This window comes from Dama dama, chromosome 1, assembly GCF_033118175.1.
Source record: "Dama dama isolate Ldn47 chromosome 1, ASM3311817v1, whole genome shotgun sequence".
Taxonomy (NCBI): domain Eukaryota; kingdom Metazoa; phylum Chordata; class Mammalia; order Artiodactyla; family Cervidae; genus Dama; species Dama dama.
The window spans coordinates 5,489,372-5,552,297 of record NC_083681.1 but is presented as its reverse complement, the minus strand read 5'-3'; the positions used below and the strand labels follow the sequence as shown (position 1 = coordinate 5,552,297).

The 62,926-nt window shown below is 35.8% G+C and overlaps 2 protein-coding genes across 8 annotated transcripts; both read right to left on the bottom strand.

The window, feature by feature from the left end:
• Positions 1-2,341: 2,341 nt before the first annotated feature.
• LOC133057047 (caspase-13) lies at positions 2,342-32,986 on the bottom strand. Of its 5 annotated transcripts, none has more exons than XM_061143096.1 (9): positions 31,030-31,156; positions 25,959-26,213; positions 21,784-21,893; positions 20,815-20,988; positions 19,348-19,582; positions 18,316-18,459; positions 17,053-17,162; positions 15,124-15,227; positions 2,342-5,163 (listed from the first exon to the last, which is right to left on the bottom strand). In XM_061143096.1, the coding sequence occupies exons 1-8, from the start codon at positions 31,034-31,036 to the stop codon at positions 15,129-15,131; spliced, it is 1,134 nt and encodes a 377-aa protein (XP_060999079.1). In that variant the 5' UTR covers positions 31,037-31,156; the 3' UTR covers positions 2,342-5,163; positions 15,124-15,128. The 5 variants fall into 5 exon arrangements, with proteins under 5 accessions (XP_060999079.1, XP_060999098.1, XP_060999073.1 ...); XM_061143115.1 differs by lacking the exons at positions 2,342-5,163; positions 31,030-31,156 and adding exons at positions 11,169-11,742; positions 32,854-32,986; XM_061143090.1 differs by lacking the exon at positions 2,342-5,163 and adding an exon at positions 11,169-11,742 and having other exon boundaries at positions 31,030-31,155.
• On the bottom strand, positions 32,887-44,512 carry CASP1 (caspase 1). Of its 3 annotated transcripts, XM_061143069.1 has the most exons (10): positions 44,383-44,512; positions 43,536-43,802; positions 41,140-41,199; positions 38,409-38,524; positions 37,580-37,753; positions 36,909-37,143; positions 36,300-36,443; positions 33,958-34,067; positions 33,414-33,513; positions 32,887-32,986 (listed from the first exon to the last, which is right to left on the bottom strand). In XM_061143069.1, the coding sequence occupies exons 1-9, from the start codon at positions 44,387-44,389 to the stop codon at positions 33,415-33,417; spliced, it is 1,212 nt and encodes a 403-aa protein (XP_060999052.1). In that variant the 5' UTR covers positions 44,390-44,512; the 3' UTR covers positions 32,887-32,986; position 33,414. The 3 variants fall into 3 exon arrangements, 1 of the variants encoding a protein (XP_060999052.1); XR_009692961.1 differs by lacking the exons at positions 32,887-32,986; positions 33,414-33,513 and having other exon boundaries at positions 36,937-37,143; XR_009692962.1 differs by lacking the exons at positions 32,887-32,986; positions 33,414-33,513; positions 33,958-34,067; positions 36,300-36,443; positions 38,409-38,524 and having other exon boundaries at positions 37,006-37,143.
• Between the last annotated feature and the right edge of the window lie 18,414 nt (positions 44,513-62,926).

The following is a 62,926-nucleotide window of genomic DNA, read 5'->3' as shown; positions in this document are numbered from 1 at the left end:
CCTTTTTTCACCTCCACTTTTTCTTTTTTCCCCTCATACTGTTCTAATATGGTTTTCTATTACTCCTTTAACTTTTATTTTTATAGGCTACTTTTATCTTGCTTAAAAAAAAAAAAAAACTTATTTTAAAATAAATTCCATATATTTATTTATTTATTAATTTTTGCATCCAATTTCTTTTATATTGTACTTCTAAGAGTCTAATTTTCATTGTAGGTTTTTAATTTTTGTTTTTTATCTTCTGTTACTAATTTTGTATCTTTAAGTGTCTAATTTTTAGTATCTTTTTTTTTTTTTTTTACTTAGGGATTTGATTACTGGCTTGATTACTGTCTTCACTTTTGACTCTCCCTTTTCTCCTCCTGGTCACCTCTATCACCTTCCTCCTTCTTCTCATCTCTATATAACTGTATTAATCTTTTTAGGTGTTCCTGGCCTTGAAGAGTTGTTTCACCGTTAACCTAGGGGATTCTGTGTTGTGTGAATGGAGAAGTCTTGATGCGACTGTAAGTGGTTGGGACTAAAACCCAGAGACAGGAGGCTCAACTCCAGAACTTTGTATCATTACAGAACTCCTGACCCAGGGAATATTAACATATACAAGAGACAATCCAAAATCATCCATGCCTACTCTAAGACCAAATTCCACCCAAGAGCCAGCAAGCTCCAGTGCAAGACACCCTATGCTAATCCTCCAGTAAAACAGAAACACAACCCTGGACATTAAAAGAAAGGATGCCCAAAGCCGTAGCAAACCTGGAGACACTCCAAAACTCTCTACTGGACTCCACACTGCCCTGCAAAGACAGGAGATGCAGCTCCACCCACCAGAACACAGAAACAAGCTCCCTTAACAAGCCACTGGTCCAACCCTAACCACAGGGAGCAGACTCTGTGATTAAGAGGAACTACAACCTTCTAGCCTGCAGAAAGGGGACACTAAGCACAACAAACTAAACAAAATGAAAAAGTAGAGAGATATCCAGCAGGTGAAGGAACATGATAAAAACCCACCAAACCAAAGAGGAGGAGATAGGGAGTCTACCTGAAAACAGTATTCAGAACAATGATACTAAACATGGTCTAAAATCTTGAAAACAAAAGGAGATAAAGATAAATGAACCAGAAACATGGACTGAGAAGATGCAAGAGATGTTTAACAAGGATCCAGAAGAAATAAAGAATAGTCAATCAGTAATGAACAATGCAATAACAGCTTAAAAACACTCTTAAGGGAACCAACAGTAGAAGAACTGAGGCAGAATAAAGGATAAGTGAGCTGGAAGATAAAAAGGTGGAAATAAATGAAGCAGAGCAGAGAAAAGAATAAAAATAAAAGAGGACAGCCTTAGAGACCTCTGGGACAATGTTAAACACCCCATTATTTGAATCATAGGCATTCCAGAAAAAGAAGGCCAAAGGAAAGGGCATAGGAATATATTTGAGAAGATAATAGAAAAAAAATTTCCCCAAAACGGGGACAGAAACAGCCACCTAACTCCAAGAAGCCCAGAGGGTCCCATACAGGATAAACCCAAGGAGAAACATGCCAAAATACATATTAATCAAAATAGCAAAAAATTAAACACAAAGAACAAATATTAAAATCAGCAAAGGAATAGTAACAAATAACATACTTGGGGATTCCCATAGGGAAAACAGCTGATCTTTCAACAGAGACCCTGAAGGCCAAAAGGGAATGGCAGGATACACTAAAAATGAAGAAAGGGAAAAACTGACAACCAAGATTACTCTACCCAACAAGGATCTAATTCAGATTCAAAGGAGAAACCAAAAGCTCTATAGACAAGCAAAACCTACGCAAATTCAGAACTACCAAAGCAGCTCTTCAACAAATGCTAAAGGATATTCTCTAGATAGGAAATACGGAAAAGTTTTATAAAAATAATCCAAAATAATAAATGGTAATGGGATTATACATATCAATAATTACTTTAAGTACAAATGGTTAAACACTCTAACTGTAAGACAAAAACTGGATGAATGAATACAAAAACTAAGCTCTTATATATGCTGTCTACAAGCAACCTACCTCAAACTTAGGGACACCTACAGACTAAAAATAAGTGGCTAGCAAAAGATATCTCATGCAAGTGGAGACCAAAAGAAAGTTGGAGCATCAATATTCATCAGATAAAATAGACTTTAAAATAAACACTGTTATAACAGACAAAGGAAAAAAAAAAAAAAAAACAAACACAAAATAATCCAGACGTCAGTCAAGAAGAAGATATAGCTATCATAAACATATATGTACCCAACATAGGAGCACCTAGGAATGTAAGGCAAATGTTAACAAATATTAAAGGGGAAATGACAGTAACACAATAATAGTGCGGGGCTTTATTTAATACACCACTCACATCAATGGACAGATCATCCAGACAGAAAATTAACAATGAAACACAAGTTTTAAACAATACATTGAACCAGTTAGGCCTGGGCATAATTGATATCTCTGGGCATTTCACACACAAAAAAAATAATGGATTTCCATTTTTCTCAAGTGCACATGGAACATTCTCCAGAATAGATCACATTCTAGGCCACAAATCTACCCTTCATTGTTGTTGTTTAGCCGCTCAGTCATGTCCAACTCTTTGAGACCCTATGGACTGCAGCACACAAGGCCTCACTGTCTTTCACCATCTCCTGGAGCTTGTTCAAATTCATGTCCATTGAGTTGATGATGCCATCCAACCATCTCATCCTCTGTTCTCCCCTTCCCCACTTGCCTTCAATCTTCCACAGCATCAGGATTTTTAATTTTTTATTTTTTTAATTTTTTATTTTTTTTATTTTTATTTTTTATTAGTTGGAGGCTAATTACTTCACAACATCTCAGTGGGTTTTGTCATACATTGATATGAATCAGCCATAGATTTACACGTATTCCCCATCCCGATCCCCCCTCCCACCTTCCTCTCCACCCGATTCCTCTGGGTCTTCCCAGTGCACCAGGCCCAAGCACTTGTCTCATGCATCCCACCTGGGCTGGTGATCTGTTTCACCATAGATAGTATACATGCTGTTCTTTTGAAATATCCCACCCTCACATTCTCCCACAGAGTTCAAAAGTCTGTTCTGTATTTCTGTGTCTCTTTTTCTGTTTTGCATATAGGGTTATCGTTACCATCTTTCTAAATTCCATATATATGTGTTAGTATGCTGTAATGTTCTTTATCTTTCTGGCTTACTTCACTCTGTATAAGGGGCTCCAGTTTCATCCATCTCATTAGGACTGGTTCAAATCAATTCTTTTTAATGTCTGAGTAATATTCCATGGTGTATATGTACCACAGCTTCCTTATCCATTCATCTGCTGATGGGTACCTAGGTTGCTTCCATGTCCTGGCTATTATAAACAGTGCTGCAATGAACATTGGGGTGCACGTGTCTCTTTCAGATCTGGTTTCCTCAGTGTGTATGCCCAGAAGTGGGATTGCTGGGTCATATGGCAGTTCTATTTCCAGTTTTTTAAGAAATCTCCACACTGTTTTCCATAGTGGCTGTACTAGTTTGCATTCCCACCAACAGTGTAAGAGGGTTCCCTTTTGTCCACACCCTCTCCAGCATTTATTGCTTGTAGACTTTTGGATAGCAGCCATTCTGACTGGCGTGTAATGGTACCTCATTGTGGTTTTGATTTGCATTTCTCTAATAATGAGTGATGTTGAGCATCTTTTCATGTGTTTGTTAGCCATCTGTATGTCTTCTTTGGAGAAATGTCTGTTTAGTTCTTTGGCCCATTTTTTGATTGGGTCATTTATTTTTCTGGAATTGAGCTGCAGGAGTTGCTTGTATATTTTTGAGATTAATCCTTTGTCAGTTGCTTCATTTGCTATTATTTTCTCCCAATCTGAGGGCTGTCTTTTCACCTTACTTATAGTTTCCTTTGTAGTGCAAAAGCTTTTAAGTTCCATTAGGTCCCATTTGTTTAGTTTTGCTTTTATTTCCAATATTCTGGGAGGTGGGTCATAAAGGATCTTGCTGTGATTTATGTCAGAGAGTGTTTTGCCTATATTCTCCTCTAGGAGTTCTATAGTTTCTGGTCTTACATCTTAGATCGTTAATCCATTTTGAGTTTATTTTTGTGTATGGTGTTAGAAAGTGTTCTAGGTTCATTCTTTTACAAGTGGTTGACCAGTTTTCCCAGCACCACTTGTTAAAGAGGTTGTCTTTTTTCCATTGTATATCCTTGCCTCCTTTGTCAAAGATAAGGTGTCCATAGGTTCGTGGATTTATCTCTGGGTTTTCTATTCTGTTCCATTGATCTATATTTCTGTCTTTGTGCCAGTACCATACTGTCTTCATGACTGTGGCTTTGTAGTAGAGTCTGAAGTCAGGCAGGTTGATTCCTCCAGTTCCATTCTTCTTTCTCAAGATTACTTTGGCTATTCGAGGTTTTTTGTATTTCCATACAAATTGTGAAATTCTTTGGTCTAGTTCTGTGAAAAATACCGTTGGTAGCTTGATAGGGATTGCATTGAATCTATAGATTGCTTTGGGTAGAATAGCCATTTTGACAATATTGATTCTTCCAATCCATGATTGGAGATTCTTCAATCTTCCCCAGCATCAGGATCTTTTATAATGAGTTCACTTATCACAAAATGTGGTTCAAGAATTGGAGCTTTAGCTTTACCCTCAGTTCTTCCAAAGTATATTCAGGACTGATTTCTTTTAGGATAGGCTAATTTGATCTCCTTGCTGTCCAAGGGACTCTCAAGAGTCTTCTCCAACACCACAGTTCAAAAGCATCAATTCTTTGGCACTCAACCTTCTTTATGGTCCAGCTGCCATATCCATACAAGACATCTTGATAAACCATAGCTTTGACTATACAGAACTTTATTGGCGAAGTGATATCTCTGCTTTTTAATATATCGTCTAGGTTTATCAAAGCTGTTCTTCCAAGGAGCAAGCCTTTTTTAATTTCATGGATACAGTCACCATCTACAGTGATTTTGGAGCCCAGGAAAATAAAGTCTGTCACTGCTTCCATTGTTTTGCCATCTATTTGCCATGGAGTGATGGGACCAGAAACCATGGTCTTCACTTTTTGAATGTTGAGTTTTAAGTCAGCTTTTTCATTCTCCTCTTTTATCTTCACCAAGAGACTCTTTAGTTACTCTTCACTTTCTGAAATAAGATTAGAGTCATCTGCATATTTGAGGTTATTGATATTTCTCCCAGCAAACTTAATTCCCTTGTACTTCATCCAGTCTGACATTTCTCATGATGTACTCTGCATATAAATTAAATAAGCAGGATGAAAATATACATGTTTTACCTACTCCTTTCCCAATTTGGAACTAGTCCTTTTTTCCATGTCTGGTTGTAACTATTGCTTCTTGACCTGTATACAGATTTTTCAGAAGGCAAGTAAGGTGGTCTGGTATTCTCATCTCTTTAAGAATTTTCTACAATTTGTTGTGATCCACACAGCCAAAGGCTTTAGTATAGTCAATGAAGCAGAAGTAGATTTTTTTTTCTGGAATTCTCTTGCTTTTTCTATGATCCAAAGAATGTTGGCAATTTGATCTCTGGTAAATCTCTGGATTTTTTTTTTTTTAATGAAATAATTTCAAGCATCCATTCTGGTAAGAATTCTGTAAGTTTAGATATTAACTACAGAAAAATAAATACTATAATAAGCACAAACATATGAAAGCTAGACAACACACTTCTGAATAACCAACAGATCACTGAAGAAATAAAAAAAAGAAATAAAAAATATTCATGGAAACAAATGATAATGAAAACCAGATGACCCAAAATCTGTTGGATTCAATAAACAGTCCTAAGAGGGAAGTTCATAGCAATACATGTCTACCTCAAGAAACAAGAGAAATAGCAAATAAAAACCTAACCTTAAACAAACAGCAACTAGAGAAAGAACAATGACAACAAAAACTTAGTAGAAGGAAAAAAATAATAAAAATCAGAGCAGAAGTTAATGACCAAGAAATGAAGGAGACTATAGGTCAGTAAAGATGGTTCTTTGAGAAGTTAAACAAAATAGACAAACTGTTTGCCAGAATCACCAACAACAAAAGGGAGAAGACTCAAATCAATAAAATTCGAAATGAAAATGGAGAAATTACAACTGGCAACACATAAATACAAACAATCATAAGAGACTACTATGAGTGACTATATGTTAATAATATGGGCAACTTGGGAGAAATGGAGAAATTCTTAGAAAATTATAACTTTCTAGAACTAAAACAGGAAGAAATAGAAAATGTGAACAGACCAATCACAAGCATGGAAATCAAAACTCTACTAAAAAATTTTCCAACAAGCAAAATCCCAGAACCATATGGCTTCACAGATGAATTCTACCAAAAATTTAGAAAGGTGCTAACATCAATCCTACTCACTCTTCCAGAATATTGCAGAGTAAGGAAAAATCCTAAACTCATTCTATGAGACCATCATCATATTGATACCTAAATCAGACAAAGATGCTATGAAAAAGGAAAACTGCAGGCCAATATCACTTATGAACACAGATGCCTCAAAAAATTCAAAACCTCAAAAAATTCTAGCAAACAGAATCCAAGTACATGTTAAAAAGCTCATGTATCATGACCAACGGGCTTTATTGCAGGGATACAAAGATTTTTCAATTTTCACAAATCAATCAATGAGAACAAGACAAGAGTGGCCATTCTTGCCACTACTGTTCAACATAGTTGAAGAAAAAAATAGTGAGATGAATCTAGATTGGAAAAGAAGAAGTAAAACTCACTATTTCCAGATGGCATGTTCTTTACACAGGAAACCCCAAGGATGCCACCAGAAAACCAACGAATATATTAAAGTCACAGGATTAAATTAATACACAGAAATCCATTGCATTTCTATATGCTAACAATGAAATATCAGAAAGATAAATTAAGGAAACAATCACTTTCACCATTGCAATGGAAAGAATAAAATACTTAGGAATAATTTTACCTAAGGAAACAAAAGATCTGTATCAGAAAACTATAAAACACCGATGTATGAAGTCAAAGATGACACAAATAGATGGAGAAATATACCATTTTCTTAGATTGGAAGAATCAGTATTCTACCCAAAGAAATCTATAGATTCAATGCAATCCCTATCAAATAATCAATGATACTTTTCACAGAACTAGAAAAAATAATTTCACAATTTGTATGGAAACACAAAAGACCCTGAAGAGCCAAAACAATCTTGAAAAAGAAGAATGGAACTGGAGGAATCAATCTTTCTTACTTCAGGCTAAAGCAAAGCTACAGTCATCAAGACAGTACAGTCACAAAGACAAAAAAATATAGGTAAACAGAACAAAGTAGAAAGTCCAGAGATAGATTCAAACACCTATAGACAACTTACCTCTCACAAAAGAGGCAAAAATATTCAATGGGGAAAAGACAGTCTCTTCAACAAGTGGTGCTGGGTAAACTAGTCACCCATGTGTAAAAGAATGAAACTAGAACATTATCTAACACTATACACAAAAATAAACTCAAAATGGATTAAAGACCTAAATGTATGACCTGAAACTATAAAATTCTTAGGAAAAAACAAGCAGAACTCTGTGAAATAAATCACATCATGATCATCTATGATCTACCTCCCAGAGTAATGGAAATAAAAACAAAAATAAGCAAATAGGACTTAATTAAACAAAAATTTTTGCACAACAAAGGAAAAATATAAGCAAGGTAAAAAAAAAAAAAAAAGCAGCCCTCAGAATGGGAGAAAATAATAGCAAACAAAACAGCTGACAAAGCATTAATCTCCAAAATACATGAGTGGCTCATACAGCTAAATACAAGAAAGCAAACAACCCATTCAAAAAAGGGCAAAAGACCTAAACAGACATTTCTCCAGAGAAGAAATACAGGTGACAAAAAGGTGCTCAATATCACTCATTATTATAGAAATGTAAATCAAAACTCCAGTGAGGTATCATCTTGCATCAGTCAGAATGGCTATTATCTCATCAAAAAATCTACAAACAATAAATGCTGGAGAGGGTGTGGAGAAAAGGGAACCCTCTTACACTGTTGGTGGTAATGTAAATATGGAGAACAGTGTGAAAAGTCCTTAAAAAAAAACAAAAACTGGGAATAGAATTGCCATATGGCCCAGCAATCCCACTGCTGGGTATATACTCTGAGGAAACCTGAATTAATAGAGACACATGTACCCCAATGTTCATTGCAGTACTATTTACAAAAGCTAGGACATGGAAGCAACCTAGATGTCCATCAGCAGATGAGTGGATAAGGAATTTATGGTACATATACACAATGTAATATTACTCAGCTATAAAAATAAATGTATTTGAGTCATTTCTAATAAGGTGGATAAATCTGGAGCCTATTATGCAGAGTAAAATGGGTCAGAAAGAAAAAGACAATTACTGTATATTAACACATATAAATGGAATTTTAAAAGATGATACCAATGATTCCACAAGCAGGGCAGCAGAGAAGACACAGTTATAAATAACAGATTTTTGGACTCAACTGGAGAAGGCAAGGTTGGAATGATTTGAGAGAATAGTATTGAAACATATACATTACCATATGTAAAATAGATAACCAGTGTGAATTTGATGCATGAAGTAGAGCACCCAAAGCTGGTGTACTGGGGCAACTTAGAAGGGAAAGGTGAGGAGAGATGGGAGAGGGGTTCAAGATGAAAGGGACACATGTATACCTATGGCTATTCATGTTTATGTATAGCTAAAACCATCACAATATTGTAATTATCCTCCAATTAAAATAAATAAATTAATTTTAAAAAGGTGTTTAATTGGTTGTGTTTTGAATACAAGAATGCTATTAAATGTTCTATATTGATCTCAGTTCTTACAAATTAGAGGATTATATTATTCCTTTTAAAATTTTTCAATGAATAAAATCATATTTTCAGAAACAGTGATGGCTTTGTTTCTTGGGCTTCAAAAAATTTTAGTTTATATTTTTAGCTTGCATTTTACTATCTTGAAATCTAGTGCAAAATCAAATAAAATTTTTTAATCTCTTATTTTGAGGAATGATTCCATAAAATTTTTTATTAAACTAAAACTTCATTTCCAGAGTAATTACTAGCTTATTAAAAAATATCAGCAATGTTTCCTATATGACTGCAATTGCTTTGCTAGCATGTTGTTTAGAATATTTACATCAATGCAACTGAAAAATCAGCTTGTATTTTTCTAACTCTGCCTCTACTTCTCTGGTTTTGTATCAGTTTTGTTAGTTAGTTTAGTTGCTAAGTCGTGTCCAACTCTTGCGACCCTATAGACTGTAGCCTGCCAGGCTCCTCTATCCATGGGATTCTCCAGGCAAGAATATTGGAGTGGGTTGCCATTTCCTTCTCTAGTCAGTTTTGTACTAGCCCTGAAAGAAACTTAAGAAGTTTATTTCTCTTTTTATTATATGGAAGCATTTAAATAAAATTGAGCTTATCAATTCTTAAAAGCTTTGTAAGACACTTCTCTACAGTCCTTTGGGTCTCTTCTTCTTCTTCTTCTTCTTTTTTTTCCAGTAGATATAGCAAAGAAAATTTAATGAATTTATTATTTATTGATTCATTTGTCTTTTCATTTCTTTATGTCCTCATTTGCTAATTTACTTTTTCTAGAATTCCATCAATATTATGTACTATATTCTCGTTATTTTTCTGTTTATGTTTATCTCTATTTATTATATCCCTTTACCGCTAATATTTTCTTTGTGCTTATTCTATTTTTTCATACTCAGTCCTGGTGAATGTCTGCTATCTAATGAGTCCTTTTTAAAGGCAGCGTCGTGCTTAGTGGCTCAGACTGTAAGAATCTTCCTGCAATGCAGGAGACCTGTGTTCAATCCCTGGATTGGGAAGATTCCCTGGAGAAGGAAATAGAAGTCCATTCCAGTATTCTTGCCTGGAAAATTCCATGAAGAGAGGAGACTGGCAAGCTACTGTCCATGGGGTCACAACGAGTTGAACAGGACTGAGTGAGTAACACTTTTACTTCACTTTTAAAGGAAAAGTTTTTTCTTCCTTTCTTTCTTTTTTTTTTTTTTAAGAATCTGCCCAAATTTTTGTTTTGTTCTGTTATTGTCTCATTATATATATATATATATATATATATAAAGATTTATATATATATTTAATATATATAAAGATTTATATATAAATCTTTATCATTTGCTCTCTTCTATTTCCTTAATGGTTCAGTATTTTTCTGACTTCTCAAGTTGAATACTTAGTTCATATGTTTTCCTTTCTTATTTTATATCTGTATGTATATTTTATAACTTATGCTTATATATGCATACACTATGTGCATGTGTTTTTATTTCTAATTATGTAGAAATTTGTTGCAGTCTTTGTATTATTGGGTTTTTAATGTTATCATGCATTAGTCAGAGAAGAAAGTTTATCTCTGTATATTCTTTGATCATTGTGATGTGTTTTTGTATGTTTTGGAATCTTTGGTTCCACGTGGAGAAGTACAGAAATGTCTACATCACAAGTCTTTGTACTGTTAGTTAACCATTACAATTCAAATTTCAGTTAACCCTTATAATTGAAAACCTGTACAATTTCAGTCTCTCCTTTTTAGAGAGGTAGTGTGGTGCAGTGGTTAGCAATTCAGATTTCAGAACAAATCTGATTGCACTCAAATCCTGGTGTGGCCACCTAATTTATGTGTCCCTTTAGGAATACCTCTTAAGCTCTATTTTCTTTTATTTCATTATTTGTAAAATAGAAGTATTAATAGTGATTACTTCATAGTGAGGATTAAGGTAGTGACTTAAATATACAATATCCCTTACAATAATCAAAATCTTTCAAATAATTTTAACAAACAATAACAAATATTACTTATTATGGTAGTATTTGATATCTAGAGAATCATTTTATTTTGTAATGCAGTTCAGCATGTACTGAAATATCTATTCAGCATTCTGCATGTATGTAATTGAAGTGGTGCATCTTCTTAGTCAGTAGCTCAGATGGCCATGCTGCCAAAATTCCTCTACTGACATTCACTTTCCAGAAATGTTAACATTTTCTTTCCCATTGCTGACATTTCCCACACTCTTAGCTGTTCTTTATCTAATAATGGCTGTCTTTCTATACAAGCACACCCAGTTATACCATCTTAAATCACAAGCCCAATTTATTTTAGAAAATTACCAAGTGTTTGCTAAATAACAAAAATTTCCTGAAGCTTTGAAATCTGGAAAGAAAATCATCAACAAGAAAGCAAATTAATTTATGGATAAGAAGAAAGATGCACAGGTAATAACTTTCTGAAAAAAAAAAATTAACTCGACCTGTGATGTTGGTTAAATAATAAATTAGAAAAATTATTCCAAATCATTCTAGTTGCAAGGTTTGATGAGTGATCAAAGGAGGAGGTGAGCCAGTTTGTGGTCCTTGTCTCCAGATGGGCACCATCTCCTTTCACCCTGCTGCTGAGAGCAAGTCATGACTAGTTCTCTTACTCAATAAAGTGCAGGTATTATATGCAATACAACTAGAACATTCACTTTGCTTCTTCCACTTTATTTCCATCAATCCACCGTTTTAATTGAAATTTTTTCTTAGAGGACCCCAAAGAACAGTTCATTTGTTTCCACTTTAATTGAAAGGCAAAAGGTTAAACATGGATGCTGTGCTGATAAAAAAAATGCTTCTTGAAGCTGACAAATGGTTAAATTTCCTGTGATTTTCTGGAGAAGAGAAAAAGAACAGAAAATCAACAAAGTAATCTCTGGAAGTCTTCAATCTAATCCTTACTGTGATTCTTTTTCTTATTTTCTTCCACATGCTTTTGCCATTCCCCCTACCTTCTATTGGTGACCTTTGTAGCTATTAACCAATAAGTAATCAGAGTGATCTTTGTAAAGTCTAAGTGAGATTATACCATTTTCCTGAATTTCACTCTGCCATTTCTCCCACTCACATTCTCTAGCCAGCTGTCTTTTTGCAGAATCTAAACAGCTTAAGCACGCATCTGCCTCAGGAGCTTACTTCCTGTTTCTGGTGTTGGGATGCATTTTCCACATAGAACTGTGAGGTTCACCCCACTACTCTATCCGTTCTGATTTCAAATCATTTCATCACTTCAAACCAGCCTTTCCAAAGTGATCTATCTATAACAGTACAGTGTCTATCATTTTGTGTCTCTTTAGCCTTTTTTATTTATTTATTTTCCCTTAGCTCATACCACTCTCAGATATATATCTACTTGCTTGTATATTTAGATTCTGTCTCCACTTACTAGAGTATGAGCATTTTGAGAGCAAGGATCTCATTTATCTTGTTCACTGGTATATTCTAAGCATCTATAATAGAACTTAGAACATAGTAAGTGCTTGATAAATATTAGTCAAATAAATAATTAACCCCCCAAATGTGGTTCCATAGGGCTAATTAGAAAATAAAAGTTATTCTGCTGAAGTATCCATGGGTTTTTGTAACCAGAGTGTCAGAAGATGGTAGGTAGGTAAATATTTCTAGCATTGAGATGAAGTTTATAATAAAATATAATCTTTTTTAAACTTTATTTATTTTAATTGGAGGCTAATTATTTTGCAATATTGTGGTGATTTTTGCCATACATTGAGATGAATCAGCCATGAGTGTATGTGTCCCCCCATCTTGAACCACCCTCTCACTTCCCTCCCCACCCCACCCCTCTGAGTTGTCCCAGAGCACAAGCTTTGCATGTTCTGCTTCATGTATTGAACTTACACTGGTCATCCTTTTTACCTATGGCAATGTACATGTTTCAATGCTATTCTCTCATATCATCCCACCCTTGCCTTCTCCCACAAAGACCAACTATCTGTTCTTTACAACTATGTCTCTTTTGCTGTCTTGCATCCAGGGTCATCGTTACCATCTTTCTAAATTCCATTTATATGCATTAACATACTGTTTTGGTGTTTCTTTTTATGACTTACTTCAGTCTGTATAATAGGATCCAGCTTCATCCACCTTATTAGAACTGACTCAAATGCATTCTTTTTCTTATCACTGAGTAATATTCCATTGTTTACATGTACCACAATTTGTTTATCCATTTTTCTGCCAATGGACATCTAGGTTGCTTCCATGTCCTATCTACTGTAAACAGTGTTGCAATGAACATTGGGGTACATGCCTTTTTCAATTCTGGTTTCTTCGGTCTGTAAGCCCAGCAGTGGGATTGCTGAGTCATGTGGCAGTTCTATTCCCTGTTCTTTGTTTTTTTTTTTTTTTCAAGGAATCGTGACACTGTTCTCCATATTGGCTGTGCTAGTTTGCATTCCCACTAACAGTGTAAGGTTCCCTTTTCTCCACACCCTCTCCAGTGTTTATTGTTTGTAGCCTTTTTTTGATGGCCATTCTGACTGGTGCAAGATGATACCTCATTGTGGTTTTGATTTGCATTTCTCTGATAATGAGTGATGTTGAGTGTCTTTTCATGTGTTCGTTAGCCATCTGTAAAGCTTCTTTGTAGAAATGTCTGTTTAGTTCTTTGGCTCATTTTTTGATTGGGTTGTTTATTTTTCTGGTATTGAGTTTCATGAACTGCTTGTATATTTTGGAGGTTAACTCTTTGTCAGTTGCCTCATTTGCTATTATTTTCTCCCACTCTGATGGCTGTCTTTTCACCTTGCTTATAGCTTCCTTTATTGTGCAAAAGCTTTTAAATTTATTTAGATCCCACTTGTTTATTTTTATTCCCGTTACTCTGGGAGGTGAGCCATAGAGGATATTGATATGATTTATGTCAGAGAGTGCTCTGCCTATGTTTTCCTCTAAGAATTTTATAGTTTTTGGTCTTACATTTAGATCTTTAATCCATTTTGAGTTTATTTTTATGTATGGTGTTAGCAAGTGTCCTAGTTTCATTCTTTTACATGTGGTTTGTCAGTTTCCCCAGCACCATTTGTTAAAGAGTTTGTCTTTTCTTAATTGTATATTTTTGCCTCCTTTATCAAAGATAAGGTATCCAAAGATGGGTGGATTTATCTCTGGGATTTCTATTTTGTTCTATTGATCTATATTTCTGACTTTGTGCCAGTACCATATTGTCTTGATGCCTGTAGCTTTGTAGTATAGTATGAAGTCAGGCAGGTTGATTCCTCCAGTTCCATTCTTCTTTCTCAAGATTGCTTTGGCTACTTGAGGCTTTTTGGTGTTTCCATACAAACTGTGACATTATTTGTTCTATTTCTGTGAAAAATATCATTGGTAGCTTGATAGGGATTGCATTGAATCGGTTGATTGCTTCCGGTAGTATGCTCATTTTCACTATATTGATTCTTCCAATCTATGAACATGGTATATTTAGATCATATCTGAATGGTGTAGTGGTTTCCCCTACTTTCTTCAGTTTAACTCTGAATTTTGCAATAAGAAGCTCATGATCTGAGCCACAGTCAACCCCTAGTCTTGTTTTTGCTGACTTCATAGAGCTTCTCCATCTTTGACTGCAAAGAACATAACCAATCTGATTTTGGTATTGACCATCTGGTGATATCCACGTGTAGAGTTGTCTCTTGTGTTGTTGGAAGAGTATGTTTTCTATGACTGGTGTGTTCTCTTGACAAAACTCTTAGCCTTTGCCCTGCTTCGTTTTGTACTCCAAGGTCAAACTTGCCTGTTACTCCAGGGATCTCTAGACTCCCTACTTTTGCATTCCAGTCCCCTATGATGAAAATGACATCTTGTTGTTGGTGTTAGTTCTAGAAGGCCTTGTAGGTCATCATAGAACCCTTCAACTTCAGCTTCTTTCACATTAGTGATTGGATTACTTTATAGACTTTGGCATAGACTTGGATTACTGTGATATTGAATTGTTTGCCTTGGAAGTGTACAGAGATCATTCTATCATTTTTGTGATTGCACCCAATACTGGATTTTGGACTCCTTTTGTTGTCTATGAGAGGGGGATCCAGATGCATATATATAGAGTAAACAAATAACATATTGCCAAATTACATCAACAAGGAACACCAATTTACTAATTGACAACTAAAGCAATGAGCTGTCATTGGTCCTCACTATTAATATCACTTTCCTATTTCTTTTACCTGCCAACAACATCTCTTGATACTTACTATTTTCAGTTGCCAGGAAAGAGGTAGAAATATCTTGTCATAGAAAGTCGTTCAACAGTGGGCATCTGAGCTTTAACATTTGGTTTTTCAAATGATTGTTGTACCTAAAAGCAAAAAGAGATTCTAGATGATACATATCTCTTATGCATCTCAGACAATGTTTTGCAAAATAAGCCAAAGTTTTGTTTTTGTTTTTGTTTTTGAATGAAGGGTGCTCCTAGGATTGATGGAACCAAACCCTTGGGCATTTTAACTCCTTGTTGCTGCTATTCTACCTCTTAAATATAACACCCAATGTCAGAATAGCCTCTTTATCTCAAAATACATACCTCAGTCTCTCAGTCATGTCTGACTCTTGGTGGCCCCACAAAATTTTTGTCCATGGAATTTTCTAAGGGAGAATAGGGGAAGTGCTATTCCCTTCTCCAGGGGATCTTCCTGACCCAGGGATGGAACCTGGGTTTCCTACATTGCAAGCAGATTCTTTACCCTTTGAGCCATCAAGGCTCAAGCCCTATGCCTAAACTAAGCATTTTCATTTCATTTTCTCTACTTTCCATTTCTGATCTATAGATCTGATGATTAATTATCCATTGGTGTTTGTTCATGAGAACTGAACCTCAGAGATCCTCTATCTTCTATATCCAATCAGTCTAACTCTTCAATTTAATATTGTAGGGTTTTGTCCATAAGGTCTGAATGATGAGCAAGATTCACAGTTCCACCACTAAGTTGATCTTTGAAGCTTTTTTTTTTTTTTTTTATCCCCATAGACTGATCAGTGAAATTGTAATTACTTAGATCCACTATTTCTAATCTTTTCTGAGGAATTCCCTTGAAAATGTAATGTTTAAATCTTATTCTTTCAATAAGACTTAACTTTCTATGTTCCTATTCACTGAGACCCTGACTCACTTTATGTTACAATTTTCTTCAATTCATGAAAGATATATTCTTCTTTTCCCACAGAAGTATTATTATTGTCTATGGATTTAGTTTAAAAACAACCACAGTTTCCCATGTTCATAATACCAGTAACTTTCTAACTGAAAAAGGAGGGACATTTATTCACACATTCATGCATTTATTTCTTCAATGACCATTAATTCCTACTTGCTAGCATATTGAATATTGAATAAATCCCAGGCTTCATGAGCTTGCATTAAAGTAAGTAAATGAAGACAGCAAACACACAAATATATATTATCTGGGTGGTGGTAAGAGTTATGAAAAAAAAAAAAAAAAAAATTAGGAAGGAGGGAGGAAATAGGGAATGTCCTGAGGTGGGGAATGAGTATCGAGCCTTCCCTTCTGGGCCACTCTATTCAAAGAATTTTTTCACCTCTGTCTCTTTCAAACGTCTTTGCTGTTCAGTTTCTAAGTCATTGATATTCTTTGCAAGCTGTTCACATTCCCTAGGACCTTCTCTTCATGGATCCTACCACAACCTGTATCACACAATGTGTTTTTTGGAATATTTATTCAATACCCATCTCTCTCATAAGAAAGTAAGTTCTAGGTAGCCTTACATCACATGTGTCTCACTCACATCTTTGTCACAAAGATATAACCCGTTACTAAGTAGACCACTATATATATTTCATATATATATATATATATATTAATGTAACACTATATATTAAATGGAGCAGTGAAAATTAATCCAATATGCTTTCCATTCTTTGAATTATAAGAAATTATAGCCCATAAGATACATGCTCATATTTCGTTATATTTTGTTCTTCTGTGGTGCATTAATGCAGTCTTTTTGTAAATCAGATATTAAATACCTAGATTAAAGAAACCAAGTGCTACTCTACTTTTGTGTGCCTGAAAAAATCTGTCATTGTCACTTGAAAGGCAAATAATATTTAAGTTTTCCTTAACAAATAAATGATTAGAAAAAAAAAAAAAAAAAGATGAACTTACCTTCCTAAATACTTCCTCAAGATGACAGCACCAAGCATATTTTTGGAAGCATGTGATGAGTCGTGTAATGAAGAGAGAACCTTTTTTGATGTCTCTCCAGGACACATTATCTATGATGATAGGGAGTGGTAAGCCTTGGGCTGTTGTGTTCATAATTTTTTTTTTTTTTTTTTTTTTTTTACTTTTTTTTTGTCTTTTAAAACAAAAATGTATCTTGGGAATTATCTTGACATATTTAGGGGAAGAACTTACAACCTTCCATTAACTCATTTTCCAAAAGAAGTTCAACTAAAGAAGCAGATCATCACAACTGAAGTTCATTTCATGGAGATTGCATTGTCTTTTGGAGACTGACTCTCTACTATGTGACTTATGTTTATCCACTTGGCTTTGAAAAGAGACTTGAGAGATGATTGTAATTATCTTATTTTACAGAGGGAGGAATACAGGTTCAGAAGGAAGAATTTCCCCATGATCATACAGATGGTTGTTTACAGATTATAAACCATGATGTCTTTCACAATATAGGGAATAAAATAAATGAATAGATCTAATGAAACTTTTGTAAGGGAGGGATATGCTTTTGGTATATCAGATAACAGATAGTGGTATAGATAGTGGTATGTACTTATCTCCCTAACTCATTAAACTATATACATTAAACATGTAGAGCTTTTTGCATGTTAATTATGCCTTCATAAAGTGATGAGTTATTAAAATTTTCAAGTTAGAGGTGCTCAGATATAATGCCTCTCAAGATGATTATGTGAAGTTTAAAAAATAAGTGCTGTTCCCTTGCTAATAATAAGCCCCGTTTTATCATTTTCTTCTTCTTTTAAAAGGACATGCACCTACTTGCTAGTGCATGCTTATGGTGCTACTCTAAGAAGCGCAGATGAGAATTAATAGAGAACATAAGTTGGAGTTGATAATTTTTAAGAAAGGGCAGTCAACCCTTAGATCCATAAGAACTATACTCAAAATGTTAAATGGATTTAATAGAAAACTGAATCAATAATCTGTTTTTAACTAGTGTGATGGTAAAGGGATTATCTTTTATTATGTTGTTTTAATGGTTACTATACCTTTGGCTGTAAAGTGAAACAGATAATAAAAATCATTTTTTAAAAGTGAAGAAAAAGTAAAATATATTGACAGTATTCAAAATTTGTATCAAATCATTGCTACTAATTTTTTTTTTTTTAATCATTCAGAGATAGCCTTAGACCCACAAACCCCTGTCTGCAACTGAAAGACACATACGTGGCGTTGAGGAACAGAAGGCAATGAAGTCCTTCTCCACGTGGGTCTTGTAAACAGCGTCTTCTTCCAGGTTCTCGGGTGGCAGGGAAAAGCTGTCCACCAGGGCTGCTGGGGAGTCACTGACCCACAGTTCCCCACGGTTTGCTGTAGAGACATCAACTTCCTTCACACTGTGTGTCTCCCTCAGTGTGACTACTGCAATTACCTCATTATTTTACAATGCTTACTCCAACTAGTTTTATACACAGAAGTACACACACAAATACACAAATGTGAGTGCATCTCCACCCAGCACTGCTTCTTCCTTATGTCATTGAGCAATATGCCAATTAAGAGTGAAAACATGGTAAAACTGGAGGAATGCATTTGCTGAGAATAACAAAGGAGTTAAAGCCTTACCTGCATGATCTCAGAGCATATTTATCATTTTATAGCTAAATTATTTCTACATTTCATCTTTAAAAACTGCTCTAAAAGTTAAAATGGTGATTAGGAGTCAGAAAAAAAAAAAGGAGAAAACAAAAAAAATTCCCTGAAATCCCAAGTTTTCTCGTCTCCCAAGTTATTTTCATTTCAATAATCTAAGAGGAAAAAAAGAAAAATATATTGCTATTATATAATATCCTGACTTTCAAATGAAGTTCCTCTCAAGCCAGAGAACATTAAAATGTCTGTAAAACATTTACAAGCAAAGCAATCATTTAAATTATTTCATTCCAAAGTTAGAATATTTGTGTCTAATTTTTTTGAGGAGTCTAGTGATCTCCTTCATCACTTAGTTTGGATTAAATTTATCAGCTAATTTATCAGAAATTTATCAGCTAACAATAATTTGTTATCAATTTGTTATCAGCTAATAACAATTTGTTATCAGATAACAAATTTATCAGCTGGTCTTATGAGACCAGCTGCCTAAATGGAATTTCCTAATAATTCAATTTAGTTTAAGATTGTTTCACCTAGAAATAAAACATGCATTACAAACACCTTTATGATCTTTATGAACTTTGGATTCTTCATCTCACAACTCACCACCTCTGCAGGCCTGGACAATGATGACTTTAGGTTTGTCCTTCAGACTGAGGCAATTACGGTTGTTGAATATCCGGAAGATGGTGTCATAAGGTAGCACATCTGGTTTTCCATCACTGTGCATAGTCCCGCAGATCCCATCCAGGATGCCATGAGACATGAACACCAAGAATGTACTGTCTGAGGATTTGTGCTCTTCACGTGCAGCAAATTTCCACAGCACTGATTCCATGTCCTGAAAAGACCACAAAGTCTTACTTCAATAGGACAAGCATTAAAATTAAACTGAACTCCTATTTATTATGATCAGTATAAGAAATGTCTGTAACATTTCAGTCACAGTGTCTTTACATAGTGGATGGTCAATGATAATTTTATTTTTGTTTCTATAATGGATCAGTAGACTCAAATTTTGCTCCTGATATAACCTGTTCTCTTAGTACATTTTACATTTGTTTATTGTCACTACATACTTTCCCTTTCAAATGTTTCCTTTCTCTCATTACTTAATAAGAAACTTGAATATAAACATATCATACCATTTTCCTTCTAAAACACTCCCCATCATACTTAAAATAAAATAAAACTTCTGACATGAGCGTACTTCTCCTGACGTTCTTCCTCCTCCTCTGGTTATACAGATCTCTTCCTACTATTCATGTAATAGTTTCATATTCAGTTCAGACTTTTCACCTATAGTCATGCCTTCTTGGAATATATTTCATTCACATCTTTCTAGAGTTATCTTGTCTCTGACAGTCATGTGTCAGAGCCCATATTATCTCCTCAAAGATGTTTTTCTTGGTCATGATTGTGAAACATTATTATTTATTATTATGTTATCAGTAAAACAATCAAACATTATTACTCCTCATTCACCAATGTATTCTTTTGTTTCCTTTTTCCTTTTCACTTTCTTTTCAATCTTAAAGACATACAGATACATCAAATCTCTGAAATGTTCTGTTTTGCTTATGGCTTGATCATTCCCTGTCACCCAGCAAGTTAACCTACATCACTGTGAGCTGGGAACATTCTGTCTCGTTTACTGACCCATCCCCCATGCCAGCATAGCCCCTGGTAGAGTCAGGATTCAGCATTTATGTGACTGCTGTGAATAGCAGCTCACTCCTGCTAGCATTCTTTACTCCAGAATTTTCTGGGAAATACTAGGGCTGAATATCGATCTTCACACTTCAGAATTGTGTGGGTATACATGCCCATCAGGTGGGTTTTTTTTTTTTTTGTTTTTTTTTTTTTTCAGGTTTTATGGAATTAAGGATGTTTGAAACTCTAAAGCAACACAGATTTCACCTATCTTAATATTTACTTTACAACACACATTCACACACTTAGACATACACATGCACATAAATGAGACCTATGGTTGTTAAAGCATTTGCTTAGTATTATAAAGTTCCCTAGTTAGTAGGAGGATATGTGTCAGGGTGGGTGAGGGACCCTTACGCTGGCTGTGAGTTTTTCTTCCACTTCCACAGTGTAGCCAAGACCCTCAAGCAGCTGCTTCATTCCAAGGATGTCAAGGGCAGCACCATCCCTGGGAGGCAGGTGATCAAACTCTGTATTGCATATGATGAGAGCCAGACGAGTGCGGTCCTTTCTCTGCTTTATTGGATAGATCTACAGGAAATTGATATGCAATGAGTTTTGTTTACCAAAATCTCTCTTAAACTTTCATATACCAATCATTGTTGCTTTTAAGGGCTTACATAATTGTCCCCTCTCCTATCCCGTACCAGAAGACACTGCCCTTCCTCTCTCTTACTAATGGATTAAATTGACAATAGAAAAAAAGTTCAAATTGAAAGTGAATTATCTTTGAAAAGCCCAGAACAGGATCCAAAACATATTTGTGATGGTTACTCAAGAATCTTGAGGAGACTAGAACAACTCCCACCCTCTCCTTCTTGCCTTTCTTCTACACCTAGTCAAATCTTTCTTAACATTCAAGATTCAAGTCAAATTGTATAAAGACTAGGAGATATTTGCCATTGGCTCCAGCTGAAAATAAATACACCAAAGATCATTTGCCTTAGGTAACATTATTTTGATACTATTTTTAACACTAACTTATTATGTTTTGCACATGTTAACATTTTTTAACTAGATTGCAACTGATTATTACTCAGCCATGTTATTTCATAAATATTTTGATTATATGACTACAGCTAAAATTCTAATAAATCCCAAATATATTTGACAACAAATAAATGAAAAAATGAGAGACATATTTTATCATAGGGGAAGATAATTGGAATTTGTGTGAGGCCATGTGATTTCCTCCTACTCAAAGTATTTATAAACAAAATTACCACTGTCCCCACCCTGCTGTTCAGTAATGACTGCTTTAAGAAATTCTGTAATTAGTGAAAGCAGTTGTTTCTCTTCCTCCCTCTCATGTACAGAACACAGCACCTCTCCAGCCCTTTCTTTACACAGTTTCAGGAACTCTTCATGAGGGCAAAGCTTGAGGGTAGTTGCAGATCCTGCTGACTCGTCTGGTCCAGCCACAGTTTCCTCAGGAGCTGCAGGATACATCACATGATATAATTGGTGATATCTGTCCCTGTGACCCAGTTATCACCCAAGAAAACTGACAGGGGACAGTCTGGGGAAAAGATTTTAACACATTGGGTCATAGAAGATAGATGTATTATCACTGGGAAAGAAGGGAGAAATACTTGGTAGTAAGAGCAGAGCTACTAACAAATGCAATAACACATTATGATATTGTGAAAAAAATAACCTTGATGATTTGGGGTCAAATAACTTTGTTCCTTACTGAACAAAACAATTTTATTTTTCAGATAGTTTTATTCTAAGGTATTGCCTATCTATGTGAACTTTCTGTTGTCTCTGAGCAAGAGCACATTGAGTAAATATTCATCAGTGTTATCTATTATAAATATAATTGAATCACATGTGCAATTTTAAATTTTCTAATGCCCACATTAAATAAGAATAGTATCAATTAATTTAAAAAATTTAACATATCAAAAATATCATCATTTTAATGTGTTACTAGACACAATTTATGCACATAAAAACTAAGTCCAACATTTCAAGTTCATTCCTACTTCACTCAACAAATACAGACACATACACCTCCAAATACTTAAAGGAATCTTGAATCTTGCATCACCCTGGTATTATTTTTTTTTCAATCTCTCATGAATTCTTAACCTTTCCAGAGAAAATGAGCTTCAAGGATTCCTCATCAAGCTGTGAATTCAACTATTTAAAAGAGAAATGCTGTCTATTAACCATAGTACTGTACCCAGTGTCAAAAGGACAAATTTGTCAGAGATTCTACATTCTACATACTCTGAATGCTTTGCCTCCAAATGCTGAATAACCAGCACTAGGTTTTCAACCCATATGAGGAAATAACTTCTCCTTCTTGGAAATATTTGTTTCTGACTCATTCTGCCTTAATCCCTTGAGAAATGTAATATTTTCTGAAACTGGTTGGCCTCATTTGACTAAGATTGTGCAAGAGACTGGGAAAGTCCAAAGCCCTTCCTTTGAGAGGGGAGGAAAAGTCCTCATAAGCAAAAACCCGAAAAGAAGTTTATCAAGAACTAATATAACAGGGTTTTTGTCTATGAAAAGAATAAACCTCTATGTTCATTTACATGAACTAATCAAAATTTTCTTATTAATTTAATTTACATTAGAAAGCCAATATAATCTTCTATAATTTTTTTCATTTATTTTTTCCATTACTTTTTCAATAATATTTTTATAAATGTCTTTCTAAAATAGTACGTGAAAAATATAAGCTCTGGAGATGCAGCAAATAGTAAGTCTTTAAGGGTACCAAAGTTTCTGAACATTTATTTTTGTAGATTATATGACACATAATCTACCTATTTCAGAAGATTCTACCAATGTGAAGATGTTTGGCGTCCTGGGATAGTCTCTGGTCAGAAGGTATGTTTTGTCATTGAAAGTCTCCTGTTTTCAGGTAATTTACAGGTTTGATGTCCTCTCAAATTTAACAAATGTCATCTCCTCTTGGCCATTATGTGTCTATGTATAGATGCAGCGTTTACAAATAAAACTGAAAATTAGACTTTCTTATATCTAATAGTAAAATTAGCATGGATCATTTCAATACAGCATAATAAATACAGTGTAGTCTGTGGTCCAAAGGGAGTGCCCATGGGCCTGACAGAACAGGAAAAGAAAAAAAAAAAAAAATTAGGAGTTTAGATAAAAAATTTTAATATCTCAGTTTTATCTGTTATCTAATGGTGTGCTCAGGAAATCTCTTAAACTGAAACAAAAATAAAGATACTGATACTAGATAAGACAAGGCCATCTCCCTGGGCAAGTTAGGAATTTGAATAATTATCTTCCTGACTAAATAGCAGTTCTTGGCACATAGTCTGTGTGAAAGTGAAAGTGTTAGTCACTCAGTTGTGTCGACTCTTTACTACCCCATGGAGTGTAGCCCACAAGGCTCCTCTGTCCATGGAATTCTCCAGGAAACAAAATTGGAGTGGGTAGCCATTCTCTTCTCCAGGGGATCTTCCTGATCCAGGGATCAAACCCAGGTCTCCCACATTGCAGACAGATTAAGATAAGATAAAATAAAACAAAATAGGAGATAATTCAACAAATGGAAATCAGAATTGAAGTAATGGGAACTTCAAGATGAATTTAGCAATTGCAGGATCCAGAACAAATCTTCAACTGAAATAGTATATCCTATCAGAAGAGTCCGTGGCAGGCAGGAGGCAAGTATAGACCTATTTGTTAAAACAAATAGCTTGGATTCTTCCTATCTCCCACCCCATTTCCTCAGTACTATGCTAAGAACCCTCCATGCCCCAAAGGCCTAATATCCTAATATTGCACATTCTAATTGCCCAACTTACCCAACTTCCTGAACTCCTAGACCAGGGTACTCTAGGTGTCCTCGGACTCTTCTGGAGGTTCCATGTACAGATAGAACTCAGGGGACTACTGGATACTTCATGAAAGGGTCTGCACCTGCCTCCTGCCTGCCATGGATTCTGTTGACAGGTTATTTCAATTTAAGATTCATTCTTGTTTCTGGGATTGCTAAAATCATTTTGAAGTTCCCATTACTTCAATTCTGATTCCTATTTGTTGAATTATCTCTGATTGTGTGTTGTCTTATTTTATCTTATGTTTTCTTTTCTTTTCCATCCTGGCTTAGTACAGGATATTGAGTATAGTTCCCTGTGCTGTACAGTAGGTCCTTGTTGATCCATTCTATATGTAATGGTTTGCATCTGCTAACCCCAAAATCCCTGTCAATGCTTCTCCCACACCTCTCTCCCTTGGAAACTACAAGTCTTCTCTCTGATTTTGTTGCTAAATCCAAATTATTTTTATCCCATCCCAGTTTAAGAGAAAGTAATAAACTTGCATAAGGACCAACTTAAATATTAATAATAACATCTTGGATATCTATTAGACCAGCATGTACTTCCTGCTGATGGTAGTGTCCCTTCTACATAGAGAAAGGCTTATTAAAAATAATTAATTGCTGTAGTGATGTCTCTACAATTGTGTGGCATTTCGTTTACTACAGCTTACTATTATTGATAAGCTCCAGTATTCTGGGCTGGAGTTTCAGGCTAAATTATAACAAATTGAGTCCATCACTGGTGAACTTGGACCTGAGGATATTTAGACTCTAGTGATATTTAGAATTCAATTAAAGTGAAGTTTTGAAAGAGGTTAAGATATTGGACACTTTATAGACACTCTCCTAATCATATTTGGTAAACTCACAGGAATACATAAGCCTTGTAAAGGTATAAATATTATAAGCTAGAGAATAATTATGATAACTACTATTATTGCATGCATGCATCCAACTTTTATTATATGCTTTATAATATGATTTATATATATGCTATACCCTTGGTACTCTGCTAGGAGCTATTATTCATTGGTGAAAAAAAAAGTTGTGAACTGAATTAAGAAACTCAGAGGATTGTAGTCTTATTTAATGAGATAGGGGATAGAAGTGGAACAGATCTGATGGGGAGAATGAAGTATTTCATTTTTTATATCTTAGCTTTGTGAAGTCAATAGAACAGTAAAGTGGAAATGTTGAATATGAAGCTAGAGCTAGGCATACCTGGAGCTCAGAGGAGAATTCCAGATGGGAGCTAGAATATTATGAATTGTCATCCCATACCTGCCATTATGTTCCTGGCCTTACAAAATCTGTGACAAAGTTAGTGAAATTGTTCCCATTTCACAGATGCTCATATTGATGCTTATGGAGGATAAGAAACTTGAATGAAGACACATAATGTCCAAAGTGACAGAAACCTAAGTTCAGGTTCAGATGTTCCTTATTATAAAGTCTCTGTAGCTATCTCAATTAACAACCTAAACAGAAGACTCAGTTTCTCAGCTAATTGGAAATTGGATGCCCTCCCCAAAGTGACAAAGTGGCCTCTAAAAGGGCAATGATAGATTTAATTAAAATTATACATTAGTAATAGGAGGATGAGGGAACTATAGACGACAGTGGAACAGTCTTAGAGTCAAGTAGATTCTGAAAAAATTAAGATCTCCCTTATAAAGAATTCCAGTCTTACCTTTTATACTGGTGGAATTTTTGTCTATGTTTAGGAAAGTTTGAACAAAGACTTGACCTGCCTCTTGGTTTTTCTGTCGTATAGAATCAACCAAGACTCGGGCTTTGTCTTGAAGTTTGGCATCATAAATTTTTTTCTTCTCCTCTTCTTCCAACTTCAGGACATTTTTTTCCACGAAGTCATCCAAAAGGCCAGAAATGAGTTCTTTGCCCAAAGATTCCAACATCTTAAGTGGGTTTTTGTTGTGTTTGTCTTCTGTTAGAAATACAAAGCTTCAACTTGATCTCTTCTCAAAAAATCCAGAATTGAAAACAATCTGGTGGTTGATCTTTCAATATTACAGATCAGCCTGACACCAGGTTAATTTATTACTGTCTGGGATAATTTGAATTTTTGTGGGGAAATAAAGAAGTCAAATTATTAAATATTTTGTTGTAACACCATAGATATTATTTGATCATGTCGTGTATGGGAAGACAAGATATCTCACCAATCCTTAATTAAACCTACAAGAGAGTTATACAGTCCATCTAGAAATAAAGGTAGCCTTGACACAAAATGAGATAGTCTAAAAAAATTCACCAAGACATTGAATAAGAACTTTGGCCCAGAAGCATCAGCCTCTTTGTCTATCTTCAAGTATTCTTTCAATAAATGTTTACTGGACAACTTTTATGAGAAAGAAACATGGAAATTAACAAAACATAAATAAAAATTTACCTAATATCTGTTCATTTTTCAATAACTAACATCTCTTAAAAGATAAGTATAAAGCAATATAAAATATTATTTACAAGTATACTAAGTAATTTATAAGTGTTAATATGATAGACACTCACAATCATCCAGAGAGATGGTTAATACTTTCCCTATTTTACAGATCATTTAAATAAAATGCTGGATCACATTTCTGTTCTTATGCCATATTCTATAAATTTAGCCATAGCACAGCTTCAGTAAGTACAATTGATATTCAGTAAGTCCTACTGGTCTCAAGTGCTTCATATGACTCTTCTCAATGGTAATAAAAATTTCATGTAACAGATATATTAAAATTTCTATTATATGGTAAAAGAAACAAGCACAGAGCAGTTAGTTAAATATTTGACCAAAATTGTGTGAAGAGTACGCCATGTTTAGTAAGAGGGCAGGGAGGGATTCAAACTCAGAGGTTCAGAATCCAGAATCACCACTCTTAAATCATCAAACTACTTTACATGACACTTGGTAAAGTGAAAGTGAAAGTCGCTCAGTCCTGTCCGGTGTCCAACTCTTGGCAACCCCATGGACTGTACAGTCTGTGGAATTCTCCAGGCCACACTATTGGAGTGGGCAGCCTTTCCCTTCTCCAGGGGATCTTCCCAACCCAGGATCGAACTTGGTAAACAGGTATTTAAGAGAATAGAAAGTCATTCAGGGGCTCAGAAAAGACTGGACACATTTCTTGAGGTGAGGGCACAAAAGGCTGTTTCTCAGAAAAAGTCACAGAAGCATTGGTCTTAAAGTACAGCAGACACGTCACAACAGAGAATTTGAAGAATTACAAACAACATACAATTAATGTATAAGATGTTTACTCTGATGGGATTCTATTTCATTTATTTCTGCCCTCAACAAGGTTGAAAGTTGACTGAATGATTGGTACTAGGAGAAACATGGCAAACGATTAAAGTTTTGTATAATTTTGGCATCACATCCTCTTATTATCTACATGTATCATGGCTTCAGTTATCAGCTTTAAATAATAAATTAATTATTTAAATAAATAATTTCTGAATTTATAGATCAGTCCAAAGATGGATCTCAATATTAAAGCTCATATAGTCATTTTATCTTTTCATACCACAAACTCATAAACTCAACTTTTAAAAGCTGAACTGCTCGTTTTTTGTCACCTGCTTCATTCCCCATCAGTCAGTCAGACAGTTCAGTCGCTCAGTCATGTCCGACTCTTTGTGACCCCATGAATCACAGCACATCAGGCCTCCCTGTACATCACCAATTCCCGGAGTTTACTCAAACTCATGCCCATTGAGTCAGTGATGCCATCCAGCCATCTCATCCTCTGTCGTCCCCTTCTGCTCCTGCCCCCAACCCCTCCCAGCATCAGGGTCTTTTCCAATGAGTCAGCTCTTCGCATCAGGCGGCCAAAGTATTGGAGTTTCAGCTTCAGCATCAGTCCTTCCAATGAACACCCAGGCCTGATCTCCTTTATGATGGACTGGTTGGATCTCCTTGCAGTCCAAGGGACTCTCAAGAGTCTTCTCCAACACCACAGTTCAAAAGCATCAATTTTTTGGCACTCAACTTTCTTCACAGTCCAACTCTCACATCCATACATGACCACTGGAAAAACCATAGCCTTGACCAGATGGACTTTTGTTGGCAAAGTAATGTCTCTGCTTTTTAATATGCTATCTAGGTTGGTCATAACTTTCCTTCCAAGGAGTAAGTGTCTTTTAATTTCATGGCTGCAATCACCATCTGCAGTGATTTTGGAGCCCAGAAAAACAAAGTCTGACACTGCTTCCAATGTTACCCCATCTATTTGCCATGAAGTGATGGGACCAGATGCCATGATCTTAGTTTTCTGAATGTTGAGCTTTAAGCTAACTTTTTCACTCTCCTCTTTCACTTTCATTTAGAGGCTTTTTAGTTCCTCTTCACTTTCTGCCATAAGGGTGGTGTTGTTTGCATATCTGAGGTTATTGATATTTCTCCCAGCAATACTAGTAAATTATATCTTACAGTCAATTACACCAAGTCGGTAAAAACTGGTGATATTGAACCTCTTCTACCATCTATATTTTATTTTCCATCTCACATCAAACTGTACTGATTATATGTGCTAAATATTTGCAGAATCTGACTGTTTTTCCTTTTCTAATAGTTCAGTACTCCAGTTCAGACCAATACCTTTTCTTTTTTAATTACTCTAAGAATCAGATAAGTCTACTCTTGTACCTTTCTAATCAGTTCTTCACAATGATGCAGAGTCAGTGTTCTAAAATCTTTCGAATATACTTCACTGTGAAATGTCTCAGCTTAATGTAATCTAGGGCTTTCCTGGAAGCTCAGAGGTTAAAGTGTCTTCCTGCAATGTGGGAGACCTGGGTTCGATCCCTGGGTCGGGAAGATCCCCTGGAGAAGGAAATGGCAACCCACTCCAGCATTCTGGCCTGGAGAATCCCATGGACGGAGGAGCCTGGTGAGCTACATTCGTCCATGGGGTCACAGAGAGTTGGACAGACTGAGCGCCTTCCCTTACTGTGATCTAGGTCTTCTCGCTCAGCCTCATCCTCTGCTACCACACCCGCCTTGCTTGTTATACTTTGAACACTTTGCTCTTCATTCAGGTTCTAGAAAGTGATGTACAGTTTCTCACACCCGACATTCCTTATTCTTTTCTTTTTATCTTCAAGTCTCAAATGACATGCCATTTCCTCTTAGAAATGCTCCCTAATGCTTAAGACCAGACCGAGCGTCAGAGCTATACGCTCCCAGAGAGACTTGTTTCAACCTAATGTAGAATTTTTTCCCCTTATAGTTAACTAGTTAACAATGGCAACCAAACTCTTTAGTGTATTGTATCACTCTACTAGTTTTTATCTACTACTTTTCAGTTTCTCATGTCTGTTTTCTAATGATGTCCTGATTCCAATTCAGTAACCAGTGAAGTCATCCTGCCTAGCTAAAAATGCAGCCATGAGCCTGAATTTAAAATACTACTCCCCAGCCCAATGCTGTATTACTGTCCTGAAGAAGACACTAAGAAGATACTAGAAAACAGTCAATTCTCACATTTTAGGAGCTTAAATTAAATGTGTGAAATGAGACAGAAACCTGGAAATAATTACACTACAGGGAAAATGAAAGAAATAAAGAAACACAGTAGCAAGAAAGTATGAGTGGGGTGAATGCAATAAACATTTTTTAAGTAAACTGCGATTTTGCTTTAGAGAGATTAATGAAAGGGTGAATACATATTAATATATTCTGAAAAGTAGGAAAACCTGCCTGACAAGTTCAGACATTTTTGTTTGTTTGTTTTAATGGTAGTAAGGATCATTGCAATTTCCTGAGTGAGAAAATCTCACTAAGTTTAGATACCTAGAGCATAAGAAAGATAATGATCTATTCTTTCCTAACAATGCTAATCTGAAGACAAGCCTGATGCAGATACATAAGAACCATTTGTAGATCTTTAAAATATTATAAATCACAGCCTATTCATGATTGAGTAATTTAAGGTTGGGGGGAGGGAAATAATCTAAATTTGTTAATGTCTACAGATTATTTAGATTTATTGTAAAGTTTAGAAATCATTGATTTAATTGAACCTCTTCCTTTACAAATGAAGAAAATGAAGCAAAGAAATGATTTAAAATGCTTGAATATTAGCTGCATAAATAGCATAAATAATAGCTACATAAATAGACTCCATTTCTTATGCCCTCCAGCTCCTGTGTGTAATAAGATATGTGACCTGAAAGCAGTATGCGAGATGGATTGGAAGATTAAATTCTGGAGAGAAGGAGACCAGTTAAAAACTGTGATATCAGTCCAAGAAATAGTATGCTAGAGTAGCTAGCCCCAGAGCTAGAAAGGAGGAAAAAATGGAATCACTTAATAAAGACCAAGAGCATAATTCAGAACAGGAGATGGTAAGGGAGGGTGGGAATTCAAAGACTCACTTATCTGAACATGGAGAGAGTTTTATGAAATCAAGAGGAAGCCTAGAAGATATCATAATGCATTTAAGAATTTTCAGAGTTTTCTCACATATAAAAATGTACTGTATTTTTCTTTACCCACCCTTCATTTTGATTATCAGAAGCTGTAAAAAAAGAATTAACTGCTTCCTGGCTCTGAGCTATGTGTAGATCATACTCTGCTTCAGTCTCTGAGGCAGAGTTCCCCAACTTAAGTTATACAGAACTAACAGGAAGAATTTAACTTTCACAGAATCGGCTCACTCCCCTTTTGTATATTTCTGTCACAGAGCAATTAATAAAGTGTTTTCTAAGACTCAAGTGTCTGACCCTTAGCTAGGAAAAAGACCCCTACTCACCAGCCATAGATAATAGGCTTAGTATCTTCCTACTGCCTTGAAGGAGCACAATCTCGAAAATGAAAGTTACTGGGCATTTCCTTAGTACAGGAGGCTGGGACTTCTAACCACAGATTGGGAAATTCTTGTTCAGAACTTCCGGGTTCACTGTCAGGAAATCCCCTGTAATCAGCAAATGAATTTCCAAATCCTTTGGGAAGAAATGTTTATTCATTTTGGAAGAAAAAAATTGAAATGACAGGACATTTTCTGACTTATGTTGGCACCTCTGTTTTTTTTGTGTTTTTTGTTTGTTTGTTTGTTTTTGTTTTTCCCTCTCCTCACTCTCCTACACCTTGTTTTCTTTGTTCTCTCTCAGATATCTCAGTGTTTAAAGGACTTAAAACTAACAAGTCTCATTTTGTTTTAGGATAAGGGTTATCTGAATAACTCTTGCTTCTTTTTAACTGTGCTAATAATGGCAATATCATCTCCTCTCTGTCTCCCTGTCATTTTAAACATTTATTGGAAATAAGTTCTGAATACTTGTCTCCATTTAATGCTTTTCTTTTACTGCCTAAGCTTCCGTAACATTTAATTTTTACTGAAAGTGATAGTTCCTCTTTTTGTTATATTCTGAACAAACACTGACCATAGAAACACTGTCAAGATGTAGTACAATGATCCTGTGATAATACAAAAGAGATCGATTCAGTTAGTGAAAGAAAAAAAAAAAAATTGTGACATGCTCAATTTTGAAGATTTTTAAAAGATCAGAAATTCTAGGTCCATCCATGTTGCTGCAAATCATACTACAGAAATAAGTCAGATAAGAAAGATAAATATCATATGATAGCACTTATATTTGGAATTGAAAGAAAGTGGTACAAATGAACTTTTTTATGAAACAGATGCAGAAAATAACCTTTTTTTTTTTTTTTTAATAAACTTATGTTTACCAAAAGCAAGCAGGGGGAGGCATAAATTAGGAGATTGAGATTAACATATATATAACTATACATAAAATAAATAATTAATAAAAACCTTCTTTTAGCACAGGGAACTCTATTCAATATTCTATAATAACCTATGTGGGAAAATAATCTAAAAAGAGTAGATGTGTATAACTGATTAATTTAGCTGTACACTTGAAACTGACAGAACACTGTAAGTCAACTATACTCCATATATGTGTGTGTATATACATATATATTCTAATAAAAAATTGGAAAAAATCCCAGGGAGTGTATATTTGACAAGTCCAAATAAAACAACAAAATGGTCAGAAATTCATCTTCACTTTTAATGGGTTAGGATTAGAAAAGGCTCATATTTGCAAGTGAAAGAGTAGTTTTTCCAGTCCTTTCTGGGTATAACCTTGCTAAGTGAAAAGCTTACCCCAAACTCATAGGGATATTACTTTGTATACATCTCACCCTGGCATTTATTTATAGGCATTATACTATATGCTGATTGTTTCATGTTTCTTGACTGTCTTGTCTTCTCAATGAGATGGTAAACTACTAGGTACCTAGATACACAATTACTTTGTGTTACTGAAATGCCTTAAGGAAGTGCTAGAATTGTATAAACAGTAGTCGTGACTTTGCCAGTGACAAACTCTGAGATTTTGGATAAGTTACTTATCACATTACCTTCTCTGAATATCTCCTGTTGAGCTCAAAATTTGTTGAGGTCAGGTACCTACTGTAATTTATATCTGTATCCCTAAAGCAGAAAATCTAGCAAATGTTTTCTAGAAAGAATGGTGTGAGTAGCAAGTTCAATTCGTATGAAATCTGAAGACTTCAAACCCATTATTTGCTCCAAATTCCACCTCCCTACCTTCTCAGAGTGGTGAAAAAGAAACTGATGACCTTTCATTTCTATTTCAAATTTATTGAAATGTTTAAAGAAATGTCTGTTTTCTGCCAACAGGATTCCGAAACAGTTATAGAATGACAGAACTCCTGGCTTCCTATGGAAAAGGGAGAGAAAATAAAACAAGCATCAAAAAAGAATTCTGCTAAAAGAAATGCAAGTTATAAAAATGACTCCACCAAGTGGTTACACACACTCATAAGAATGAAGAGCCTGTGTTATGTCTCAATATTGCCCTGCTGACGCAAAGGGGAGGAACGTCTAAAACTGAGCTTTCATCATCTTCTGGCAAAATCTCAGTCTATATCAGCTAACCTTGAGAAATGGCCATCTACCTCTGCAGAACTTTGAGGGAAGTGCAGTGTGCCCTGTACTAACCAGCAGAAAGGCTTTCATTATCCTTCTGTTATCCCCTGTTTATTATACTAGACCTTGAGATCTTCACTAGGAGGGTAGTTCAGTACTCGTCCCCCAATTTTGCTCCATCCCTACCACACATACATCTGTACTTACAGCTTACTTACTTTAATATCCTGGAAAGAGGTAGAAACATCTTGTCAAAGTCACTCTTTCAGTGGTGGGCATCTGTACCTTACCATCTGGCAGCTCAAATGAAAATCGAACCTAAAAGGAAAATAAATTCTACAGATTTCCCACACCGCCCCCCCCACCCCAAGTGGAAGGATTTGCACTTACGTTGGAAAAATAGTAGCAAAATAAACGATTAAAACAAAGAGGTTTTGCCTCTATACAAATCAGCGGTATGCATGTCTAGGGATGGACTAACCATGCTTTTAAAATCTACTGAATCTAATAGTTTTGGACACAAGCAAATTAGAGTCTACTCATTTGTCTATTCACTCATTTGTCTATTCTTTTCTAGGATTTGTTTTCCAGATCATAATAGCTTGGAACTGGCTTCCGGGTTGGCTGACTCACCAAAGAAAACCTCAAAAGTCATTTGAAAAGAAGGACATTTTTTAGAAGAAAACATGTCCAGAGCTGCTTTTTTAGATTGCCAGTTAGAACAGATAGGGAGGTAGCATTTCAGAAATATCTAGCACCTACCTTTCGGAAAATTTCCTCCAGGTCACAGGACCAGGCATATTCTTGAAAATTTTTGATGAGTTGAATAATAAAAAGAGAGCCCAATATGGGATGTCTCCAGGAAACATTATCTATGAAGAAAACACATTTCAAATTTCATGCAAGGTCTCTCACTTGGCTATAGAAATGGAGTCCTAGGATTTCTGTTCCAGCTAAAGCAGACTGTTGAGTTTATGCTATTTCTTACAGACTGCATGCCATTTTTAAGTGACTCTATTCAACATTCAGTGTGAATATTTTCAAATACTTGAAAGTTTTTAAAGCCATATGAAGAATGCTGTATATGGTACAGATGTTATGCAGCATAATCTTTGAAATTCAAAGAACCATAAATATAGTAGAGAAGGAAAGTCAGGATGGAATGGAAGGGAATAACTGGGCCTTGAGGAACAAATACCTGAGTGTGGACCCCAAGAGTGCCACTGACAGACTTGAGTTAAGTTAATTATACACTCGGAAATGCAGGCCTTGACTGTAATAGGTAGGGTAATAATTTCTGCCCCCAAAATGCATTTGCATATTAGATATAAATGCATTGCAAGGATCTGGAAGAATATACAAATGTAGTACCCAGTTTATACAAGGAAATCATATTAATAATATTTCTTTAAATTTATCTACCTTGTGATTTAATAAAAATCAAATAATATTGATCATAAAGCATTTAGACAAAGAAATTACTCATTAAATTTGAGAATGGTACCAACAGAAAAGAAGTCCATACCTAGAAAAGATTTAAGAGGGAAAGATCATAAGACAAAACACTCTCATAGAAAAGACATATTAAAAAAGAATAGTTATACAAAATAGTAGGACTTAGAAGTTATAAAGCCATTTTTAAATTATGTAAAGGAATATATAGGAAAAGTATCAAAACATTTTAGCCAATAGAAATGGTAATAAAATGCATACTAGTAATAGATTAAAATCCTATCTAAAACTACAGCTGTCTTGATGAAGATGGTTTCAATTAAAGGAAGTAGGTGGGACAGAGTTGCATGCGAATATCTCTTCAAGTTTTTTGTGAAATTAGTTAGAGACCAATCACTTTTCTTCATAAGAGTACTACAATGTAATTGGAATTAATACCAGAGGATATAAAGCTAGATTTACTCATAGAATCTCAAGACAACTGAACTGGAGTTTCTACAAATCATCTGGAAGGAGCATGAGGAAAGTGAAAGAAAACAAGACAAAAATCAACAAGATAGATTATCAAGAAGCCAGGGGGCCCATAAAGGTTATAATACCTAGAGGTAAATCTCTGTGGAATACTGGAATCAATTTTTTTTTAATAGCTACATCTAGTATTAAAGTCTGTTAAATACACTCAAATTGCAAATGTATGGAGGCTTTCCCTAGTGTCATTGTTTTCATTTTTGAAAAAAATTGATTTCTATATCAAGATATGGTCAACACAATGCAAAAGCATGTCTCCTGAGAGATGGAACCTCATTACAGAAAAAAGTCTGTTAAGTTAAACTATTTGATCAGGGGCAAATCCTTAAGGCTGGAAGTAATCAAGAGAATGTTAATGTCCAAGAAATTCCGAACTATAGTGGATGACTTTTATTTAAACCTGGATATGGAAAGTAACTCAAGGTAAAAGCTTGAATTAAGCTACAACATAGAAACATCATTAATAGTGGCAATCATTTAAAGTGTGCTTTATTCTACGTCATGCTTACTTAACATTTCATATTTATTATTAAAATGTTTTAAGCCTTATGACAATGATATTTGTATTCACATATATTAGTGAGGAATTCAAAGAAAGCCCAGAGAAGCTAAGTAACTGGAACTAATTTACAAAGCACCAAGTGACAGAGTCAGAATATAATTGGCAGTACTTATAATCCAAAATCTAGATTTAGAATCATTCAGTTGTTTTTTTTGTTTGTTTTTTTTCCTGTTTCATAAACTCCACACTTCTGGTTGAAATGCCTTTACCATAGGGACTCAATATACTTTGTTTTCTTTTCTGCCTCTCCCCTTTATAAATACTCTTCTATAAATACATATGTAGGCAAACTGAAATGTTAAGTGATGTCAAGATGTGGACCTATCTATCTATTCCTCACAGTACAAAAATCATTTTGCACCATGGAAGTTTACTAAAATAGATGTATATTTATTTGGTCTCCATGGATAAGGAGAATTGAAGGTGTAACTGAGAGGAAGACTTGAATTAGTCTTCCAAAGTCTCATGAAAATTTTAACACAGGTATCCATACTCTAATGTATCGGTGTGAGTTTCTGCATTGGTAATGCTCATAGAGGTGTCTTATACATATACTCATTACCTGGTGTCGAAGAGCAGAAAGCAATAAAATCCTTCTCTATGTGGGCTTTCTTAATGGCATCAGCCTCAAAATCTTCTGGGGCCACTAAGGAACAATTTCCAGAAGCTGCTACTGAATCATTTACCCATACCATTCCTTGCTTCTCTGAAAAGACAAGATTAGGTTTCTTGTTACTGCCAATAGCCAAGAAAACTTTCTCCACTCAACATCTGTTCAACCATTTACTAATTTGTCAATAATTTTAATTCAGGTACAGATGCACATATACATCTCAAAAACTATCTTAAGAACTCTTGTCCCTCCTAACCCTCAAATTAATTCCAACAACATCAAAGTATTAAGATTAAAAGTGATATCTCAGTTGAAAAAGGAACAAAAATCTACCAAGCAGTCACAGAATTCACAGTCACAGAAGTCGCAGTCACATGTAATTCACAGAAGCTATAATCCCGTTTGTAATGTCAAAGAATATCTACTTTCACCAAACAGGATTGTAGCTTTTCTTTGGCATTAAAGAGTAGACTCAAAGGAATGGAAAAATACTGGACACATACAGATAATGAGATCAATACTTCAGGGTCCCGTGTTCTAACGGCCATGAGCACTCACCACCACGGCAAGCCTGGATAATGATCACCTTGGGTTTGTCCTTCAAAGTTGGGCAGTTCCAGGTGTTCAAAATTTGAAAGATGTCATCAAGTTTTAATACATCTGGGACTTCTTCAGAGTATTTCTTCCCACAAATGCCAGCCCGAATTCCATGAGACATGAGTACCAGAAAAGTACTATCAGAGGTCCGGTGCTCTGAGCGAGCAGCAAATGCCTTCAGTTCTAAAGCCATTTCCTGGAAGAGACATTAATACCACTGGTGTTGAACTATGTGATTGATTATCATGGCAGCTTGGAATCCAATAAAGAGACACTCCTGAATGATATGAAAATCAATGGAATACAAAAGGAAAATTTAATTTTCAATTAATGGAAAGGTGAAAAAGAGTTATGGGTTGTAATTAAGGGATTTCTGGTACTGAGTAAGGGGCATTACTTATTTATTTTTGTGGCCACAGACATATAATTGAATTAATAGAACATTTTCCAGGTAAAGGTTTCACCAAACTCTTGCTAAAAGATTCTAGGATAGAAGCATGAAATACCCTACAAGAACAAATTTGAATTTTAGACTATCAAGAGATTAAGTTTCTGGTGCTACAACCAATCTTTCTAACATTCTTTAAGGGTAAAGGCCATTACCATTGTCTCTACATTATGAAAAAATTTACCAAAGCAGTGAGATTTTCTTTCACATCCACATTGTATCCCAGACCTTCTAGTAGCATCTTCATATTTCTGGTATCAACATCAGCTCCATCTCTTTTGGAAAGATTTTCAAACTCTATGTTGCAGATAATGAGGGCAAGACGTGTGCGGTTTGACCTTTCCATTATTGGGTAAATCTGTAAGAAATGCAGGTTGAACAAATAGACTTGTTCTCTCTAATTAAATATCCATCTTGAGGATTTAAGACAGCTTCTCTCCCCTTAGTTCTCTACAGAAACCCAATCTCTTGAACCATAGGTAAAAATAAAGAGGGGAGAATGAGTCCTACCATAGGAGTGGAATGAAATCTGCAAATGCCCAGATGGCAGCTGAGCACTTGATTTTTATTACTTTTGAGAGGTAGGACTGAGGGAAATGAGCATAACTAGAGCTATAATGACTCAGTTTTAAAACTAATTCCTTGACTTACTGCTTAAGACACATTATTTCAAAACTGTTGCCTCAGTTTTCTGATCTCTAAAATGGGCTATTTTGAGGGTTCAAGGTGTTATTATATGCAATATCCTCAGAACAGTGCCTGACTCCTATTAAGTAGCTGTTTTTATTTTTTTAGCTCTTTTGTTCTTAATATTATAACTATTTTCACAGGGGATTGGACTAAACTTGAAAATCTCTACATAAATCGGGAAAATAGGAATTCTTTATGTAAGGGAAGAGCAGGATGGTTTTCCAGAACTTCTCAAGGAAATTAGCTCTAAGAAAGAACCACTGCAGTTTAGAATTTTTTCCAGTGTGTCTTTCACCCAGATCCTTATGTTCTAAGCATAGCACCTCTCCTGATTTTTCTTTCCATATTCTTTGGGCTGTTTCTGGGGGGCAAAGCTTGAGGTTCCCTCCTGGTCCTGAAGATGCAAGCTTAACTGGGTTATCCTGTATTGCCTGAGGAGCTGCAAGAGACAAGAAACATTATGAACAATGGCATTTCTGAGCATCTCATTTGGTGCGCCTCCCTGAGTGACCTGTGCATGAAGCCGTGGAGGAGGGAATTAATCCTTAAGAAAATGATCCTGGGTTACTCCTTACACCATCGAAAGCAACTCTGCTAAAGGAATATATTCCAAGTCAGAAATTTCCAGGGTGTGATACAGACATCACATCCCTTTATCACTTAGACTTAGCATTTTACAAATGCTTTTCATTAAAAAGCAAAAGGGAGTTTTTCAAGGCTATGCATGATAAAAATCCCAGAAAACAGTATGTTAGATAAAAGAATTAAGCCATAAATATATTTCAAGTAAATGAAATCTTAGATAATTGAAGTTGGCCTTAATGAATACGTTTCAATGATTTAAAAATTCTTGTTTATGTATCTATTTCTTTAACTGTTTATTCGCTTAACAGTTGTGAGAGTAGGCATTAGAGACTGCAAGGAAGGTAGGAAGGAAAAGCCTTTGTTCTATATCCTTTAGGACTCTCTTTACTGTGTGTACATATAGGGAGAAAAAGAAGATACTGAATACATGGACAAAAATGAATATGAGATAGAGTAATAAATCAAGGTGTACACCTAGAGGAATCCATAGCACTAAATATTGATTGCAGAAATATATGAGGAAGAATTTTCACAATGGCTTAAGACTTGGGAGTTTATTTGATCACAAATTCAACATCATCCAATAATGTTGCACATTTTCTAAAAAAACTAATATAATATTTGCTTCAAAATAGAAATAAGTTTTACTGATGTGGGGGGGGATATTTGAGAAACTAAACTGTTCAAACAAGAAAATTATATTCAATTTTGACGAGGAATTTGTAGAAACTGTAGTATATTCAGTTAGGTAAACCAGTGTAGCACGATGTGTATTGACTGTGGAGAAAGTAAGAGATAATTAGAATAGATATAGTTGGGAAAAAAACTATAGAAATCATTATCATGTGGAAAAAATATTGCATTTCTTAAAAAAAGGAGTCTGAAGAACAATAGAAAAATTAGATAAATATTTGGACTATATTAGAGCTAATTTTTCTTATGGCACTTGGTTATATAATGAGTGTCCCAGATGACAAGAACTTTCTTGTCATCTGGGACCTAGGTATTCCTTGTGCTACCTTCAGTGCTATGTTGAATGAAAAGTTCTGTGTTTAAATTTTGTGGCTGAGACTGGCTAAATCTTCAACAAGACAATTCATTCTTTTTCCTGAACATATAGCTAATCTATATTGCTAACAAGTCTAGTCATTAGGTATGGCCATATAACTAAGTTCTAGAAAATGGGATGAAAACTGATATACTGTGTTATTCATCCAAGCCAAGCCTAACAAAATCTCTTACAAATGATCCTACATATTCCTTCCAATGCCATGAATTTGATTGTTATTACAACAATCATTTTGGCATTGTATGCTGCAGATATCAGAGCCATAGCATGAAAGAGACCTAGATATCTGAGTTACCACCTGCAGGAAAGCTGAATCTAAAGAAAAAAATGCCCATTTTAGAAATTCCTTGAATTGGAACAAACATTTCTATCTTATCTAGCTATTATAAACATTTGTCTCTGTTACAATATCCCATATCAAGTCAACTGACACAGATATGTGTAGTTTCATTTCCATCCCCAAATTTTTGGCTGGCTTTATTTTGATGGTGGAGTTTCTTAAATGCCTATCCATTCACTATTCATATATTCAAGTAGTTTTAAGAAAAGAAGAAATCTTGCTTGTTTTATTCATTACTTTCTAAATAGTCCATAGAACAGGGTGTGTAGCACAATTGGCTTATGCAAATATTTTCTAATGGCATAGTAAACAGTAGTGATTCTGCCCAAATTATTCAGTGAAATAGTCCTAACAAATATTTGTTACATATATATTACAGGTTTACTGGTGAAATTCTATTAAAGGTGAACTATAAGAAAAAATGTACATCCAATTTCCTCATAAAGCTTTTAGTGCTATGAGGGAAAAGAATGCACTGATTTTTAAAATTACAAGAAAAATATAGTGAAAGTTATGACTGGAGAATTATGGAACACTCTTGGAATAGGGGCTCTGACATCTAATAGTAGAAGTAGAAATGCAGAAGCCAATCTGAATTTGTGAGAGGAAAATAAAATCTGGTGCCACTTAAATGTTGGAAGTGAGGGAGAAATGGTCCAAGACAATTTCAGGTTTCTGGCTTGAATAACTGGGTGATAGTGGTACCATTCATCAAGACAGAGGAAAGTTGAGGAGAGCCAGTTGGGGGCGGGGGTGGGAAGGCATGGCAAGCTATCTCAGTTCATATGATTGAAAGTGTCTGTAGGAGATGAATGCACAAGTTCAGTAGATTATTGAATAGCAAAGTGTGGCACTCAGGATTTGCGATAAAGATTCAGAACTGTTAGTATAAACATGATAGTGAAGCTGTAGGAACAGCTCCTGCTAAAGCAGAATGGATTAAGAGAAAAATGTATAGAATAAATCTGTAAATAAATCCATGGTCCTCTCACCCTGAGTTCATCCCATTAATCTGTAGTTAATGCCAAGGAAGGTGGCAATGCCTTGAGAATACCATTACCTGGAAAAGGAGGGAACAATGCTTTGGATTCTTGTCTAAGATAATTTCCAGACTGTGAACCTGAGGAAAGACAAAGGACATTAAAATAGTCACAAGCTCTAAAGATTCTTACCCCAGTGTGTTGGACACTCCTTACTAAAGATACCTTTCACAGGATTTAATCCTGTACAAGATGTGACTCACATGGAGCCATACTCATCACTGGGAAACAAAAGCTTCTACACATGAATGACTGGACTTGTTAACTTAAGTAGTGGTAGAACAAAAGTGTCTGGAAGTGACTTCTTTGATTTATACTTTCTATTATGAAAATAAAATTGAAACAGCATCAGCTATGGAATCACATATATTTTAAGGTGGCTTCTGAGCTGATCAGTGCTGCCTAACAAATGTGTATTCAAAGTGAAGTTGTCTAATTCAGAGTTGACCTGGACTTTGGAGAAAACTAGTGCTAAAAGGCCTCTGTGTTTGGACACTTAGCCGTGCCAAGATTTATCACAACAAAATGAGAATGAAATTGAGGCCTATCCCCAATAAGTGTTAAGTAAATTTCCTAAGTCATATAATAATAAGGTGGCAGAGCCAGGATTTGAATACAAAAATGTCTTGACTATCAATACTGACCTCTTAATCACTAACCTACCCTCTAGCCCACAAAGGGTTTTATACAATTATGCATATGACCGGAGCCCTGACCACAACCTGTAATCTGCACTTGTCTTACTAAATCAAATCTATTAATATATTCTCTGATGTCGCTAGACATTATGATTGTCAATTTCAAGCACAAGAATTGAAATTAACTTTATTTAAGGTTTTATAAATATCTCAATGTAGCAACACCCACCTGAGAAACATATTCTAGAAACTTAAGAATCGGCATGAACTACTCCAAGTCATAGTACCTATTGAAGACAAGATTTCTGTAGCCAAAATATGGGCCATGTGAATGGAGGAAAGCCTTAGGACATCCCACAATACTTCAAGTCCAAGACATAGGCTATAGTTTGTCCCATCTTTCCCATCTAAACTGCAGGACTAAATTAACCATCGATAAATTCAAGAACATTTTCTGCATGAGGCCTTGTTATTGCAGCAGTTTATATGCCAAGAAATGTTTTTAGGTATGTCCTCTTAGAGAAAATTTAAATATTATATCCAATTATCATACACTTGGGTCCTGAAGCAACTGGCAAATAGTTGAGGAGGAAGCAAAGCCATTACAGCCTTTACTGAGGAGGTATTATCCAACAACTGGAGAAATAGACTCTAGGAATTAGAGATCACAATGAGCTGCATAAGTGCTTCTAGGGTTTAAGGACTGTGAGTTAAAAGAAATATGATAAGGAAGAAGAAATTTTGACTATTATATAGATATTCTAAACTCTTATTTTTATTGATTGTCTTTAATTCTTGGAGGTGGGAGTTAATCTAAAAAATGTATCCAAAAAAATCAACAAAGAAAATATTTGCTGTCACTGAGAGGGGCACAGGCTCCTCCCAGTTCCTGAGGGACAAATGATTTCTTGTTTTCAAATGACATCTACTCTCTTTGAATGATTTTAGAAGCACAAAAGTGAAAGTTGCTCAGTCATGCCCAATTCCTCGCAACTCCATGGACTATACAGTGGGTAGATTTTCCCTTCTCCAGGGAATTTTTAGAAGCACAAAAGAAACCAGTAACTGGAAGCCCATCAGAGCTCCAGTCTTTTTTGTGTGGAGAAACTAGGGAAAGATAGAAGAAGCAGCTCAGATGGCTGAGCCTGGACTGAGTCTTCAGGAGACAGAAAGAGAGGCGACGGGCCTCCCAGAATGGTGCACAGTAGACTGCACAATCCTACTCGAAAGAAAATGCAAGGGGGCAACTAAAAGCAAGAGTCCACTTAAAATCTCTACTTTTCTGTAAGCAATTAATCTATTCTCTGAGTGTTCCATTCTCCCTGAAATATATTTTATTCCTCCTCGAGAGCTAACTTTTGGAGAGACATTATACAAAGTATTTGATTACAGACTTTAAACCTGTGTCAAATCACTACACAGAGATTTCTAGGGACCTTTAGACTATAACTAATTTACTAGATAAATCAATAAAGTACCTTGCAAGGAAGACTGGAGAATACACTATGAAACTTTTCAAGATTGTCCTCATGAACTTCAACAAATGAGCTACAACATACTCAGGATAGGAAATAAGCTTTAAACAAAAGAGAGACCCTAAGGCCAAAAAACAGGAACAAAGAAGAAAAGAGACAGGGGTCATGCAATATGATCACTGAAATACCTGAAGCCAGAGGTAAGAAGTGGTCTGCACGCTAACATGACCAATGAAGAAGTCAGATATTAGGCCTGATGACACAGGGCTTGTGTGAACCTCAGTCTGAGTCACAGGCCCTTACCTGAGGTGAGCCCCAGTATTCCTGCCAGGTGGGAGTCTTCTTTACAAATGTGGCTGATGCAGATTTGGCATGCCTGACGTCCTTTACAAATAACAATGTCTATCAAAAACCGGGCTTTATCCTCAGCTGTAGCATTTTCATCTCTTACTTTTTCCATCTCCTCCTGGTTCAGCACTCTTTTTCCTAATAGCTCATCCAGCAAGCCATTTATTGTACCCTTGCTCACTGAATGAACAAACAGATTCCTCTTCTCTTTCAGAACCTTGTCTGTTGGAAACAAAAGAAGCCGCCAGTCATAAAAACAGCCTCACTTTCCTTTCCTCTCAGCAACTCAGAATAGCCTCTTTCAGATTTAATCAGTAAAATGTGCCTTCCCACACAGTGTGGTAATCCTGAAGACACTCACACCTCATTCTTCCCCCAGTATTATCCATGTGCTGATGGAGTGGCCTGAAGACTGAGATTTACTATCCCCAAGATTGTACCTGAAAATCCTATGTTAACATGCTTCATGTTGATTCAACTGTGCATAATAAAATAATGAAAACAGTGATTTTCCATTTCCTTTGGGGAGAGCTGCTGGAACCCATTCTGTGCCAATTTTGCACCCTCTGTCAGAATTCAGTTAAGATTGCGAAATGATAGCCAGAGAGCAGCCAGTGAAGTTTGATTCCTTTCTGTCCCTTGCTGTTCCGCACCCCTTTCCTTTTCTTTGTCCCACCCGTACCTCTCTTGGCACAAGCACACCCTCTTTGCACATTCACAGAACTTAATTACGGCTTCTGTAAAAGCCAGCCCCTTCCAAAACCATTCTTTCAAGAAGCTGTTTTCAGTAAAAAAAACTCACCGGCCATGGCTTCCCCTTCTTAGCCTTGGTGTGTGTTATGAAACTGAAAGCTTGTTCCACCTTCCTTTTCAACAGGGTGTGCACGCATTGTGAAATACCCATGGCGCATGTATGTATACGCATTTATTTCTGTCCTGAAGAGATTATCAGATAACTGCAACTTAGATCACATCAGGGAGTGTATCCCTGGGACGTTTCCTTCACCACAGTTTGAATCGGGTCAGGGTAGGCGGGAAATGAGGCTTACAGAATAAGAATATAAAGAAGAAGTATGTATACAATCAAACTTATGCAATAATTAAGTGTAATCTGCAAAACTAACTCATCTTTTAGTATCTTCATTCATTCAGGCTGCTATAGCAAAAAGTCAGAGTGGATATCATATAAACAAAAGAAATGTATTTCTCCCACTTCCAGAGGCTAGAAGTAAAAGATCACTGCGCCAGCATGGTTGGATCGTGGAGGATCCTCATTTCAGTTGCAGACTGACAACTTCTCACCACGTCCTCACATGGCAGAAAGGACAAAGTGTCTCTCTCTGATCTCTGACATAAGGGCATTGGTCTTGCCATGAAGGTTCTGCCCTCATGATCAATTCAACATCTAAAGATCCTGCCTCCTAATGCCATCAGCTTGGGCATTAGGTTTCGAACATGGGCATTTTGCACAGGCATTCATTATACAGTCCTTGGAGAAGTTGAACTACTGTGACCCATTCCCCCGACTCCATGGCTCTGGATTATGTCCTGGGAGCTATGTGTCCCTGTGAGGAAAGAATTTCCTACACGTTCTGCTTTTAGGAAGGAAATATTTTTCTCTGGAATCAAATGTAACATTCTTCCTTTTTAACACTGTCTTGAGGAACACTGTAGAGATAAAAACACAGGCTCTGCACTCAGAATCTCAGACTTAGCATTTTAACTCTCTGTTCTTGGGCAAGGTATTGAACTTTTTCATGCTTTATTTCCTTTATTTGTAAAATACTTTAATTAATAGTAAATGCCTACACAGATTTGAGCACTAAGTGAATGAAAGTGTGGAAACTTCATAGGACATTTCCTGACACATGATAAGCAGAAAATAAGTGGTGTTATTATTTCTTAATGTAAGTGTTTCACACTAGAAAAATAGCCAAGTTTAATTATCTGCAGGTTTTCCTTTTAATTTTGTCTTTTGTACATCTCACTTATTCATTCATTTAGAAAATATTTATGGATGGCCTTCATATCAGAACTGTTCTAGCCACCAGAGTTAAGACAAAACAGACAATGGTCCCTTGCCCCTGTGTCCTCACATTGAATATGAAAAGACAAACATGAAACTCAACATGTGTAAGTAGGATGTTCAGAATGTTAGGTATGGTAAGTACTAAAGAGGAGAAATTAATTAGGGAAGTAGGTTATAAATTTTGGAAGAATCATTAATACTGAAAACAGGGGAGTCTGGAAAGGCACAAAAAGTCATTGCTTTTGTAAACACATGTACAAATAATTATCCCAGAAATAAACTCAATGTGGCCAATATTTTTGACATATATTTGATGAAAAAAAGGCTAGTAACAATGTGCAGATATTAGACCTTCATGCTTATCACTTTACTTACTGAAAATACTTTCAGGGAATGTAAATGGGTACAACCACTATGGAGAACAGTATGGGGATTCCTTAAAAAACTTAAACTAGAACTACCATATGATTTGGCACACAGTCCTGGGCATATATCCAGAGAAAACCATAATTTAAAATGTTACATGCACTCCAATGTTCATTGCAGCACTATTCACAATAGCTAAGATATGTAAACAACCTTTAAAAAAAAAAAAGCATGAATAAAGATGTGATACATATGAAGACATGCAAATAACCTAAACAAGAAATGGATAAAAATGTGGTACAAAAGTCATGGAATATTACTCAAGCATAAAAGGAATGACATAATGACATTTGCAGCAACATGGATGGACCTAGAGGTTATCATACTAAGTAAAGTAAATCAGACAGAGAAAGACAGATATGATATGATATTACTTATATGTGGAATCCTTAATAGGCCTTAGGAAGCATCACTGCAAACCACACTAGTGGAGCAGATGGAGTTCCAGTTGAGCTATTTCAAATCCTAAAAGATAATGCCTTAAAGTGCTGCCCTCAATATGCCAGCAAATTTGAGAAACTCAACAGATGCTACAGGACTGGAAAAGGTCAGTTTTCATTCCAATTCCAGAGAAAGGCAATGACAAAGAACGTTCAAACTACTGCACAATTGCACTCATCTCACACGTTAGCAAAGTAATGGTCAAAATTCTCCAAGCCAGCCTTCAACAGTTCGTGAACCATGAGCTTCCAGATGTTCAAGCTGGATTTAGAAAAGGCAGAGAAACCAGAGATCATATTGCCAACATTTGTTGGATCATAGATAAAGCAATAGAGTTCTAGAAAAACACCTACTTCTGCTTTATTGACTATGCCAATGACTTTGACCGTATGGATCACAGCGAACTGTGGAAAATTCTTAAAGAGATGGGAATACCAGACCACTTGACCTGCCTCCTGAGAAATTTGTATGCAGGTCAGGAAACAACAGTTAACTGGATATGGAACAAAAGACTGTTTCCAAATCAGGAAAGGAGAACATCAAGGCTGTATACTGTCATTCTGTTTATTTAACTTATATGCAGAGAACATCATGAGAAACTCTGGGCTGGATGAAGCACAAGCTGGAATCAAGATTGCCAGGAGAAACAGCAATAACCTCAGATATGTAGATGATACCACCCCTATGGCAGAAAGTGAAGAATAACTAAAGAGCCTCTGATGAAAGTGAAAGAGGAGAGTGAAAAGCTGGCTTAAAACTCAATATTCACAAAACTAAGATCATGGCATCCAGTCTCATCACTTCATGGCAAATAGATGGGAACAATGGAAACAGTGAGAGACTTTATTTTTTTGGGCTCCCAAATCACTGCAGATGGTGACTGCAGCCATGAAACTAGAAGACGCTTACTCATTGAAAGAAAATCTATGACCAACCTAGACAGCATACTAAAAAGTAGAGACATTAGTTTGCCAACAAAGGCTGTCTTGTCAAAGCTATGATTTTTCCAGTTGTCATGTGTGGATGTGAGAGTTGGACTATAAAGAAAGCTGAGCACCGAAGAATTGATGCTTTTGAATTGTGGGGTTGGAGAAGACTCCTGTGAGTCCCTTGGACTGCAAGGAGGTTCAATCCATCCATTCTAAAGGAAATCAGTCCTGAATATTTATTGGAAGGACTGATACTGAAGCTGAAACTCCAATATTTGGCCACCTGATGTAAAGAACTGTTTCCTTGGAAAAGATCCTGATGGTGGGAAAGATTGAAGGCAGGAGGAGAAGGGAATGACAGAGGATGAAATGGTTAGATGGCATCACCAACTCGATGGACATGAGTTTGAATAAGCCCCCTGAGTTGGTGATGGACAGGGAAACCTGATGTGCTGCAGCTCATGGTGTCACAAAGAGTCAGACATGACTGAGCAACTGAAGTGAACTGAACTGATATGTGGGATCTAAAACTGATATAAATAAACTTATTTCAAAACATAAACAGGCTTGGAAAGCAAACTTATTGTTTATCAAAGGGAAAATATGAGGTGCAAGGATAAATTAGGAGCCTGCTATTATATGTACGTGTGTGTGTGTGTGCATACGTGTGCAAGCTGCTCAGTCGTGTCTGACTCTTTGCTACTGCATGGACTGTAGCTTCCCAGGCTCTTCTGTCCATGGAATTCTCCTTGGATTGGAAGTATTCTTGCAGTCCAAGAATACTCAAGTGGGTTGCCATCTCCTTTTCGAGGGATTCTTCCCAGCCCAGGGATCAAACCCAGGTCTTAGGCATTGCCAGCAGATTCGGCAGATTCTTTACCTTTTGAGCCACCAGGGAATCCCAGATATATGTATATGTATAACTAAATCACCTGAAACTAGTGCAACATTTAAATCAACTATACTTCAATATAAAATAAAATTAGATTAAAAAATTAAATAAAATACTTTTGGAATTATATAATAGAATAAAGACCCAGAGTTACCAAAATGTTCAATGTGTTTGTTTGTGCATGTGCACATGCATGTAATATCTAAAGTGAATATTAATAGCTTTATCACTATTGTTTTAAAGCTCTGTACAATTAAAAACAAACTTGCTTTTTAATATGTGGGCACCAGTTTTGCTCCTTGTAGTCTAGACTGTATCAAATTTATTTTATTTATTATTTTATTTTAGTCCAGGTTTTCCTCAGGATAATTTTTATCTTTTCTACTTTGCTTACTTATTCAACCTGGTTGCAGCACACTCTTGCGCTCCTTGCCCCAGGGAGACGTGTCGCAGAGCAGCAAGCAGAAATTGCAAGCACATTTATTCTAGTCCACATTTGTATTTATTTGTTTAGTCATTGCTCAGTTACCTTAAGGATTTAACATAAGGGTTTCTCCACCAGCCAGGGACACACATCACTGAGCTGAAGCATGTTGATGTGGCATCCAAGCCACAGAAGGATGGCTGGGCAATATGCTTGAGAAGGTAGAACTCTAAGGACATAATCAATTTGATCATTCCATTGATCCCCAAAGCTAAGTAGAGACCCACATAACGTGGATCCACTGTTGCCTCAAAAAGGAAGATTTGAAAAACTGGAAATACCTCAAATGCCCATTTTAGGAACATGTCTGAGTAAACAAATTGCATTTTATGCAAATACTGGTATACTACTCAACAATAAAAAAATAATAAATTACTGATACATGCAGAACCATGAATGAAATTTTTATAACCAAAATAACCCATATATAATATAATACATACCTATTATTTCAATCATATAAAATTCTAGAATAGAGAAAACTAATTTGCTGTAATATAAATCAAATCACTGATTGCCTGAGGGGGAGGTGGAAGAAATTGAGTGCAAAAGGGATAAGTTGGCTTTATAGGGTAATGGATGGAAATGATTCACATCTTGATTGGGATGGTGTTATATACTATAATATACATTTGTCATTAATAATCACATTGTATCCTTAAAAGAGATATGCTTTATTTTTATATAAATTATGCCACAAAAAATTGAATTTTAAAAACTAAAATCAGTTGTTGTAAAAAAGACTAGAAATTTTTTTCTTTTCTTGTTTTTCTGGACATACTCTATCAAGCTCCACAAAAGTAGAAAAAGAAGAAACTGGTAGAAGAAAGAGGTTCCTATACTGATGGAAATGGAATTATTAACAGTTGGATTAGGATTTGTAGACAGAAAGGAAATAATTCATGGGGATAATTTCTAGAGATGATCAATTTAGAAACTAGGATATGTACCTAGATAATAGTAATGCATAGCATTCTAAATATATAAAATCATCTTAAATTCATATAGCAGTCCAGTTGTAAGTAGTGTTTTAAAGGAAGCATATTGATTTCAAAATTCTCCTGTGATAGCATATTTGTTGCAACAGTATCATTTTAATAAAACTAACTAACACAAGAAGCTTCTACACAGAAGACAGAAGATCCCTGTGCTTATGTTCTGGTTGTGCCATTTTTATCCCTTAAAAATCCATTTACCCTCTCAGTTTATCTTTCTCTTATTCTTTATATTTTTAAAACCTTGTGATTAATACACCTTAGACTACTAAACAACATAACATGTTATTTTATTTATTCTTTGCCTAAAACTTTCCCTTCTATACAGCTTATTGAGATTCAATAGCCTTGGGATCAACTTCCATTTATTAGCTCACAATCTTCGATATTTATGTAGTGCTTTTTATCTTCTGTTTTCTCATATATATGGAGAAGTTCATAATTATCAGTATTTTGTATGATGGCATAGTATGTGTAAAAGCTATGCCACAATGCCTTCCATCTATAGGACTCATGAGCTATATATCAAAAGCAAAGTAATGTCAAAATACACTAAATTATTCACATGCCTTATTTTATAGCCTGTTATAGCAACTGTATACATTAGGTTGAATAAGCATTGATTCTATTCTATAAACAAGAAAATCATGTAAACAGTTGATTCAGAGACTTGGCAATAAATTGCAGAACTTGAGTGAGGAGGCTGTTTTCCTTCCCATTCAATACTTGCTCTATGTGAGGTATTTTGCTCTAATTTGTACTCCTTGGGAAATATGGACAATAAAAGCAGAGGATAGAACTATGAACTTATTCTTATGGGACTAAAGATAATTTGGGGAGATTAAATATAAGCACTGATAAGTGATAATAAATGGGGGCATAAGTTAAAATGCTTGGCTATGCCAAAAAAAGAGATAATTAAATATGGCTTAGAACATTCAGGACAGAGTTTACAGGCTGGTAGGAAGAAGAATTTTCAGATTGGTAATGGAGGAGAGAGAATAAATAGTGTATTTATTAAGATCTGTCTGTGTTTCGGGTATCAAGATAGGTCCTTTCAAATGCTTAACAATACTGAAAAATTATGTCCAGTTTTAAAGATCAGAAACTGAGGTTTTGAGTAGATACATCTCTTTGTCAATAGCAGAGTCCATGAGTAAAAAGTTAATTTGATTTCTTAACTCTGAAGTCCACGATATTTTTAGAAAAAATATAAAGAGTAGAAATGTGAGAACAGGGCAATCCAGTGAGGAGTGGAATGTTAGTCATTCAGTCATATCTGACTCTGCAACCCCATGGACTGTTGCCCACCAGTCCCCTCTGTCCATGGAATTTTCCAGGCAAGAATACTGAAGCTGGTAGCCATTCCCTTCTTCAAGGCATCTTCCCCATTCAGGGATCAAACCCAGGTCTCCTGCTTTGCATGTAGACTTTTTACCATCTGCACCACCAGGGAAGCCCAACCCAGTGAGGAGAATAACAAATAAAATTTCAAGTCCAAAATCAAGGAAGGAGGGAATTTTTTTTTTTTTTAATTTTGTATGAATCAAAGGGTTTTTTTTTTTTTGAAAAGCAGGAAGTGTGTTTTGAGAAATAGGCTGAATCTAGATATGATGATTTATAACAATCAGCCTCAGTGGAATTTAAACTGATGTGATAGGCAATAGGGAGCCAGTGTAATCTGTTGAGTAAAAGAGTCACATAAGAACACCTCTAAAGTAGCTATTGTGTATTGAGTATTTAAGGAGAAATAAATTTGGAATGGGTACTTAATCTACATTGGTTCTACTAGTGAAAATTCTTGAAAATACTGATATTCAAGTTTACTTCATATTATTGAATCAAAATCTCTGAGTGTGGCTCAGGGTTATGAATATATAAAAATAATCCTAGATGATTTTTATATGTATCCTCTATTGAATAGCACTATTCAATGTCCTAATCTAGTATCAGAAATAAATAGAAACTCTCTGAGACCCCCACACTTCACAGCATTGAGAATTTGGTGGTACCTCTTTTTTGAGACACTGCTGACCACATATGAATCAGAAGATGGACCTTGAGTAACCAGGGCGTTCATGCCATGAGATGGGATGGGAAAACCTGGGAGTTAGGTGTAGCTGTGAAAAGAAGCTATAAATGTGAAGTGGAGTGGAGAACCAAAGTGCTTGCCTGGACTGGCAGCAAAGAGGAGTGTGGTCTTCTTGTATCAGATTTCTATTTCAACAGTATATGAAAATACTGACATATAGAACCTCTACAAGGTGAGAAATTTGACCCTGAAATCACCCTGAGGCCAAATCCATGAGGAGGAATGTATGAGGCCTTAAAAATGATTTTATTACATGACAGCAAAAGTAGAAGGACTACTTTTCCAAGTTTGGCCATCAAATTTTCTATTCAAAATAGGAAGTATACTGACAGGTGAAGTTTATAAACTCACTAAAATGCAAGTCACTGTAAGACTATATCAGCAGACACAAGAAACTGCAAATGTATGTCCATAAGGATATGAAGATGCTGGACTAATATATAGAGAGTATAGAATGGAAGTGTATGAGACAATCAAATAAAGTGGGGAAAGTGATTATTTTATAATAAGGAATAATCAGAACAACAGGTGATGCCTTCCAACCTTCTCAAACTCTGTTGCCCTCTTCTCCTTCTGCCTTCAATCTTTCCCAGAATGAGGGTCTTTTCCAAAGAGTTGGCTATTTGCATCAGGTGACCAAAGTATTGGAGCTTCAGCTTCAGCATCAGTCCTTCCATTGAGTCTTCAGGGTTGATTTCCATTTAGATTGACTGGTTTGATTTCCTTGCAGTCCAAGGGACTAAAGGGTCTTCTCCAGCACCACAGTTTGAAAGTGTCAAAGTTCATGGACATGAACTTGGGCAAACTCTGGGAGATGGTGGGAGACAGGGAGGCCTGGCATGTTATAGCCCATGGAGTCATGAAGAGTTGGACACGACCTGGTGACTGAACAACAACAATAAATGAGGACAATTTCATTAAAATAAAACATAAGAGACATGTATCAGTTACAATTAATAATGGATAATTTAAAAGGAAGACATACAAAATTCATGAGAATATAAATGATCTGGAGATACACAGTTTATCTAGAATACAATAAAAAAAAGATGAGGAGCTGGAAAATTTAAAGAGGAATTCAGACATAAAAAGCATTGAATGAGAAATTCTAATATATATATGATTAAAATCCTAGAAAGTCATAATTGAGTAAATTAAAGAAAGAAGAAATTTAAAAATATTTTTTTTCAGAATGAAGGACTAATGACTCCACTGGATGAGGAAATGTGACATGCCTCAGACTGGATAAATCCAAAAAATAACTGTTTATGACCTTATGACAACCCTGTAAACTAGGCTTTTTTATGGGTTGAATTGTATATCACAGAAATATATATTGAAATTCTAACCCACAGAAAGTCAGAATGCATTCTCACTTGGAAAAAGTGTTTCTGCAAACGTGTGTAGTTATCATGAAATCATATTGGATTATGGTGGGCATTTAATTCAATATGACCAGTGACTTTTAAAAAGAAAAGAGACTCAGGAACAGAGATGGACCAAATACATCAAAATATAGATACACAGAGAGGAGGCAGCAATAGCATACTGAAAACAAAGATTAGCGTCATGCATCTGTAAACCAAGGAATACGAAGGATTGTCAGAAACAACCAGAAGCTGTCAGAGAGAGCATGACTCTTCTGACGCTTTGGCTTCATACAGGATTCAAAAGTGTAAGAGACTAAATCTCAGTTTTGATTCTCCTTGTTTATGATACTTTTTTAGAGCAACCATAGGAAATTAATATGGGCATTGTTAATTCCATTTTGCAAATGAGAAAACAATCTCAGAGAGGTAAACTACTTTGTCACATGAGGACAGGTGATTTCAGCCACAAGGACTTAAAGTCTAGTGGGAGGGCAGAGATTGCATGAGTTACAACAGAAGTTAAAAAAATGGTGGCTCTCAGACTCCATCATGAGCACAGATTTTGAGTTTTTCTGACTTTCACAGATATAGTTTCTTTTGACATTGGTTATTTATTAGTTAAAACTTAGAAGGGCTTCCCTTGTGGCTCAGATTGTAAAGAATCTGCCTGCAATGTGGCAGATCTGGGTTCTATCCCTGAGTTAAGAAGATTCCCTGGAGAAGGGAAAGGCTCTCCACTCCAGGATTCCGGCCTGGAGAACTCCAGGGGTTCGCAAAGAGTCGAACATTTGAAAACTTAAAAGATTTCAAATAAAATTGTGGAATGTAGTCCTCCCTTGCCTGAATTTACACACGACAATAATTACGTGGAACAGCGTCCATACTGTTACATTTATATGTTCTCCCATTTTTCCTGTTCCTACCTAACCTGCGGAGAAGGCAATGACAAGCCACTCCAGTACTCTTGCCTGGAAAATCCCATGGACAGAGGAGCCTGGTAGGCTGCAGTCCATGCGGTCACAAAGAGTCGAACATGACCGAGCGACTTCACTTTCACTTTTCACTTTCATGCATTGGGGAAGGAAATGGCAACCCACTCCAGTGTTCTTGCCTGGAGAATCCCAGGGACAGGGGAGCCTGGTGGGCTGCCGTCTACGGGGTCACACAGAGTCGGACACGGCTGAAACGACTTAGCAGCAGCAGCACCTAACCTGATTACCTTAATTTGTGCTTCTTGCCAAGCATATGGCCTTGTTTCATTTGTGGCCTCTAATGTGGTGATTAAAGACCGACCAGAGTTTGGACTCAGCCATTCTTAATAATATCAACACTTCACATTGATGTACTGATTGGTATGATAACTATTCAACTCAAGTCTAAATTCCCCTACTTGTAAACTCTGCCTTGGAGAAGTTGTTAGATTAAATTTAATGTTGAAAATGAGTATCACCTGTTGAATAGCGTACACCCAGTAGTGTGATTGCTACCTTAACATTATTTTACAAGTAACCATAATGCTAGTTGAAAATGAGAAGTGTCATAAGAGAAAGGTTTCTACAACAGAAATGCACTATATTTCTGCAAAGAGTTCAAAAGTGAAAAACCACTTCTGTTTCTAGGGTAAAGGTGGGCAGTATGGAGAAACACTGGAGATTATACTGACTAAAATAGAATAAAAATATACATTTAAGACATAAATAGTATTACATAAGTTTCATAAGCAAAAGTATGCAGTACTAATTTGCACTATGAGTTTGAGGAAATAATTATCGAATGCCATAGCCTTTTGACTGACCTGGTTTGAATACTATTATGATGGAGAGCTTCTTGCACGTGGCTAGTGTCCCACATCAAGCCACTGTGCATCCGTTTTTTTGTTTTTTTTTTTGCTTTGCTGTCTGGAGATATTCACCAAAGGACTGAGGATTGCCCAGCTGTGAGCATGCACATTCAGGAATTTCGGTGTATGTATATAAAGGCCGGCTCCCTAAAACTTCAGCAGAGGGAGGACAGTAGTCAGTTGATAAATATCCCCAGTTTTCCATTTTCTCAGAAGGCAGATACTACAAGATCCCAAATGATCACCCAGGAAGAATGAAATTCAGTTGTTCGGAATAGTAACTAATTCATTAACACAAAAATTTCATGTGATTTTTTTTTTTTTTTTTTTTTTTCATCTTTCATCTCCTTTTCCCACTCTGCTTCCATGGGCATCCAAATTGAGAAAATACCTTTGTCATCATCGTCATCATCCTCATCATCCTTGCTGTTGTTCTTACCATACTAACTGAGTATTTTCTGTGTGAAAATCACTATGCTTAATTTTCTACATGTTTCATCTTATGTAATTCTTACTACATTGAGACCGATAGTATATCTCTCCTTACAGACAAAAATCTGTAACTAAGGTTAGTTATACATATAATCACATATCCCATAAGATGTATTTGTATTATATACCCTAATTATTTTAACTCCCTAAATTTAATCTAAATAGAATAAAAGGTTCATTTATTTTTAATAGCCTGGGCATCAACTCTTTAACTTTTAAAGCCCAAAACTATGTTCCTGATGTTTCTTATCAGACCTATTCTCCACTGCTCTCCATGATATTCATTAAACTAACTTTAAGCAAAGCTAGTCACTAAATAATCCCTCAAGTATTTGCCTTGTCCATTTAGTCATACAACAAACTTTCTGTTTTATGAATTTTATTTTGTTTTTGTCTGAGGGATGTCTACATATTTCTCTGTTATTATTTCACTTCTCTGAAGAGATCAGTAAAGGACAGGTAAATTGTGGTAGGAATGTACAGAATTATTTTCCATTGATAGTGAAACTGGAGATAACACAGGGTGGAATACATAAAACAATATGCAAAGCATTCTGTAAAAACTAGATACATTTCAGCTGTCTAAATTGCTTCACTTCAGTTCAGTTCAGTTCAGTTCAGTCGCTCAATCATGTCCGACTCTTTGTGACCCCATGAACTGCAGCACTCCAGGCCTCCCTGTTCATCACCAACTCCCGGAACCTACCCAAACTCATGTCCATTGAGTCGGTGATGCCATCCAGCCATCTCATCCTCCTCCATCCCCTTCTTCTCCTGCCCTCAATCTTTCCCAGCATCAGGGTATTTTCAAATGAGTCAGCTCTTTGCATCAAGTGGCCAAAGTATTGGAGTTTCAACTTCAACATCAGTCCTTCCAATGGATATTCATGACTGATTTTCTTTAGGATGGATTGGTTGGATCTCCTTGCAGTCCAAGGGACTCTCAAGAGTCTTCTCCAACACCACAGTTCAAAAGCATCAATTCTTCAGTGCTCAGATTTCTTTATAGTCCAACTCTCACATCCATACATGACCACTGGAAAAACCATAGCCTTAACTAGACAGACCTTTGTTGACAAAATAATGTCTCTGCTTTTTAATATGCTGTCTAGGTTGGTCATAACTTTCCTTCCAAGGAGTATGCGTCTTTTAATTTCATGGCTGCAATCACCATCTGCAGTGATTTTGGAGCCTCAAAAAATAAAGTCAACCACAGTTTCCACTGTTTCCCTATCTATTTGCCATGAAGTGATGGGACCAGATGCAATGATCTTAGTTTTCTGAATGTTGAACTTTAAGCCTTTATGCATTGCATGACCTCCTACTCTTTCCATTTTTTGATTTACTGAAGCCTGGAAATTGGTGACCTCAACTCATAAAAACTGTCTAGAAAAGTATGCCCTTGAGATTGAAGAGTAGAATGCAAGAAGAAACTTCCTCCCAGGGGCTTTGTTAGTGAAACTATTTGGGTCCAGCAAAGAAGTAATCCCAGATATTACAGTGACATTTTTCACCTGTACATGTTCTCACAGAGAAAATTGCATTTATTGCTAGTAGTCACTGAAAAAAAAAAAAAAATCAAGAAAATGTCAGTGTAGTCATCCTTTTATATATATATGGAGATATACATATATAAATATATATGTTATATATATATAAATATATATTTAATCTCATAGTCTCCATTATTATACTCCACCTCTCTCTCTCTCTTTCTCTCTCACATATACACAAACAACATATACATATTTGTTTACACTGCCCCCAACCTCCCATTAAAAGTCAAAGCCGTCTTTTGCTTCCTCTTAAAAGAAAACTAATTTTGTCCAATGGGCTTTGAAACAGATTAAAACAACAACAACAACAACAAAAACTCACCATTCAGCAATAAAATATTGTATTTAACATTCACCTCCAAGTTGTTCAGTCACTAAATAATGAGATAAAAGCAGTAAAAAGGTAAGGTTCCAAGAGTCAATTAACACATTTTCTGACCTTTATCAGTCTGTTAAGTACCATTGAGTCCATGAAAAACACCGGATGACAAGGAAATTTGAAATTCGATATACCTTTCACTAAAGCAACATAGCACTCACTCAGTAGTAGGCCTAGATGATGATCTTCCATTTGTCCTTAAAATTAGGAATAGTTCCAGCTGTCTCGTAACTGGAAGGCAGTGATGCGGCAATATTAGAACATTCACTAGATCCTTGATAGTTAAAGTTTGTGTTTATTCCAAAAGTACTAGAATTGCCTGTAGCTCATAAGAAATGCAGAATCTCAGTCCTACCTAGGCTTGTTGAATTTGAACTTTCCTTTTAACAGGATCACCAGGTAACCACCTTAAATGTATTCGTGCATTTAAGTTTGGAAACACCGCTCTAAGTGCTTCTTCCGTTTGACACTCTCTGAGCTATTATAAGATATAAACACAAGAAAAGTTACCAGCAGCAAACCAAGGTCCTGGGCAGGCAGCTAAAATTTTAAACTAAAATCATATTTTGAAAAGATTAAAAAACCACTGAATTTAGTTTCAATTGAACTATAGTATACACATTAAAGAAATTAGTAGTAAATTAATCTTAAATTAGAAAATCCTTTCCTTTACCTTGAAGATTCCACTTATGTATTTTATCATTGATGATCAATTGCATTTCTCATTAAAGAACTCAAAAGACAAAGAGCTAATTTGTTTTAGAGTTTATTAGAATGCAGCAAGAAATAACAAACTTGGAGGACTGGCAAATTTTCTTCTAGTCAAGAAGGCTAGACTGTGCCAATCTCTGCAAAAATAAAAGGAGTGAAGAAGAGCAGTTTGGCAAATGCTATTTTAAGCCATTTCCTGAAACAATAGTAGTCTTATCATGTGCATTGTTACCTTCCAATCACCAAATATGTCTTTTTTTTAATCAAGAATAAGAAATTGCAAAAGGACGTTTGTAGTGGTATATGGTAACATTACTCTCAAATGACTAGGAATGATAAAAAAATCTTGGCCTAAGTGATAATGTGTATTCCGCTAGACTGATCATTTCTGTGACCGATCGATCACAGATAATAGGAGTCAAAAATTAGATGCTTAGTAATTATAATGCTGAGTTAATTTCATAACCTAAATCTTAAGAGTGTTAATAATTCAAAGTCTACTAAAATATACGCAAGTTTCTTAGATGTAATGGACATTTTTTGAAATGAATAAATTAATTATTGACTGAAATCAACATACATATTCAAAAATATTTTGACCATAAAGAAGTTTGGCTTAGCATGAGAAATTGAAGAAAGTATTTGAATAGTAATGTAGTAGTGAGGTAATATTATATCTTGTACTCTAGACATTTATGCAAGTTGCCAATCACAGTGATTGATACCAAAAGACGTTGTGAAATCTCTAGGCATCACTTAAGAAGTCATAATACTCCAGGTAAGCACACATTCAGGAGTAACTACATTGAAATGGGTAAAAATTTCAATGAAACATTGCATTTTATCCATGATAGCACTTACTCGAAGCAGACACACCTCAGTGTCATCGGAAGAAAACTTGCAGCTCACAGGTTGGATTATCTATCAAATGTGAAAGAGAGAGTGGCAGGTATATCTAATATTATGACTTACTGAGGCACTTCCAAGGGACTGTTTTTGGTGTTATTTGACTTGGAGGACTGACAGGGAATCAGCATACTTTGGAGGCTTGAGGGCCACTGAAAATAGGAAATCTCAACACTGGAGAACTTGCAGTAGGGCAGACAGATACCAAAAAGAAGAAGAGATTATGATCTCCTGAAAAAGAGTCCAGTAAATTTCTCTAATTGGGAAATTATGCACTTAACCCCCAATAAAACACATTTTCAGAAAAGGTATGAAGCCCTAGAATTTCTAGAAGAGCAACAACAAAAATCTCCAATACTGACTCTTGAAAGCAGAAAATCTATAAATTATCTGACAAAGAATTCAAATAACTATCTTAAAGAAGTTCAGTGAGCTAAAATAAAACAAAAATTGAAAACTAAATAAAATCAGGAAAATAATGCATTAACACAATGAGAATATTAACAGATAGAAACTTTTAAAAAGAACCAAACAAATTCTTAAGCTAAAGAATAGAATAACTGAATTAAGAAAGTCACTAAAGGGATTCTAGGCAGACTTGATTAAAGAGAAGAAAGAATCAGCAATCTCCAATACAAGTGGTTTGAAATTCTCAAGTCACAGGAGCATAAAGTAAAAAAAAAAAAAAAAGAAGAAGAAGAAGAAGAAGAAGAAAGAAAGATGAGGAAAGCCAAAGTTACTTATAAAAAAAATCACCAAGTAGACCAATATTTACGTTAAATGAGTCCCAGAAGAGAGAGGCAAAGGGACAAATCATTTATTTGAAGAAATGTGGCTGAAAATCACCCTACCTAAAGAAGGAAATGGAAATTCAAATTCAAAAATTTCAATGGATTCTGACTAGGATATGTCCAAAGAGACTCACACAAAACACATTATAATCATATGGTCAAAAATAAAAGACAAGTAGAGGATATAGAAAGCATCAGGATAAAATTGACTCATCATGTACTAGGGAAGTCTCATAAAATTATCAGTGTATTCCTCATCACAAACTTTATAGGCAAGAGGGTGGTAGAATGACATATTCAAAGTGATGAAAGAAAAATAATTGTCAAATAAAAATACCATTTCTGGGGGAAAAAAGTCTTTCAAAAATGAAGGAAAAATAAAAAGTTTCTCAGATAAACGAAAGGAGCTCACCGTTACTAGATCTGCCTTATAAGAAATGCTAAATGATGACCTAGGAGGTGTGCTACCATGATTTTCCTCTTAGTGTCCTGAAAGTCAGAGGTCATTCTGCTCTGACAACCTAATTCACTGAATTCTGAAAGAGTTTGGCAGGCTGATTCCTTTGAGAACAAGAGTTGCTTATACTTATCCTGAGCCCAATGCCATTCTCAGGTGACCCACAGCTTCACATTCAGAGAAGACCAGCAAGCTAATAGTGGAACGTAAGCAGGATTCCTGATTCCTCCCGGTCTTGACCTTTCATCTCCAAAATGCTGTGCAAGACTAAGTGAACTCCTTTCCTTTCTCCCACTATTCTTTTTCCACCTCAGAGCTGCTCATGTAAAATTTCATCAAGCCTACTGAGTGCAGCCCTCTCTGAAACTCTTCCTCTGTACAACTCCTCAGATTGAGGAAGACTGAGGTCTCTTCACATTCCCTTTGGACACGCAGTTGAAATGGGAAGCAAAACAGCCCTATCTCTTTAGGCAGGACTGGTGCACATTGGAGAAGGAAATGGCAACCCACTCTAGTATTCTCGCCCGGAGAATCCCAGGGACAGGGGAGCCTGGTGGGCTGCCGTCTGTGGGGTTGCACAGAGTCAGACACGACTGAAGTGACTTAGCAGTAGCAGATGCACATTGAGAAGTAATGATTACACCATCCCGAATATGTATTTATCATTATCATTTCCTAAGAAGTATTTCATTATTACAACTTCCCAAGACATTTTTTCAGGTCAATAAACCTTGGATTATGGTGTGAACTGTGCCTGTAGACACCTACTTCACCTTTCCTTGGGGAGTGAGAATATAAAACAAATGAAAAAGCACATATAGTTAAATGTATGCAATAAAAAATCTTCAACTCACTGAGGTTTAAATAGAAAGTAAAAACAGTAAATGGAAGTTTGGCCACCTAAATCAAGTACTAAGACTTCTTTCAAATTGTGGTTAAAATACATGTAACAAGACTGATCATCTGAATCAGTCTTTTTGTCCATTTCAGTGACATGAAGTATATATACTCATACTGCTGTGCAATTATCACAACCATACATACAAACAGAACTCATCTTAGAAAACTGAAACTGTATCTACTATACAACAGCTCCTCATTTCTCTTTTCTACCACCAGCATCTGCCAACTACAATTCTGCTTTCTGGCTATAAGGATTTAATTGCTTTAGCTAGCTCACATAAGTGGAATCATATAGTATTGGACATTTTATGACTGAATTATTTCACTCAGCATAATGTCTTCAAGGTTTACCCATGTTGTAGCATATGTCAAAATTCCTTTTCATTTTAAGGCTGAATAATATTACATTATAATTAAAATATATATATATATATATTTTGCTGTTCAGTAACTAAGTCATGTCTGACTCTTTGTGACCCCAAGGACTGCAGCAGGCCAGGCTTCCCTGTCCCTCACTATCTCTTGGAGTTTGCTCAAACTTATGTCCATTGAGTCACTGATGCTATCTAACAATCTCATCCTCTGTCACCCCCTCCTCCTCCTGCCCTCAATCTTTCCCAGCATCAGGGTCTTTTCTAATGAGTCGACTCTGCATCAGGTGGCCAAAGGATTGGAACTTCAGCATATATCCTTCCAATGAACATTCAGGGCTGATTTTCTTTAGGATTGACTGGTTTGATCTCCTTGCTGTCCAAGAGACTCTCAAGAGTCTTCTTCAGCACCACAATTTGTAAGCATCGATTCTTTGGTGGAAGCCTTCTCTATGGTCTATCTCTCACATCTGCACATGACTTCAGGAAAAACTGTAGTTTTTGACTCTATGGACCTTTGTCAGCAAAATGATGTCTCTGCTTTTTAATATGTTATTTAGGTTTGTCATAGCTTTCCTTTCAAGGACGAAGTGCCTTTTAATTTCAAGGCTGTAGTCACCATCTGCAGTGATTTTGGAGTCCAAGAAAATGAAGTTTCTGACAGTTTCTATTTTCCCTCCATCTAATTGCCTTGAAGTAATGGGACCAGATGTCATGATCTTCATTTTTTGAATATTGAATTTTAAGCTAGATTTTTCACTCTCCTCTTTTACCCTCATCAAGAGGCTCTTTAGTTCCTCTTTGCTTTCTGCCATTAGGGTGGTGTTATCTGCATATCTGAGGTTATTGATATTTCTCCCAGAAATCTTGATTCCCGATTGTAATTCATCCAATCCAGCATTTCGCATGATGTACTTTGCATATAAGTTAATAAAGCAGGGTGACAATATACAACCTCATGTACTCCTCTCCCTAATTTGAACCAGTCCATTGTTCCATGTCTGGTTCTAACTGTTGCTTCTTGACCTGCATTCAGATTTCTCAGGAGGTGGGTAAGGTGGTCTGGTATTCCCATCTCTCTTAAGAATTTTCCAGTTTGTTGTGATCTACACAGTCAAAGACTTTAGCATAGTCAATGTCAAAGGCTTTATCATAGTCAATGAAGCAGAAGTAGATGTTTCTCTGGAATTCCCTTGCTTTTTCTATGATTCAGCAGATGTTGACAATTTTATCTCTGGTTCCTTTGCCTTTTCTAAATCCAGCTCACCTGGGCTGGTTATTT

Bases quoted from the DNA above. Each gene is read 5' to 3' on its own strand.
- LOC133057047 (XM_061143096.1), bottom strand. The intron at 17,163-18,315 runs GTATGTGTCTTT...CTATCATCATAG, and splicing joins CTTCTGTTCCTCAACGCCAC to ATAATGTGTCCTGGAGAGAC. The intron at 15,228-17,052 runs GTAAGTTCATCT...TTTTGCTTTTAG, and splicing joins TTGAGGAAGTATTTAGGAAG to GTACAACAATCATTTGAAAA.
- CASP1 (XM_061143069.1), bottom strand. The intron at 41,200-43,535 runs GTAAGGGCCTGT...GTCTTTCCTCAG, and splicing joins AATACTGGGGCTCACCTCAG to GTTCACAGTCTGGAAATTAT. The intron at 36,444-36,908 runs GTGAGTGCTCAT...TTGTCTTTTCAG, and splicing joins TATCCAGGCTTGCCGTGGTG to AGAAGCAAGGAATGGTATGG.